The sequence below is a fragment of the Miscanthus floridulus genome, chromosome 17 (assembly GCF_019320115.1).
Source record: "Miscanthus floridulus cultivar M001 chromosome 17, ASM1932011v1, whole genome shotgun sequence".
Taxonomy (NCBI): domain Eukaryota; kingdom Viridiplantae; phylum Streptophyta; class Magnoliopsida; order Poales; family Poaceae; genus Miscanthus; species Miscanthus floridulus.
In genome coordinates, this window is record NC_089596.1 from 99,816,098 (window position 1) to 99,888,186 (window position 72,089).

Consider the following 72,089-nt stretch of genomic DNA (forward strand, 5'->3'; position numbering starts at 1 on the left):
GTGATTGAGGCACATCTGGATGGCCCTTTGATAGGTAGCCCTGGCGTTCTTGAGTCCGAAGGACATAGTTGTGTAGCAGTTCGCACCGAAAGGCATAATGAATGATGTCTTGATCTGGTCTTCTTCCTTAAGGGAGATTTGATGATATCCAGAGTAACAGTCAAGGAAGGAGAGCAGTTCACAGCCGGTGGTAGAGTCTACAACCTTGTTTATCCAAGGTAGGCCGAAGGGGTCTTTAGGGCAGTGTTTGTTAAGATCAGTATAATCAACACACATTCTCCATTCTTTATTCTTTTTTCGAACGAGAATAGGGTTTGCTAACCAATCTGGATGATACACTTCTTTTATGAACCCAGCAACTAAGAGCCATTTTATTTCTACCCTAATAGCCTCCTTCTTGTCTGGCGCAAATCGATGGAGTTTCTGCTTGATCGGTTTGGTGGTCGACGAGACATTCAAGGAGTGCTCGATCTTCTCCCGTGGTACCCCTAGCATGTCTATAGGTTTCCAAGCAAACACATCGGTGTTGGCACGTAGGAAGGAGATGAGCGCGCTTTCCTATTTGGGGTCAAGGTGAGCCCCAATCTTCACGGTGTTGGAGACATCATCGAGGCCGAGGCCGACCTCCTTGATTTCCTTAGACTTGGCGGAGGCATAGGGAAGCTCTAGCTCTGGGATCTCCATGTCATCGGCGGGTGTTGTCTTGGCTTCGATGACCACGCTAGCCATCTGGATGGAGAGGTCGGTGGCTTTGGTGAGAGCGAGACTCTTTGTCTCGCAGGTGTAGGCAACGGAGAGGTTGGCCCATAGAGCCAGGACTCCTGCAGGCGAAGGCATCTTCATCACCAGATATGCATAGTGCGGTACGGCCATGAACTTGGCCAGAGCTGGCCGGCCAAGTATGGCGTGATAGGCGGTGTCGAAGTCAGCGACATAGAAGTTGATATGCTCGATGCGGTAGTTGCTTGCCGTGCCGAACTGTACTGGTAGGGTGATCTCTCCAAGTGGTTTGGATGCCCTTCTAGGTACCACACCCCAGAAGGAGGAGTCCGAGGGTGTGAGACCTATTATCGCGAGGCCCAACTCCCTTAGGGCCCCGGCGAAGAGTAGGTTCAAAGCACTGCCACCGTCAACGAGGACTTTTCTAAAGAGCACCTTCTGGATGGTTGCATCGAGGATAGGGGGGAAACACCCTATATAGGGTATGTCTACCCATTGGTCAGCCCTGCTGAAGGTGATGGGGACCTCAGACCATGGGTGATAGCTGGGGTCGGTGGTGGTTTCCTCTGAAGTGACGGCGAGCACTCGTCGGGCGGTGAGCTTCCATTCTCTTCTACTCTTAGTGGAGGCGAGGCCCCCGAAGATGGTGGCAACCACCTTATCGTGGTCTTGAAAGGCATTGTTGTTGCCCCCAGGTGGTCGGCGACCTCCGGCTCCATCGTTGGCGTCGTCATCGAGCCTCTTATCCTGGAACTCCTTAGCCAGACCAATGCAGTCCTTCATCTTATGTTTGGCATTCTTGTGAAGAGGGCACGGGTCGTCGAGGATCTTTTGGTATTGTTTGTCATAACTGCACTTGGCGCGAGGTTGACTGACGGCGGTGACGATGTGTTCTAGCTGGCGGCGGCGATTTTGGCTAGGCCTGTGTCCTCCTGTCCGATCATGGTCGCTGTCGCGATGGTAGCTGCAGTCGTCGGGGTGGCGGTCGCTGTGGCACCGGTCGTCGGGGCGATCGTCATAGCGGTGAGACGGGCGATGAGTGCCTGCATCCTCATTGAAGCGCACCTCGGCTTCCTCGGCATCGGTGTACTGGTTGGCGGTGGTTTTCATTGTCGCTGATACCGGTGGGCGGCTTGCGGTTGAATTTGGAGCAAAGCTCGCGATGGTGGAGTCCTCAGATAAAGGCGGTGATGACTTCAGCTTTCGTGATGTTGGGAATAGAGTTCCTCATCTCGGAGAAATGTCAGATGTAGCTGCAGAGGAGCTCGGATGGCTTCTGGTTGATGCGGCTGAGATCATGCTTCGTGTCGGGTCGAGTACATGTGGCCATATAGTTGTCGGTGAAGACTTTCTTCAGCTCTTCCCATGATCCGATGGAGTTCGGCACAAGGCTGGTAAACCAGCTCATGGCGGGTGGCGTGAGCATGATGGGGAGATAATTCACCATGACGTTGGTGTCTCCTTCGGCGGCGCAGACAGCAGTGGCGTAAGCCTGCAGCCACTGAGTCAGGTTCATTCTTCCTTCGTAGGGCTCGACCCCGGTGATCTTAAAACCATCGAGCCACCGAAGTGTTCGGAGTGCCCTTGTGAAAGCTGGAGGCCCCTTAGGGTTGTCGACACCATCGTCTATGGCATTGCGGTCTGGGATAGGCTCGAGGGCTGAGTCTGGGTTGCCGTACTCCTTTTCGTACTCCTGGCGGTGACGCACCTCGTCTTCATGGCGACCGAAGCGACATTGCTCGATATGCCGTCATGCATCCTGGAGGTTGCTGAGATGCACTCGAGCGTCCTGTTCGACCTCCTGGTCGTGTTGGCGATGGTGTTCGATGCGATGCCCCTCTCCTGGCTCCCCCTGGGGAGATAGCGACTGGTCAGCGAAATGGCTTTGACTGGGGCAGCGATTGGATCTCGACGCAGCTGATCGGTGAATCATGCTCGTGGAGCACGAAGGTCTCTGATCCTTGCGAATCTCATTGACCAGATAGTGAGCCGCTTTAAGCATGGCAGCGATCTTGGCGAGCTCGGGCGTTTGAGGGAAACGAGTGAGCTCATTGGCGGCTACTGCCAAATTGGCGCTTGGAGTCTTGAAGACATCGTGGCTGTCAACGCGGAGAAATTCTTCGTCGAGGTCGCGGTGGAGCGGGAGCGGTCTTCCTTTAGATTCGAGCCGATTATTCCGAGCAGCCTCGACCCTCACAATGGCTGCCTTGTTTTCTCGCTGCTGCGCGCGGTTAATGTTCTGGTTCTCCCAAGCAATGCGCTCCTCCTCGGTTTCGCCATTCCGAGGAGGGCTGTCGATGCTGACGTTGAAGATCACACCCCCCGGAAGGGTGGAAGGAGAAATTGCTCGGAGAAGGTTTCGGCGAGGGTCTCCATAGAGCCCTAAGACTCAGAGCCTAGAGTTTCTTCCGGGATGGTCTGGAGGGGCAACTCGGGGCTTTGGCCTAGGTGTAGCATGTTGACGGCTGGCGGAAACTAGATGGCAACCTAGTCAGCGAGTAGATGGGCGTAGTCTACCTGGTCGACGAGTTTGCCCCTCAGGGCGTGTTGGTAAGCTGCGGCGGCATTAGTGAACCTGAAGGGTAGGGCCGTAACCCCTATAGTTTCCTGAACAACCTTCGATAGATCTAGATCAGAGGGTGGTCGACACTGAACCAGGGTGTCTAGAGCCGATTCGGTAATGGAGAGACAATCGGCGAGCTTCAGTCTGACCCGATCGATGGATTCGATCAGATCGTCGTTGTTGATCTACCTCCTTTGGTAGCGAGGAAGCGGACGGCGAGTCATTGCTGAAGGAGACCTCATAATCGGCTCTGAGATCGGATCTGCAGTTGCAGGTGCGGGGGTGATCAGCACAGAACTGATCTACCCCGGCTCGAGGAGTTCTCCGACTCCGTCAGCATTGATGACCCACGAGATGGATCCGACCATGAAGATCTGGACGGGCTATGGAAGGGACGAAGAGCCTGTGGAAAAAGCCATCTTGTTCGACAAGGAAACAGCACGCACACCCCTACCTGGCGTGCCAACTATCGATAGAATATCATCAGCAATCCTCCGAGGGGTATCCCACGAAGGTAGATTGATCGGTAGAGGAGCGTGAGATCAAGAACAAGAAGGCAACAGAGACACACGAGTTAGACAGGTTTAGGCTGTCAGTATGATGTAATACCCTACTCCTATGGTCTGTTGGTTTGTATTAGCTATCGTATGATATGCCATGATTTTAGAGGGGGTCCCTGCCTGCCTTATATAGTCCGGGAGGCAGGGTTACAAGTCGGTTAGATATGAGAGATAACCAGAAAGTAATAACTGATTACAGGGATCTTGGGATCATACATATCCTAATAGATCTCGTAATATCTTCAGGATATCTTTCCGGTGTCTTGCGGTAGGCACCGAGCAGAGTCGTGCCCCACAAGGCTTCGTCTTGTGGGCTGGGCCACCCCTAGGGTCGCAGCCCATGTGGCCTACCGTGGGTATCTAGGGTCATACACCCCACAGAACCACCAAGTGTTAGTCGACACAACAGGGATGTAGCGTGTTGGCAAGCACGTGAACCTCGGGAGAAAATTGTTGTCTCTTACCCTTTGGTATTCTCCCGGTGATTGATAAAGTATTCATCTTGTGATTGGTTCACTCCTCTACGCGGCGGTATAATCATCTCACTTACTCATTTACATTCCCACAAACTAGCTATATCAAGCTCTTTAGTGTAGCTAGAATTGAGAGCTTGCTTTGTGGATTAAGTTTATCTAGTGGAGCTCTTTAGTGTAGCAATTGTGAGAGCTCTTAGTGATTGTGACCTAGTGGATTGTGTGCCTAGTGATCATAACAACTAGAATTATTGGATAGGTGGCTTGCAACCCTTGTAGAGCTAGAGCAAGTTTGCATTTCACTATTTGTTATACTAATCAAAATGCTCTAGTTGATTTGTAGATTTTAAATAGGCTATTCACCCCCCCCTCTAGCCATATTAGGACCTTTCAACCACCCTACTTGAACTTGCAGGGCCAAACTGATGTGTCAATGAGTGCCGAGTTGAGACAAGTTGCCGATGGCTATGCCTATAGGGTCAAGTCGTTTACCGGTTACGATGTGAATGGCTATTGCTTTCGCACAACAAGGCACGAGCAGAGTCGGCCCAATCAAAGAACCATAAATACCGGAGTTTTTACGCTAGGCTTTGATGGGGTCGAGTACTACGGAAGAATTGAAGAAATATACGAACTCATGTTTCATGGTTGCAAACCTCTTAATCCAGTCATATTCAAATGCCATTGGTTTGATCCATCAGTAGTGAGATGGACCCCTAATCTTGGGCTAGTCGAAATTCGACAATCATCCGTCTTACCAGGAGACGATGTCTATATTGTGGCTCAATAGGCCATGCAAGTTTATTATCTCTCATACCCGTGCCAAATCGACGACCGTCTTAAGGGTTGGGATGTTGTGTACAAGGTATCACCACATGGTAAACTACCTGTACCAAACAATGAAGATTACAACATAGACCCCAACACATATGATGAAGAGTTCTTCCAAGAAGATGGGCTCGAATGGAGTTTTGAGATAGACTTAACCGAAGCGATCGGAATGGAAGTAGACAATGAAAGGGTTGCTGACGAGGATGCTAGAGATGAGGTTCAGAATGTGAAGGACTTAGAATTACTTCAGCGATTACATTTAGGCAATGACAGTGATGATGACATTCCCGATCATGATGATTATATCAACACGCGTGATAGTGATGATGAGACTTATGATCCATCTAATCCCGATCATGATGATTATTTCTAATACATGTATGAGCCGTACTAATTTATTTATTATTTGTCATATCTTTCTAAGTATGTTTTGTTTATCTGTGCTGATTGGTTTACTCTTTTTAATTGTAGGTGATTGAACAATGGTGGGCGGTACGAGGAAGATCGCGACACTTTACAAAAAGATCAGAGCTTCAGGGTCAGCTTTAGGGGGGGTCGAGGCAAGGGTGGAGGGAAGGGTAAAGGGGCGAGGCCCCCGTCGCCTGTAGCTCCCTCATCGTCGTCTGAGGAGGTACCTTCCACCCATGCCTCTGGTGACGAGGAGGAGGTACCTTCCGCGCACGCCTCTGGTGACGAGGAGGAGGTACAGGAGGAGCAGGAGCAGGTGGAGGAGCAGTGGGTTCCTAGGTCTGGTTGCAAGGTCCCTTGACCCTCCTGAGGTGACCGATACCTCTTGAGAGACACCCGATGATTCGACCCTCTGAAAAAAAGTAAGTAACTTTAGATGTGCTCAATAATTTTTCGTTTGATATGTTGAAAATTACAATGGAAACTAATAATTTATCTTAATCACTTGGGCAGGGGTTGGATTAAGGTCAGTGGGGGTGATCACAACCGCAAGGTCAACGGCATCCTTGGCCTTTTGTGCAGGCTACACTTCCTTGGCTTAGTGTAGTTCCGCAAAGAGCTGTAGCCAGCCTACATGTGGGACCACTACGTCATCGCCCTCAACGCCGTTGATTGTGACGGTAGGGTATTCCCCAACAAGGCGGAGCGGGTGAAGGGCGAGCTGTGGGTAAGTATTCCTCGCACTACATTGCTCAATACATCATATTCACTGGACATTCTTGAAGTAATCACTGTATACATCGCGTCTATATGCAGGACTTCTACAAATGCCAGGAGGGATACGATGGCAAGGCGGCCTCCATCTCTAAAGAAGCCGCCAAGAAGCTCGTGAAGGACATGCACTACGAGGCGTGCGTCCAGGCCATCATCGACTACTATGCTCAACACAGAGGGATGAAGGTTAAAAAAGAAGAGGCAAGAACAATAAACCTGACTCGGGAACAATTCTTGCAGGTAAATATAGAACATTAATACTTACTTTTTATGAGATTAATTATGCTTAATTTCATTTTTTTTCATATGTCATACACTTGATCACATAGGTGCCTCCGTACTGGTGCGCCCAGCATACCCAGTGCTAGGAATACATGGTGGACAAGTGTTGGAGCCCAGGTGGGTGGAGACGCACACCGCTTGCCAGGACCGGCGTTTGCTGATGCCACATGCATCAACCGTCAAGGCAGCCTGAGCCTCGATGAATACAGAGAAAAATGGGTACGCGAATTCATTTCTTTATTCTAACACTTAATTCTACATAATTTCTAATCATTTTGCATTTTTGCCGCAGTCGTCGTCACATGATGGCCAGCCTTGCTCCCAGTTGAAGGCATGGGTTCTGTCCAAAAAGGGCAAGGCGATGGCAAACATCGACTTCAACCCGGAGGACCCGCCCAAGGCGTACAGCGATCCCAGCATCCATAGCCATGTCAGTGAGTACACAGCGATGGCAAGGCAGGTACTTGATGGAGCAAGGCTGGCCATCATGTGATGGAGCAAGGCAGGTTCATGGGCCATAGTTCGATCTGAGCACCCAGGATCTTGATGGAGAAATCGTGATGAGGGTGGGAGGAGGCAAGAAGCATGGCCGGTACTGGATTGGCGACAGTACACTCGACACGGCCTCTACTCCCACTCTCTCCCAGATCCGAGCAAGGAGCACGAGCTCGAGCCCGACGATACGCCCACGGCCAACTGCTACACAGTTCCAGATGGAGGTTCTCCAGTTATTTCTGTTTTATTCATCGTTCATTGATTGTTACGTACTTTAGCTTTGCATTGTAACATTGGGATGAAATGTTATAGGCCCGAGTGGAAGCAGAAACGAAGCAACGGGAGGAGATGGAGGCGAGGATGGAGGAGAGGATTCAGCAGAGGATAGAGGCCGAGCGGCAGAGGATGGAGGAAGAAAATCGGCTGAGGATGAACCAAATGTTCCAATACATGCAGAATTTTGCATCGAGTATGGGTCAACCTTTGCCACCGCCACCGATGCTATTCCCTTCACCTCAGCCACCCACAACTACTCCTGTGAGTCACTTGACACCTTATACTTGCAGCCTGTTGTTTTCATCACATGCAAAAATTTCAGTTCTTGAAACTTCATATCAATACATAATGCTAAAGTAAACTATATTTGGGGATCATATATAAATAAAAGAACCAGAAAATAATGACTTCTTACAAGAAAGATGAACAGAAACCAACCACAACAAACATTTACGTTATATGCATGACTGTAAGTTTCACAAGCATGTATTTCTTCAGTATGCACTTAGCGTCAAATGAAACATTTACTGCCGATATAGCTCATTGCGTCTGCAAGTAGATTTGTTTTTTTTATATATAAATTGCTTTTCATGGACCAGCTAGTATTTTACTGCTTTTCATGGACCAGCTACCTAGCTACTCGCTGGTGGACCAGCTAGCTACTACATTACATCTGCAAGTATTTTACTGCTTTTCTTGATATAAATCTGCAAGCATTTTTCTGTTTTTCATGGACTAGCTAGCTAGCTACTCGCTGGTGGATGTAAGTACATTTGTTTTTTTATATAAATTGCTCGAAATTAACAAGCTGTGCTTAACACCATGTTGCAACTGGCAGCAGCACGTAGATATGTGGATGCTTGCTAATTCCCTTATTTTTAACATGCAAGTAGCCTGCTGTGTGCATAGCACGAATTTAAGTGTTGCATTAGTGTTGAATGTTGTGATTACAATTACGGTATGCTGTAGATGCACACCTTTGGATACTGAAATTCACTTTGCAATATGAAGTCTAACACTATTAAAAAGGAAGTTAACACTGTTTCGAATATTTCTCTTTTGTATAGAATCAATCGGCGGCATCAAATAATCAGTCTCAAGACCCAGATTTGTCGTAGAGGTTCCAAGAGCCCCCGCAGTGATTGTATTTGCATTTGTGGCTTATTGCGACTTAGTTGTGACTTGTGATGATGGTTTATTGTAAATTGCGATGATGGTTTATTGTGAATTATGATGATTGTTTATTATACCTGTGACATATAATTATGCATGTGATGGTGTTTTATTATGAATTGTCATGGTTTTTTGTGAATTGAGAGGGGTCCGTTATATGTGACAGATTAGTAAAAAATGGAGGGTCTTGGTCTCTTTGCCAAGTGTTATACTCGGCAAACAGAGGAGTTGCCGAGTGTCAAGGTAAAACACTCGGCGAAGAGACCATTTTCTGTTATCTAGGAACTTTTTTTGCCGAGTGTATTATAATGGACACTCGGTAAAGTGACCATAAATCTGTTCGTTGCGCGGTTGTTTGCCGAGTGTTTTGAGCGCGACACTCGGCAAAGTTTAGAAACTTTTCCGAGTGTTTTGGTCTTGACACTCGGCAAAGTTAAGAAACTTTGCCGAGTATTTTTGTCTTGACACTCGACAACCTTGAGAAACTTTGCCGAGTATTTTTCCGTCGTGCACTCGGCAAAATCGCCGTCACCGTGCCATCCCGTCACCATTTTTTTGCTGAGAGTTTATTTTTGCCGAGTGTTTATTGACACTTGGCAAACTATTTGTGGAGTGCTCGATAAAAAACACTCGGCAAACTACTGTTTGTCGACAAATTAATACCGTGTCTTCTATGCCGAGTGTTACACTCGGCAAAGCATTTGCTGAGTGTTTTTGGGCCTTTACCGAGTGCCCCTGACACTCGGCAAAACTACTGTATCCCGTAGTGATTGGAAGTTGCATATTTCAGACGACAGTTATTGTATATATTTTATATTAAATTTACAGTTTTAGTTCGTTGCACAATATATAATTTTTGTTTCTTCGAGAATAAAAAACTCGTTACACGAAACCACAGACCCAACAAAATGTGATTCGTATTGCCACAAAGACAATTAACAATTTATAATTGTTTCTAGAGTCATACAAGGACAAAAATGTAATATGTTGTGACACAAAGACAAAATACAAACCACAAAAGTAGTACTCCAAACAGTCTGCACAATACTCCAAAAGCAAAAGTAAATTCATACACCTGAAATATAGAAGTGTATTATTATTGCCATTACTTTTCCTTGTGCAACATGTATATACTCCAATCAGTCTGCACAATACTCCTAATAGTATGGTTCTCTGGGATTTTTATATATGGACTTTTAGCATGATTTAATAATTGCATTAAGGTCATCAGCGTGGACGCAGGCGGGAGACGCGCTCAACACGAACGCGATTAATAATTAGGGCAGCTAGCTAGGCTAGGAGTCGCTCGCTCGGAGCAGCGGTGCACCGGTCATGGGTCATTAATCGTCCTCGTCGTCGTCAACAGGCGGCGGCCGGATGCCTTTGAACCAAAGGAAAGTCAGCTCCATCCATAGCCACAGGCCAAAGCCCACACATCCATGGGTGCATGACGACAGCCGCAGCTAGCAGCGACGATCGGAGGGCTTCATCCATCGCCACAGCCCACAGGTTACCCTGCCTATACAAATGAAGTAGGAGAGGCTTACGTGATTCTCACACACACAAAAAAGACGCTTACGTTATCAGTAAATAAATTTTGTCGTGCGTCGTCACCACCAATTCGTCCAATTGGGATCATTAAAAATCATCAGACAAAGTAAAAAATATCAAAATTGAATCTCAATAAATATACACACAATACGCTAAAAAGGATGTATAGAGATAGATTATTTTCTATCGGCATCTACAGATAAACAGACTCAGAATATATAGAAGTAGACGGCCGTGCAGGTCGACCGCAGAAGGATGGGTAAGTTTTTTATTTTTTTTTGAAACGGAGGTAAGTTTTGTTTGTGCATTGATTGAGCGGGGATGGACTCATTCATGGACGGATTAATCGGGTCAAATGACTGACCTGGGCTGGGCTGGGCACGTGTTAATGCCCGGACACGGACAGGGATCGAAACCGACGAGAGAGCAGCTAGCCGGTCAACCTTGCTCGATCGCGCGCGTAGTACGCATCAAACGCCACCGCCACCAGATTTATGCCGCGGCAAGGACACGCGTCGCTGCTAAGCCCCGGCCGGCCCGTCGATCGCGTTTTAGCTAGAGCGGTTATTAGGCGCCCTCGATCGCTAATCCTTCGCGCCAACGGCGAGGATGGCACATGCATCGTCCGCGGGTGGGGGCGTTTTTTTTGGGGGGTTTCCCATAATACGATCGAGCTGGAGAGCTGAGACGGCCTGACGGGGGGAGGACGACGGAGTCGGAAGCTGGGTTCGCAAGCCACCGGCCGGCGACAGCGACCGGCGGCCGTGACGCGTGGATGGATCGGCGGCCGGCCATGCATGGACGGCCAGTGGCGACCGAGCGCCCGGTCCCGGCGCCTTCGTGGAGACTCAAAGTGCACGCGCGGGAGAGAGATGGAGAGTTATTGCGCGCGGCCGTGCGACGGCTGCGTCGTAACGACGATCGAGGGCAAGAGGCAAGAGCTCGGCCGGCCGGCGAAACCTTTTGTGGGGCTCAGAAAGGGAGGTGTCGAGGGGCGGCGGTTGCTCGACTGGGCAGCTAGCGCTAACAACGGCAACTCCATCCACGGCAGTCGACATGGACGGCTGCATCGTGGACCTCTCGCCGTCTTGGCATCCGGTCGGGGATTGTTTCCACTGGAGCCACTACTGGAAACCATCCTTTGCCGAGGTTTCTGGGTTTACCGAGGGCTAGATCTCGGACACTTGCCAAAGGCTCTATTTGCCGAGGACCAGCCCCAAGAGCCCTCGGCAAAGATAGGCCCTCGACAAAGAAACGGTCCTCGGCAAAATAAATCTTTGTCGAGGGCCTAGCCCTTGGCCCTCGGCAAATATGGTTGGATGGGTCACGACGGCCACTGGCGTCAGTCTTTGCCGAGTGCCCGCCGTCAGGCACTCGGCAAAGATTTTTTATTTTTATTTTTTAAATTTTCTTTGCCGAGGGCCATTGGCCAAGCCCTCGGCAAAGATTTTTTATTTTTTTAATTTTCTTTGCCGAAGGCCATTGGCCAGGCCCTCGGCAAAGATTTTTTTTTGGTTTTTTGAACTCAGTTTTTTGTGGTGCTATAATACATTATTTAAAACTCAATTTTAAAATTTGGGTCAATTTTGACTTTTTTATATATTTCCCTAATTTATTTCTTTTCGTTGATTTTTTTTGAATATTTCAAATTTGAACTGCAGGTGGATGGAATAATGCAATTTACTGATTCGAAAAATGTTATTCATGGTATTTGGTGTATGTTGAGTCCCTATCCACGAACTCGCATCAAATTTCGGGCATCTTTTTCACGTAACATGACGAGGAACTTGTCGAAAAAATATTTTTAAATTATATAAAATCCATACGAAGTCCAAAAATCACGAAACTTGTCGAGGTGTCATGTTATCGCATGTGTAGGCTGTGGTAAAAAATTGAGAATGTTTCGAGCAAGTTGTGACGTCGGATGCCTAAAACCTAGACAACTCCGCATGTTGGATGCCTAAAACCCAGACATCTCCATATGTGGAGATGTCTGGGTTTTAGGCATCCGACGTCACAAGTTGCTCGAAACCTTCTTAATTTTTTACCACAGCCTACACATGCGATAACATGACACCTTGACAAGTTTCGTGATTTTTGGACTTCGTATGGATTTTATATAATTTAAAAACACTTTTCCGACAAGTTCCTCGTCATGTTACGTGAAGAAGATGCCCGAAATTTGATGCGACTTCGTGGATAGGGACTCAACATACACCAAATATCATGAATAACATTTTTTGAATCACTAAATTGCATTATTCCATCCAACTGCAGTTCAAATTTGAAATATTCGAAAAAAATCAACGAAAAAAAATAAATTAGGGAAATATATCAAAAAAGTCAAAATTGACCCAAATTTTAAAATTAAGTTTTCAATAATGTATTATAGCACCACAAAAAAACTAGGTTCAAAAAACCAAAAAAAAACTTTGCCGAGGGCCTAGCCTGGCTCTCGGCAAAGGGGATCTTTGCCTGACCAAGCCCTCGACAAAGAAAATTTAAAAAAAAATAAAAAATCTTTGCCGAGGGCCCTGGATCTGGGCCCTCGGCAAAGGGCCCAACCCTAAATCGGCCAGCAGTCTGGCCCAAAATCCCCGCCCACATTTCATACGCCGCTGCTGCGCGCCGCCGCCGCTGCTCGCCCGGCCGCCCCACCACCGCGCCGCCCGACCTCCGCGCCGCTCCAACGCCACCCCTGCGCCGCCCCGCCGACGCCGCCCCACCACCCCAGAGCCACCCCGGGGGCGCGCCCTGCCTCCCCTCCTCGTCTCGGTCGAGCAAGGGGAGCTCGGCCGCCCCGGCCGGCCCTCCGGTGGCCCCCGCGCTGGCCTCCCCGCCCCGACACCAGCCCCCAGGCCGCCCCTGTCGCGGGCTGCTGTTGGAGGCGAGGAGGCAGAGGGTGAAGTAGGAGGAAGAAGAGAAGGAGAAGAGGAGAAGGAGGAAGGGGAAGAGAAGGAGAAGAAGAGGAGAAGGAGAAAGGGGAAGAGAAGGAGAAGAAGAGGAAAAGGAGAGAAGAAGGAGAAGAAGGGGAAGAAGGAGAGGAGGAGGAGAAAGAGAAGAAGGGAAGAGGAGAAGCGGAGAAGAGAGAAGGGAAGAGGGGGAGAGGAGTACTCCGATGCCGCTCAACCTCGCCGGAGAAGAAAGTGACCCCCGCACCGTGACGCCCGACTCCACCGTAACCCTAGGTAAAACTCGCGTTGTCGGCCTTCGTGCCGTATGTGGTTGTGTGGGCCTTCGTGCCGTAAATTGATATGAGGGCCTTCGTGCTGTTGTGGTTGTCGGCCTTCGTGCCGTTATGAATGTCGGTCATCCTGTTGTTTTTTGTAGGTTTTGGAAACCTCCCCGTGCAGGGGAGGTGCTGCCGAAATTTTGAATAAACAATAACCTATTGCCTTTTTATGCAGGAGAAGAGCACGTCGGAGGGGACTCGGAGGACCCCGATCATCTTCGTAGGTGTCGTGGTTCTGCCTGCACTGCGTCGACTCGCCACTGCCCCGCTAGCCTGACTTCACCGACACCCTAGGTATAAATAACCTCTTTTTCGCATGTCTGTCGTAGCCCGCGCGTAACCCAGTTAGGCGTCTCCCGTCCGAAAGAGATACAGTCGTAGGTATGTAGATCTTTGCATATCTGCGACCGTATCTGTTTTGGATTGTCCATGTTTTTTGGACGGCCTGTGGATGCATAGATGGGTTAGTTTTCATGGTCCGCTTTGGTCTGAGACGGAGTTTCAACATCACCTCCCTGTTGTTCTCCGGATACACACTCTCCCTTGCAGGACGTGTATCGGGAGAACAGCAGGGAGGTGCTGCTGAAATTCTGTCTCGGAGAGGAGCGGAGCCTAGAAACTAACCTCATCTATGCATCCGCGGGTGGGATTAGGACCTATCCTCACCTATTAGACATTAGGAACACCGCGTAGATGTAATTGATGGTCACAATACTCTGTGATGTAAATGTTAAAGGATGAAGGACCATCAGTGGATGTACACGCGCTGGAGAAGCGGGAGTGACTACGACTATGAATGGGTGAAGGGGACAGATCGTTTCTTGAAACATGCATTTGGCCCAGGAGCAGGAGGACATTCTCTAATTTGGTGTTCCTGCAGCAAATGTGACAACAGGAGAAAGGTAGACGAGAAGACCATGGGTAGACATCTTGTGTTCAATGGTTATACGCCTGGCTACCAGCAGTGGATCTACCATGGTGAAGCAGATTGTATAAGAGCGGAGGTGGTGAGAGCACGCCTCGAGGCTTTTAATGATGATGCTAGGGTAGCAGACATGCTAGATGATGCCCACCAAGCTCACTTCACTGAACGACATGAGAAGGAGGAGATGGAGGAATCCACAAAGGACTTCTACAAAATGTTGCACTCGGCACAGAAACCCCTTCACGAGCGTACAATGATTTCTCAGCTAGATGCGGTTGGACGCGTAATGGGGTTGAAGGCTGAGTTAAACCTGAGTCGAGAAGGCTTCGATAAGATGTTGGCTATGTTTGGCACCATGCTACCGGAGAAGCACACTTTGCCGACAAACTTGTACGAGGCAGAGAAACTCCTTCATATGCTTAAGATGTCGTATGACAATATACATATTTGTCCGAAGGGGTGCGTCCTATTTAGGAAATAACACAAGGACGCAAATTACTGTCCGAAGTGTAAATCATCCAGGTACCTGGAGGTAGACTCTGGTGATGGTTAGAAAAAGCAGCTTCCGATCCCCGCGAGAGTGCTACGGCACCTTCCTTTCCTGCCAAGGATCCAACGGCTATTCATGATCGAGGAATCCGCGAAACAGATGACATGGCACAAAGATGGCAAACGGTACAATCCTGGGAAGATGGTACATCCGTCTGATGCTAAAGCATGGACGTACTTCAATGACAAACATCGTGACAAAGCAGCTGAGGCCCGTAATGTACATGTCGCGCTGGCAACAGATGGGTTCAATCCTTATGGAATGATGGCTGCCCCATACACATGCTGGCCTGTTTTTGTTATCCCCCTCAATCTCCCTCCCGGCATCTCCTTTCAATGGCATAACGTATTCTTGTCGTTGATAATTTCTGGACACCCGGGGAGTAATATGGGTGTGTTCATGGAGCCTGTGATTGATGAATTGATCCACGCTTGGGAGAAGGGGGTATGGACATACGACCGAGCTATAAAGACAAGCTTCAAAATGCACGTTTGGTACCACTACTCCCTGCATGACTTCCTAGCGTAAGGGTTATTTGCCGCCTGGTGTGTTCACGGGAAGTTCTCATGCCCAATATGCAAGGAAGCTGTGAGGGTCATTTGGTTGAAGAAGGGTGACAAGTATTCATCGTTCGACCAGCATCGTCAGTTCCTCCCTCTAGACCATGAATTCAGAGAAGACATCAAGAGCTTTACGAAAGGTGTCAAAGTGACAGACCCTAAACCGCACTTGAGAACTGGTGCCGAGGTTCGTGCTCAGATAGATGCTCTCATGCCCAATAAAGAAGGTGGTTTTGTGGGATATGGTGAGGAACATATGTGGACTCATAAGTCCGGCTTGACGAGGCTCCCCTATTTTGATGACCTTCCTCTGCCACATAATATTGATGTAATGCACACTGAAAAGAATATCGCCGAGGCACTTTGGGGAACTCTCATGGACACTGACAAGTCTAAGGACAACGTTAAGGCTAGAGTGGACCTAGCGATGTTGTGCGATAGATTGAATCAAGCGATGCAGCCTCCTAGTGGCCGAAACAAGAACTAGAAAAGGCCTAAGGTCAATTTCGTCTTGCAAATCGATCAAAGGAGGGAAGTACTAAAATGGATCCAGACGTTAATGTTCCCAGATGGATATGCAGCGAATCTTAGCAGGGGAGTGAACTTAGACACTCTACGAGTCAACGGGATGAAGAGTCATGACTACCACATATGGATTGAGCGGCTTCTTTCGGCGATGGTCCAAGGCTATGTCCCTGAGCATGTTTGGCTAGTGCTGGTAGAGTTGAGCTTTTTCTTTCACCAGCTTTGTGCCAAGGAGATATCTCGGACCGTCGCTCAGGACTTGAAAAAGCGGCACCTATGTTGCTCTGTAAGCTAGAGAAGATCTTTCAACCCGGCTTCTTCTTGCCGATGCAGCATCTGATTATGCACCTCCCGTCCGAGGCACGTTTGGGGGGCCCGTGCAGGCCCGTTGGTGCTATCCAATCGAGAGATGTCTAAAGACTCTTCGCAAAAAAAATGTACAAATAAAGCTAGAATTGAGGCTTCTATTGCAGAGGCATGCCTTCGGGAGGAGGTGGCAAACTTCACAACGCAATACTACAAGCCGAACCTTCCTAGCAATCATAATCCACTCCCTCGTTACAATGCTGGCGAAAATGAATCGACCCTCAGCCTTTTCCAAGGCCAACTCGGCAGTGCAAGTGGATCAACCCCGAAGCTATTAGGAAATGAAGAGTGGCGCAGTATCATGCTATATGTGTTGAATAACCTTATCGAGGTGCAGCCGTTCATCAAGTAAGTTCGCAACGAACTTGTTTCAATACGCCGTCACTATTCTGCATCCAACCCCATTGATTCTCGTTCAGACAGGGAATTTGTTCGTGAATTCTAGCATCAATCAAGGGATCCTACCTCGCATGAACAAGACACCCTTGTTTCGTGGGGTGCGGGAGTGGGGAGACCTGATTTCATTTCTTGGTTCAAACAAAAGGTAATGTCCAATTTAGCTCATACGTTCGATCGTCCAAGGTGATCGTATGTTTGATTAATATAACGATCTATCATGCTTCACCTTGCAGGCCCAGACCAGTTTGTCCATGAGTGACGAGTTGAAACAGGTTGCAAATGGCTGTGACGTTAGGGTGAAGTCATTTATCGGCTGTGACGTGAATGGATATCGCTTCCACACAACAAGTTACGAGCAGATTCGGCCCAAACGAAAAACCACAAATAGCGGAGTTTGTACGCCCGGCACTGATGGCCTCGACTATCATGGTAGAGTTGAGGAAATCTATGAACTCTCATTTCATGGAGACAAACCTCTTAAACCTATCATGTTCAAATGCCACTGGTTTAATCCTCGATCAACGAGACGAACCCCTCATCTTGGGCTAGTCGAGATTCAAGAAGATTCCATCTATCCTGGAAAAGATGTCTACATTGTGGCTCAATAGGCCGTGCAGGTGTATTATACTCGATACGCCAACCAAGACAAAGAGGATCTTAAGGGTTGGGCTATTGTGCACCAGGTATCTCCACATGGTAAACTACCTGCCCCAAACGATAATGATTACAACTTCAATGCAAACACATATGATGGACAGTTCTATCAAGAAGATGGGCTACCAGGCGCGTTTGAGATAGTCTTACCCGAAGCAATCGAAATGGAAGTAGACAACGAAATGGTTGATGGCGAGGTCGATGGAGATGTGATGGTAAATGCCAAGGACATAGCAATGCTTGAGCGATTACTTCTAGGCAATGACTACGATGACAACATAGAACCTTCGGATAGTGTTGCCCATTTGGACAATTTTGACAGTGATGATGAGACCTATGATCCCAATCATGAAGATTATTTCTAATACATGTAATACTATGTTTTTTAATTTGTGTTTTGTTTATATATTTTGAATCTATTTCTAATATATGTACTAATTAGTCTTGTTCATTCTTTGTGATTGCAGGTGATTGAACAAAGATGGCGAGTAGACGTCCATGCCATGACACGCCCTTGGTTTACGGGAGAGACCGGCCTCTCCTTCGAGGTGAGGGGTCATCGTCCGGGGTAGCATCCGCAGGAGGTGACGAGAGGAGGACCAGGGGCAGCAGCCGCAGGAGGCAGCGGTCTCCTCCCTCGCCACGTGATGAGGTGCTGGAGGAGGAGCACGTGACGGCCACGGCCATGTCCTCGTTGGAGGACGAGAGGGGTCAGCAGATGGGCGAGGGAGGCGAGGCGCTCGAGGGTGAGGGAGGCGAGGTGCTCGAGGGTAAGGGAGGCAAGGGGCTCGAGGGCTAGGGAGGGGGTACCGCTACCTGGACTCCCTACGAGCGAGGTCTCGCGAGCCTCCCTCCGGTTCTGCTTCCTCACAACCACCCAGTGATTCGGCCTATGGCAAAGAGGTAAGTAACTATAGATGTTATCACAACTACTTCATAAGATATGTTGGAAATCATAAGAGAAACTGATAAATTTTCTTAATCACTTGTGCAGGGCCTGGTTGGTTTTGTCAGGTACCAGCACGCACCCTCGCGAGCATCCTTGGTGTTTTGTGCAGGAAATGGTACCTCGGCATTGTGCAACTGTCCGAAGAGCCGGTGGTGCGGGAGCTGGCCTCCAACTGGGACAGGTATGCGCTGGTCATGGATGACACTTATCGCAACAAGCAGGAGCGGGTATTGGCGGAGTTTTGGGTAAGTTTCTCTCACACAACATTGCTTAATACAACTCATTCATTGGTTAAATGTTTTATTGAAATAATGAATGGATACATCGGTTTTGTATGTAGAAAATTTTCAAGGCTGAAGAAGGACTTGAGGCCCAGACGGATCGGGTGGCTGCCGCAGCTTGTAGGAAGTACGTCACCGAGATGCACCACCATGGGCGCGTCTAAGCCCACATAGACTACTACAGGTCGGTACTTAAGCAGTCCCTCCCCAAGCCTCAAGCAAGACTGATTACGCTGACCCGGGACCAGTACCTTGAGGTAGGCGAATAATATTCATAATGATTCGTTTTGATATTAAGTAGGTTTAATTTCATCTTCTTATATGTCAAATACTTGATGACTTGTAGGTGATTCCCCGGTGGTGCCGATCGTATCCCGAGTGCTGGGCCATGATCGTAAACAAGTGGTTATCATAGGACTTTGTTGACATGCACGAGAGGCAGCGGGAACAGCGTCTGATGAGGCAAGGTCCAACTCACCATCAAGGCAGCCATAGCCTCCCTGGATACAAACAAGCATACGTAAGTGATTTCTTTCATTTATTTTGATGCTCAATTCTGCTTGATTTCTCACCATCTTTCCGTCTTTCTCGTAGGAGGCTGCGCACCCGAGCGAGGAGGTCTCGGAGTTCTCTGTGTGGGCTATGTCCCACATGGGCAGGGCATCATCATCTGTCTCCTTCAACCCGGCTGCCCCGCCCCAGGTGTACTCCGACTCGAACGTGTACACTAAAGTCCAAGAGTACATGTCCTCGGTAAGGGAGATCTATGGGGAAGATTACAATGTGCGCACTGAGCCCATTGATGCAGAGACGATCACGAGGCTCAGAGGAGGCAAGAAGCACAGGCGGCTGTGGATTGCAGACGGCGCCATCGACTCCACCACTGTTCCCTCCCTCGACGCTATCTGAGCACGGAGCACAAGCTCCAGCTAGCCCATACGCACACGGCCTTCTCCAGCACTACAGCAGGTCCATGCACTCCAGGTAATTCCTGTTTTACTTGTCGTACGTTGATATTTACACACCTAAATTAGATTTGCATTACTGATACATTGGAGTGAAATATTGCAGGCCGAGCTGCAAGAAACAAAAAGGCAAAGTCAAGAGCAGAACGTGGAACTGACCGCACAGCTACAGGCCTAGCAAGTCGCGTTCGAGGCCGCGCAGAAGCAGATAACGGAGATGATGGTGATCATGCAAAGTCTTGGGCAAGCATCGGATGTACCTGTGCAATTTTCAGCTCCTCCACCTCATACTACTGCAGCTACTCCTGTAAGTATGAAAGTTCACTTTTCGCTTGTGCTTTACATGTATGTCGGCCTTCGTGCCATTGTGGATGTCGGCGTTCATGCCGTTGTGGATGTCGGCGTTCGTGCCGTTGTGGATGTCGGCGTTCGTGCCATTGTTTCTTGCAGGTTTTGGAAACCTCTCCGTGTAGGGGAGGTGCTGCCAAAATTTTCAATTGAGTCTAATCTTTTTGTATTCCTAGATTACTAGATGCAATCTCTAAGATCTAAAACTGTTTTCTCGGATTACTCACACATGCAATCTCTGCTCCTTTGTGCAGCCTCCGTCCGCGGGTTCCAATCATCCCGGTAGTGCGTCACCGGGTGATCCCGCCTTTCCTTCACCACCGTCTCATAGGCTACCTTGATGAGGACTAGTGCTAGGTGATGTGGTTGAACTTTATTGTAATATTTGTGGTTTATGGTTCTGACTTGTGCTTGGATTTCATGAACTTGTCGTAATAAACATGTGAATGATGATGAACATGTGACTTCTCGTTGTAAATATTGTGATTTGTGGTTCACAATTATGGTTGTGATATATTGTGAGAAAATGGGTTCTATGTGATATATACATGTGATGGTTGATATATATATATGTATATATATGAAATGCTTGTGTCGATGGAATGCAAAAAACAAAAAAAAATCTGCCTCTTTGCCGAGGGCAATTACCAAGGCCCTCGGCAAAGAAGGGTCATTTGCCGAGGGCCGTCCCATTGCCCTCGGCAAAGATTCATTGGAAAAATTCTAGAACATTTCTTTGCCGAGGGCCATGGTTGGAGGCCCTCGGCAAAGACTTTTTAAAAAAAATAAAATTTCTTTGCCGAGGGCCTACGGAGAAGCCCTCGGCAAAGATTTTTTTTAAAAAAAGAATAATTCTTTGTCGAGGGCCGTCCCATTGCCCTCGGCAAAGATTTTTTGGAAAAAATCTGCAGCATTTCTTTGCCGAGGGCCATGGTTGGAGGCCCTCGGCAAAGATTTTTCAAAAAAAAAGAATAATTCTTTGCCGAGGGCCCCCGGAGATGGCCCTCGGCAAAGGCTTTACCGAGTGCCCGATAAAGGGCCCTCGGCAAAAACCCTCTTTGCCAACTCAAAATTCCCTAAGAGCTCTTTGCCGAGGGCCGCCCTCGACAAAGCCTTTGCCGAGGGTTAATGGGCCTTTGCCGAGGGCCTGAGGCCGTCTCCAGTTGTGAGCAATGAATGAATGCCAACCCGGTGTCGTTCAGTTGATTTGATACGATCCGTGCACGTAGGCCAAATCAGAGCCAACCCAAATACTTCTTCCGTTCTAAATTATAAGTTTTATGTAACTAAATATAATATTATGTATAGATACATAGAATAAATAAAAAATTTAAAGTGACTTATAATTTGAAATCGAGCAAGTACCGGATAGCAGTGCACCAACGCCACGTTAGGGGCCCACTAAGCAATGATGGACCAGCCCATTAGGTGAGGCTATGGACTAACACCACTGTCAATAGAGAATTTTGTAGCATTGTCTTTTGGAATGCTGGCCGGTTTTTTCTCACGAAAAACAGGAAGCCTATCCAGACTCTACGGCCCAGCCCAATCACCTGTCGAAAGGCACGTAGCAGCCCGCGGGCCGCGCGCTAAAACTCCTTGCAGATATTTTTTAGGCTCAAATCAAGTCTCCACTAGCCAGCCCCTTGCCCCCTTCCGGTTCGGACCCTTCTATCCGATTCTGTCTCGCGTTCCTCTCGTCGCTCCGGCAGCTCCCCGCGCCGAGAAATGGCGCCTCCCGCCTCTGCATCGGCGCGGCCGCTATCCCTCCCCCTCACCGTACCTCTCTCCCGTTACCGCTCCCACGTGCTCCCCGCAACCTGCTCTCGCGTCTTCCCCCGGCGCCGCATCGCGCTCGCGCCGGCCCGGCCTGGCGCCGCGCTCCTATCCAGCCTCAGTGACGCGCGGGAGGACGAGGAGGAGGAAGAGGAAGGGGATTTCTATGAGGAGGATGAGCAACGGGAATACGACGGTGAGGAGGAGGAACAGGGTTACGACGCGGAGAACGAGGAGCTGGTCGAGGTGGGATACGTGTCCGGCGCGCACGGGGTGCGCGGCGACGTCCTCGTCACGCCACGCACCGACTTTCCGGAGCTCCGCCTCGCCACGGTAACACCGACGTCGATTGGCTGTGGGCTGTGGCCACTCCAATCCCAATGGCAATGCGACTAATTGGCTGACGTTTCTCGTTTGTTTGTGTGTTTGTTCTGACAGCCGGGGACAAGATGGCTGAGGGCTCGGGCTGCTGGGAAGCAGCAGGTCAGGGAATTCAAGCTTGTTCGGGGAAGGGCCCACACGGGGAAGAAGAGTTGGATCGTCAGCTTTGATGGCGTCGATAACCTGGACGAGGTCTGTCTGCTTTGCATTCCCCTGGAGTCATTTGCCCTTTGCGGGAATATTTACGTATTTACGACGTGAGTGGTATAAAAAATACTCTCAGTGACTCAGTGTAAGATATCATCCGTAACAATGGTAAATATGTAAATGCCCCGCCTTTTGCTGGTTAATCTATGTATGGTGTACCTCAACTATTCTAAGGGAGTGTTTGGTTTCTCTTCCTAAATTTTAGTCGCTGTCCCATCAGATATTTGGACACATGCATAGAGTATTAAATATAGACTAATTACGAAACTAATTGCACAGCTTGCGATTAATTTGCGAGACGAATCTTTTAAGCCTAATTAGTCCACGATTTTGACAATGTAGTGCTACAGTAAACATGTGCTAATGACGGATTAATTAGGCTTAATAAATTCGTCTCGTGGAGTGCTAACGGATTCTGTAATTTGTTTTTTTATTAGTATCCGAACACCCTATGCGACACTCTCACGTGATACCTTCAAAATTTTAGTCACCGGATCCAAACACCCCCTAAGTGGTAGTGTAGTAAGCAGCCTTGCTCAGTTTCTAGGATGAGCAGTCCAATCAATTATCCTAGCTGTAATACTTGTTTACAGTTAGTGGACAGCTTGCTGGAAATCCTTGACTTACTGCAAAATCGTGTGCTGCACTGTTTCTGTTCCTCTCAGTCTGCATATGAGATGTACAGTCACAAATCACAACAGCTGGCCGGCTCAAGTTCTGTGACTGGGCTTGGCATGACTTTCAGAGTAGTCCAGTTCAAACTATCGAATGTTGCTCATCATTGAGTTTGAGTTACTGCTCTAGGTTCCGTTTTCTGACATAATTCATTTTCCTCTCTCTTTTCAGGCTAGGCAAATAGTTGGTTCGGCTGTACTTGTGAAAGCTGGAGATAGGCCAGAAATTGAGGACAATGAATTCTATTCACTTGACCTTGTTGGAATGAGAGTTACTGTGAAGGTACATACATCTTTGTTTTATTTTTCAAGATATTGTCCAATGCCGCTTCATTGGCTGATTTCAGTTACAAAATTAAGATACTCCCTCTGTTCTAAATTATAAGTTGCTTTGACTTTTTAGTACATCAAATTTGCTATGTATCTAGACATAATGTATATCTAGATACATGGCAAATTCGATGTACCAAAAAAGTCAAAGCTACTTATAATTTGTAACTGGAGGGAGTACAATGTAGGAAATTTTAAAAAGCATGCCCCATGCACTTTTATACTACTTGATAAGGGAAACTTAGGTCGATGCCACTGTAAATGGTTGGTTAAGACTTAAGAATGATTTGTATTTTAAAATAGCTCCCTCCACTCCCTAAAAGTAGACACAACAATTATGATCTCCATTTGATACTTTTTCAAAACTGCTTTGTCCACCCCCTGCAAATAGAGTAGTAAACACCACAGCCAAAATGCACACACAGGATCCTCTTTTTTTTGCGAGAAACACAATATACTACTTATTGTTCCAGGGAAATCTTGTTATCAAATTTAGTAACTGAAATCATTTCACAGGATACAGGCAAGCTCGTTGGAACAGTTGGTCAGGTTTTCAATTTCGGAGGTGGAGATCTTCTACAGGTGATGATTGGCTCTGCTGAGGGTACTGCTGTCGATCAAGGTTCAGAAAGTCAAGATTCAATTTCATCACGTGAGCATGTGTGGATACCATTTGCTGAAGATATTGTACCTGATGTTGATATGGCAAGCAGAGAAATGTGGATTACACCTCCGAAGGGGTTACTTGAGCTCAATTCTCGTTCTGATAAGAGGTCGAAGAAAGAAAGGCGTGCAATGGTTAGGTCTGCATCATCCTTTTCTTGCATCCATGCTCGCGTCTACAGCCATGATTTGCATCTTAAAAGAAACAAAGAATGTGTCAGGTTCATAGTACTGAAATGTTGATAGCAGCAGATGTCCTGGCTATTGAAGATTGTAGATATTTATGTTGCATATAGTATAACAAATCAAATTATACAATTAACTTCCATGCTTCAGGTCCTAACAAAAAACAATATGATGTTTGGTGTTTGATGGTTTGTACTGTGTTATTTTTCAAATAATTTATGACCCAGATTTGATTGTTACAGGAGTGGAAGGACAGGAAGAGACTTCAACGTCGTGTAATTGCAGGAAAGAAGGTGCTCTCTGAAATGGACCAGGTCCATGTTCTGGAAGGTTTGGTATCAGGGGACAAGATCCAAAAGGCATCACTTGCAGAGCAGATTGGGGGCATTGACTTTCAATTGTTCCGACATGCAGTGCATTGTGCTAGCAAACAGATTGAGAGGTATCGCCCTTTGTTCGACATCCTGCCAAAATTTTCTTCAAAAGAAACAGAACAGTATGTTTATTTACTATATACACATGTGACACTGCCTAGGTGCCAGATATGCAAATCACTCTTTGTTTGCTTTTGGTGGAAGAACAGCCTTTAGTCATTTTTAAAAAAAAAACTCCTAATCATAGTTGCCCTTCAAACTTGTCAATTTCAGCTCTTCAAAGAATTTGCTGGCTAATTCTTCACTGTCAAGAAAAAAAGTGGTCAAAATACCATATAAGACTCTCATCAACCTTGGGGACAAAGCTGAACATGCTGCATTCAGCAGTGAATTCAAAAATGGTCTTGAGATTCTTCTGAAGTCCAAAGCAGCTATTGTACTTGTTCGAAATGGCCCTGACTCTGATGCCGAGTTTCTGAGCTTGCTCAATTCTTTTAGTGAGTTAATGAAGGTATGCATTCTTTTTCATTGTCGTTAATTGTTGTTCTATAGGTGCAGAATATGTTGATGTGAGTGCATGCTCTATTTATTTTCATACATTGTTAACAATGTAGATTTGGTGTCCTTGGGTGTGAGCGTCCTCATTAGCTAAAATATCATGTCATAATGTTTTAAAAAATAATGAGTTAAATGCATCAGCGGCGCCTGAACTTGTCAAAGGGTGCTACTTAAGTCCACAAACTTTGTAAATGCATTTTTGGGTCCCTAAACTTGTTATGTGGTGCACCGCACATCCCTAAACTTATAAAATGGTGCACCGCAGGTCCATTTCTGAGCCATACCGACCATTGTGGTGCACCACTTAACAAGTTTAGGGATCTAGAAATGCGTTTTCAAAGTTCGTGGGCCAAAGTGGCACCCTTTGACAACTTCAGGGGCCTCTCATGCATTTAACTCTTGCAACAATTCAGTTGAAATTCATCCAAGATGTCAAGAAACAAAATAGACAAGCAGTCAACCTGGTACTGTTCATCATGTGCTGACAGTGACACTTGTGTTTTTTGAATCTCAATGTCAAAGATGGATTTTAAACTGAATTGTTGTGGCTACACATAACTTTAGGTGTACTACTACATGATTTTTTTTATGAATTTCTAAAACATTGTAACATGATATTTTAGCTAAAGAGGACGCCCACACCCCAGTATGCCAAAACATTGGTGTATTGTCAATTCCTAGTATGCTTAATTTCCCCAAAGAACATAATAGTAAATATAGGAAAAGTGGAGAACTGCTACTGATCGCTACTGTTGATACTGAAGTTGAACCTGCCCATTGGTCCTGTAGTTTTCAACTGTGTTTGAAGTGGATAGCTCCTTTTTAAATGGGGAATATACTTGACAAATATGTTGTCAAAATGATTAGTCTGTTTAGTCATGAAAAGCTGGAACCATTGTCAGTAGCTTGTTGCTTATTTGCTGCGTGCATGCAGTGCTGTTACAAGTTATGCTTACATGATGGCAAAAGGTTATCGTATTTTTGTCTTGAATAACAATTGATGGATAAGTTTGATCCTTTTTTGCTTGACACAGGTTGTAAAAATCAAGTTTCTCCCCCTTTTATTATCGTTTCCCCAGCTGGTCATGTGGAATCAGTTAGGAACTGCCTGGTAGAGAATGACTATTTTGGTTTGGACACTCAAAAGGTACACGGCATTGTCTCGCTGCGGTCTCCATCCTAGTTCCTTCCTCCGTGCTTCCTATAGGCTATAATGCTTCTGAAACCATTCACAGGTGTGGGTGCTGGAAGAGCTGGAGCTTCCAGTTGTCAGTATATCATCCGAGGGAAACAAAAAAAAGGTTCTGATGAAGTCTCCCTGGGAGATAATAAAAAAACCAGCAGGATCCGGTGGTATCTTCAGCTTACTATCATCAAACAAAATATTGGAAACCCTTAATGAAATGGGTGTGCAGTATACACAGGTACGATCATGTGCCAGTCATCACCTAACTTTCTTCTCATCATACATTCAATTGCATTAACTAATCGTTGCAAGTTACTAAGAACAAATCACTTTGCTGTATGGAACGACAAGAAGAGATATGTTCTAGTTAAGCTTGTAAATTCCTTCGAGCTCGGAAATATGAGCTCAAGGATTCTTATTACCTGAACCGACTTTTACCATCTTGTTGCAGATCTGCAGCTCATCCAACAGGCCATTCATCGGGCACCCTTTGCTCTTTGGGGCTGTTGCTTCCCGCGGGGCTGATGTTGGTATCCAGCTCTCCAAGACCGGTGATGAAACGGAAGACGATTTCGACGTGATCCTTTCCGTCGACCAGCTGAACAAGACGTGCCGAGATGTCACTCAGGTCAGATTCTCCGCTCGCCCGGAACAGAACGCGCACGGCGAGCATGTCGACGGCCAGTGGGTCGCGGTCCAGCCGGAGGTGGCGAATTCCCTTCGCCTGCACGCCGAGGTTACGAGTGTCTTAAACTCTTGCGCTCCTGATAAGCTGTGTGTCATGGAGATTGTTGAGCAATAGAAGTTTCTTCTTGCCAGTGTACTGTACATAATCACAGTTGCTTGATAGATGCGTGACGTTTTTCTTTTGCTATTGTTCTGCACCTGCTTTATGAATTTTTAGGGGAGCATCTAGGCAGTGGAATACCACCCACTGATGAACTGGCCACCCACTGCCGATTCTACTCCCCCAGAATGGATTACAAAACTCGGCAGTTGCCGATACTCAGAGTAATCTATATCTATAATATATATGATAATAACAAAAATTCCAGCCTCGTGTCCCTATTCAGACTTAGGCCCGTTGGATTATCATGAGATTGTTAGTTATTACATTAATCAATGTTATCTTAGAGCCACTGTGAATACAAATCTAGATTTGACGTAATTATTATTGTACACTGCATATGCATACAATTTGACGGAGACATGTATAATGGCCATTTGGAAAATTCTATCTATAAACATTATATGATTTAAATGTTTATAACTGGAACAGAACATTTCAATTGGTTAAATACAAAATTAAGCGTTGCACTGTACACCTATCCACAAATTTCCCTTAGCCTTCTCTTCAGATGGATAATCTTCCCCCTTTCTTCGAAAGGGGCAGGCAGTGACCCGTGAGAATTGTCGACCGCCCTCGTCTTCACTTCTTGCGGCATAAGGAAGATCACTTCACAACGTTGGCCCGAGATCATCCCCATTGCTCATCAAACAAGAGCAATGAAGGCGACACATGCCATTTCCCAGCCTGAAAATCCTTTCCGGACACCTGCATCGTTGGTCAGGTATGCGCGTGCTCTGAATTTCCAGGCATAGGGAAGGGGCAGCTGGAGCTGGCGAGCTGCACTCCGGTTCCCCATCTTATTACCCTCCCCAAGGACATTGCTCTTAGTACAAACTTGTAACTCCATAGTGAAGAACACCGGCCTGACTGTACCCACCAGCGACCGCTGCGATGCCATTGAAGGGAGCAACGCCATGCAGCGTGCTCCTATGGAGGGTGGCCCTGTCTGTTAGATCAGCTTTGGGCATGCCCCTTGAGACATAGTACTGTGACGGGCGTATGTCCCGGGCCATCTCAGGTGCTACCTTGGCATCCATGAGATGCTGCCCTGTCCTATACTGCCTCTGGTCTTTCTCACGCTCTAGCTGATGCTCCTGCCTGTCGGAGCTGTCCGACTTCAGGTGGTAGCAGTAGACTGACGAGGTGTTGGTTACTGGAGGAACAGCTGGATTCCTTGCCACCCGTCGCGCAATGTGTTGATCAGTGACACTAGCACTCTCGAATGGTAATACTGGGCCTACCACTCTTCCTGGTCTAGCTGCAAGATTGGCAGAGATGAAGCATGTCAGAAAAATTGGGAGTCAGGACTCAGGAGTGACTGAAAAACAGACTGTTAGGTAGCCATAAATAAGGAAATGCAAACAGTTACCTGCTGGAATCCTTTGAGCAACCTGGGAGGTTGCTGTTGGACCTTCCTTTGCAGGAATTGGAGTGGAGTGAACGGTTGTTGTCCTGCAAGCAGCAAATCAAGGTCAGCAGTCAAGTTTGAGTGAATTTTCTGTGACACCCCAGGCCAACCGATCATCTGATAGGGTTTAGGGTCTCTTGGGATAAATCTTTCAAGAAACACAATCGTTACACTATCCTATATCTAGTTGACAAATCTTATTGAGTAACTAATACATTACCCTGGTTAATCAATTTCAACAACCAATAAATGGCAGCACAAATCATTGAGAGGAAAAGAAGATTATGTTACCTTGGGAGAGATTCATGCTTCCTGTCAAGCGTGGCATTACTCCCTCCATTTTCTTCTAAGCTAGCAAATTGCCTACGGAACCTGTCAACAGCGCTGCAAAATAAAAAATATTCAAGAACTATCAAGGTTGTATGTCATGAATATTACCACATTGAAACAAAATAACAAGAGGGAAAAGAAACTAAAAAGATATAGTCAAGGTAAGAACCTGGGATATAGAAAGCTCGTTTTTTCAGAGCCGTTCTTGTAATCCTTCAGAAGTTGAGGATGGTACTGCAGTATCTCCTGGAATATAAGTTCCTTGACGTCCTCTTTGGTAAACTTCTGTTCGAACTCAAATTCCATTTTCGAAATTGGCTGACAGGATGGTTCCCTCTCCACTTTTGCAATGCCTTTAAAATAGGAATCAGCCAACGCCTGGTCATGCATACAGCACAATTATTTTGTTAGAATATAATTCTGCAAAGTAACACAAATAACAGCAGTGTAAACATAAAATCTATGTTTCATTACGACAAACCTACCTCTTCAGCAGTTGGTCGATCCTTAGGATCAAATGCTAGAAGCCTTTGTAAGAGTTTGAGCGCTGAAGGATCTGCATTGGGGAACTTCTCTGAAAAGGGTATTGGCTGTTTCCTCCTCATGCTGCTCAGATACCTCCTTGCTTTCTCATTTCGAATCTGTAGACGAAGGAACAAAAACATTTGAGACTTAGCAATAATTTATGCTTGATATTGAACATGTCTCAATATTTCCATAAATAATAAATCATACCTGTGAAATAGTATCTGCTGATGGCATGCCCAGGAGATCAGTCATCAAATCCAACTGGTGAACCACATTTTTACCAGGGAATAAAGGCTTCCCAGTCAAAATCTCCGCAAAAATGCAACCAATGCTCCACATATCAATAGCCGGTGAATACTGCACAAGAGAATCAACTTAATATCATCGGGATAACATAGGCATTTCAAACTAAATATTGAAGGTGGAGGAAACCAAAAAAAGACCGATACGACTTAACAAAACAATAGTATGAGAAAATTGAGTACCTTACTAAAGAAAGATCCACACAGCTCAGGAGCCCTGTACCATCTAGTAGCAACATAGTCCTGCAATCAAGGCAGACAGTGAGGCTCAAGTTCGAAGTAGGACTCTTTGGTACAGAACACTCTAAATCAACAATGTTGCTCATAACTCATAAGAGGCTTTGATAAAAATGCGATACTGTGAATCGACTATAGTAGAACTGTAAAAATAACATACCGTCCAGAAAACTGTGGTAGGAGAGTCATTAAATGCAACCCTTGCTAGCCCAAAATCACATATCTTGAGTTTGCAGTTAGCATTTGCTAATATATTTTTCGGCTTTAAATCACGATGATAAACATTAGCTGCAGAAAAATAGGCCAGTCAGAGCACATCTCAAAGTCACTCTATGATAGATATATATAAAGTAAATGCACATAAATGCATATGACATATTATAAGTGAAATCAGCACACATCGCAGAATTTAAATAAGGAGGTAAATGTTGATGTCAAGAGTATGGACATGTACACTTCCATCTAAGCACAGAGAATGTCAATAAATTTCATTTTCCTTTTTTTCAACACAAAGAAAGCAACACTAAATAATCAGAACCCCAAAGCTTACTTGAGAAAGCAAAGGAATGACTGAGAATACAATACACACATGAAAGTAAGTCCTTATAAATGATTAGCACTAAGCCACTAAAGTTGAATTCGCGTGCAAATGCTAGTCAGAACCATTCATACTCCAAATTGCAAACAGAAAAGCACGTTCATACTACTAATTGAGAACAGAAAAGCAGCACATCGCACTATGAATGCTAGTTAGAAGACCTTTCAAGCTAAAATAAGGAATCTTTAAAGGTGCATACCAGTATGAATATATTTCAATGCACGCAGCATCTGATAGAGAAAGAACTGGTGGTGTTCCTTTGTCAAGTCATCGTTAGCCTTAATAACTTGGTGAAGGTCGGTATCCATCAGTTCAAATACAACGTAAATATCTCTGTAGTCCCTCCTCGACGGAGGTAACATGACATGTTTGATCTCAACAATATCAGGATGCCTTAGCAGCCGTAGAAGCTTGATCTCACGGAGGATCCTAGCAGCGTCGGACAGATGCTCGAAGATATTCTGTATCTTCTTGATTGCTACCTTCTCACCGGTATGTCGGTCAATAGCTGAACAAACAACCCCATAACTTCCTTTGCCAATGATTTCCTGAATCTTGTATCTGTTGGCATCACCATATTCGCTGAAGAATTCCATCTCTGGTGAATTCTGTAAGTTTGAAAGAAGAAAACGTTAAGATTGCCTGCACAGCTAGTGAATAGCCTTTTTTCTGAAACGTATATTCAAGTCACCCATTGCAAAACGTAAGCAATGACATATGACTTGGAAACTGCCAAGAAATTCAGCAGAATTGCATGTTTTTCGAGTGTTAAAAGGCTGAGCCACCAAAATCGAACAATCAGCTCAGCAAAGTAGACAGAGGTGAGATCCCCAACAGGACCATCTAGACCGACTCTTCCACATATAGCAAGAGGCAAGCCACTTCTGGCATGCACCAAGAGAATCATTTCTATTACTAAATTAACCAATGGCATAGTAGAATCTTTTAACCTGGTTTCTACTTACCGACAAACCAACTCAAACGCAAAAGCTCTGCAGCATCTACCCCCTCCGACACCCAGCACAGACTGACCTTTGCCACCGGCAAAAGAACTCCTTATCTCTCAAACCCTTTACCGAGGCTAATGATCACCTCTGAACAGGCAGCACTCTGCTTAAAATATACCTAGTAGACGGTAAATATACATACCTCCCAGTGGGCACGGAATATTTATACAGAGCTAAGCCAGCCATCTTTGTCCACAAAACGAAAGGAAACACTGCGACTTGGATTAGGATAAACATACCAAGTCACCCGAATCCAATACCCGCGTTTACCAAGAGGACTCCTCGACCACCCGTCTTGCGTTGCGTGGTATACTCCTACTACTAAAGAATTACCGCTCCCGCTTATAAGGATGGCGTGAAAAAAGAGCCAGATTTTGGGGGATTTGAAACTGAAAACCTAGCTTTAAAGAGGGAGTGGATTTCTCGCAGATATATATAGTACTGTACCAAGGAGGAGGACTCTGGGGAAGACTAATAACTCGAATGATTCGGATAAGATGGGATCTCCTAAGAAGGCAAGAAATCAGTATGGTAAATCCCATTCCCAGGGAAAGGCATATTCTCTCGCGCAGGGAGCAAGCAACTCAGGATCAAACCCGCAAGAAATCCAAATCCCCCCAAATCCAGCAGCTACTGCCGTGCCAAAGTCCGGAGGGAACAGATAGGCCTGAGGCCGCATGCATCCTTATCCAGTCGTCCCACACGAGCGCCGCTGCTCAGCGCACAGCGCCCCCTATTCCGCCACAGGCAACACTCCTTCACGGGTCGGCGTCGTCCATGGCACCAGCAAAGGCAGATAAGAGAAAAGAAGCAATCTTTTTCGGTCTGGAACCGAGCTCCCCACCTTCTTCCTCTGCTCCCTGCGCCACCGCACCGGCATTTGCCTCCGGCATCGTCAGGCCGCAGCCGTGGAGACCTCGCGGAAGAAGTGAGAGAGCCCCTGCCGGCCTGCCTTCTGCCGCCCCAATCCACAGGCAAGGACGACAACGAGGGGGAGGGGGAGAAGAGGAGTGGACGACGGAGGAGCAAAAGCGGCGTTCCCTTTGGGTTATATGAGCGCGGGGTGGGTGGGTGTGTGTTACAATTGTTAAACAAGTCGAGGGAGGTGTGGGTGGACGGTCCTACCCCTCCTCCGGCGACGGCGACGGCTGAGCTGCGGCGATGGCACGCGTCGTAGTCTCGGGGAAGGCGTAGGGGGTAGTTTCGTCATCCCCGCGTCTGATGCCGCGCTGGTCTTGACGTGGCTCTGGCGTTGACGTGGCTTTTTTTTTTGTCTCGCTGGGTTTTAACTTAAACCCGCTAAGTGGATAATTTTTTTTGCTTTTCCACGTGTATGGGGTGATAGTAATATCTTCACCGCCAGAAAATGGAAACAATGTCCTAAAATCTGTAATTCCGGGTAAACAAAAAACGGCAATAAAGAGAAAGCAAAAGGTTGCTTCCATTTGAGAGAAAGCAAAAGATTTACTCCTACTTAGAATTGTGTGCACATACAGGCTTCATACCAAATCACAGTACTACCACTTGTAGCATGAGTTTTTATTTTTATATTATACTACTACTGTACATTAGCTTTATTTCAGTCTTCGGCAAGCTTCTTTTTTTTACAACAATCTTGGGTAAGCTTTAGGGCACTATCAGTGGGACACTACCGATGTGCTTAGCACTCGTACCGGACCCTACTCGGTTCTTGGATCTGACTCGTCACTCAACCACAAAAATAAATCATGATTCTTACGGAGACAGATTAGCTAAATGATGAATGTGCCCGGCCCCCGGGGACCCGGCCCCAGAGCAAGTACCATCCGGCGCGGTACGATCCGTTAGCGACAGGCCCTCCTCCTGTCGCTTGTCGTAAATAATCGTAAATTTTTAGTCAGAACAGTATTTTTCTCTCATACAAACCAGCCAGCAGTACTTCTTCACAAACCAGCAACAATACGAACCAGCCAACCGAACAGGCTGCTCGTCGTCGTCCCCTCCCCCTGCCGCTGGTGGTGGAGTGGAGTAGGTGGCGCGTTCCGTTGGCGCTGTAGCGTGAGCCCGATGCCCCAACCGATCTTTTTTTTGCACCATTTTTTGTATGGCAATTGGCACACATGCAGCGCTTTGCTCGCTTGTTTAAGCATAACAGCTCGCTAGCTTGTTGCTGCCTTTCTGCGGTAGTTTAAGCACGTACGCATGCATCGGATTCTGCGATGGTTTTTTCTCCCGGTGGTTTTGTCATGGAGAAAATTTGCTCATTGCCATCAAAATCTATATTGCTTTCCTCGTTGCCATAAAAAATAATAGCTTTTCTTATCTGTCATCAATTTGTGTTTTTTTACTCAACTGCCATTATCGTCAGTGGCGAAGCTAGAGCAATCTACAGGATAGTGCGTTTGTCTTGTGGGTGCATAGGCAAGTCTAATAGAGGGTGTATATATGATAAATTTTTAATCAAGTTCGCTGTTTTTGCATTTTTTTGGTGGTGCATTTGCACCCCCTACACATAACTTACCTTCACCCCTGATTACCGTGAACAAGAGCGTCATTCTGTTAGCAATATGTTAGACTGGAGGGAAACGATAGTTTTACCCCTCAAAAAAGTTGTCCAAGAATTCCTTGATGTCATTGATGTCCAGAACCATATATCAGATAAAATGATAGAAACTGCAACATAAATATTATAGGAACATGACAAACAACATTAAGGCAACATATTTTGAACACAATTAACATGACATTAGGCATACACTATATAGATGTTCATTGGTTCACCAAGCAAAGTAGCAGTTCATTGGTTCACAGACCAAGCAAAAGAGCAAGTTCAACCGGTCATCATTGTCCATATAATTCGCAACTAGGCTCATTCTCGCTAAGCAAAATAAGCAGCCATAAGTTTGCATAGCAAGCAAAATAAGGCAGTTGCACTACTTAACATCACATGATATGCATGAACTACAAATTAAGATCCTAAAGTTTCCTCTTGCTTCTAGTGTGTGCAGTAGGGCTTTGGTTTAGAGGAGTCTTGCTTCTAGTCGCCATAGCTGGACTATCGGGTGGCACTGGAACCATCTTTTTCGTCTTCTTCACTTGTGCCTTGGCCTTTCTTTTATCCTTTTTCTGTTCTGTAGGTGTGGATGTGGAAGGTGGTGGTGTTGTTTCACCTAAAGACATGAAAGGGTACTCAATGGCAAGCGGATCAGGTTAGTTTGAGCCACTTCCAGACCTGCATGTGAGAGAGCTTTACAATTTCAGAGGATAATATTGAGAATGTTGTGACCAGAAGATTAACTTTACAATTTGAGCGTATAATATTGAGAATACTATAATCAAGAATAGGAGTTTTGCAATTTCAGCATACCCGAAAGAGTTTCCAGAACCTAAGCTAACTTGAAGCGCCTTGGCTGTAACACAAAAAAGATACATTTTTAAGAAAAACAAATCAGAATACAATATATGATGAGATCTGTAAAAGTGTACAGAGAAGGTCTGCATCTAAGCATATGTAAGGAAAATGCAAACTAGTTATGCATGTAAGCATATGTTGCTGAATTTCATTTGTACGAAAAATAATTAAAATTTTGGCTATAGGTAGAGTGTCAATTGATTTTGATGGAATTATAGTGTGCTTATAAAAAAGGCATTTATAGGTGATTGTTCTAGAAAAAACAATTTAAAAATAACTTTTAAAATTGGTGCTTTATCTGCAATGCTATATTAACAGACTAACATGATGAACCCATGTTGCTCAGTTAAGTGTTCTGAAAGGGCTTGGCTTAATAATATTCTGTGTTACTAAAAGTACAGTGTAATTACTATATGAATGATTTTGTGATCATCTGTACAGAGGCATACCTAGAAGGAAACTGCATTGTTTTAGGTCCTGCTTAAACTAGGACAATACTACTCTCACACGATGGTTCAATTCTCTTCTTCCTCCTCTTCGGTTTCTCCCTGCATTTCATAAATCACATCCAATATTAAAAGGCGTCAATATAAAATTAATAACAAGTGGCAAAAAAATTAAAGATGAGCAATGCCAGCATGCTTACTTCTCAGCTGGCATGGTTGTTATATCATCAGGGTCACCATACTTGCAGTTATCCAAATTTAGACCTTTGTACTTCTTTGTCCAATTATTGAAGCACTCTGTTAAATTATTGGTCACATAGTCAACTTTGCAATGTGTCCAGAACTGACTTCTTGTCCATATCTTAATATGTCATTGCCTTATATAAGCCATTACTTCTGGTTTAGCATCTTCCATTGCTTTTCCAATGCTGCTAAAAAAGTAGGGGCTCAATGAATATGCTATGGGCCAAAGATGGTCCTCAAATATCTTTCTGTTGTACCTTTTCTTGAAGTTTGACACCAAATGCACCATGCACTCTCTATGTTCTGCATTTGAGAACACTTCCTTCACTCCTACCATCACTCCTTGACCAGCATCTGTACAGATAGCTAAGCCTGCAGGAGATCCAATGGCATCTCTAAGCCTTTGCATAAACCAAATTCAATTTTCATTTGTTTTTGAGTATATCACTCCAACAGCAACTGGATACATCCAATTGTGCCCATGGAGCTACTCTCTAATCGAGTTTAGGATGCTTATCCCTCAAGAATTGATGGGGAAATCAATGGTTTTGCTTAGGGGCTTGAGGTCAACAATGGAGTGAGTGAGTGAGAGCTCCTGCTCTGTTTTGGGCGTGCTGAAGTGAGAAAGAAGAGAGCAGGTTACTGTTGTGGAGGAAGGAGAAAGGTATATATACCCCCAGCCCCCAGCTATCACTGCAATCGCAGATAGCCGTTGGAGAGGAAAGGAAAAGGTATATATACCCCCATCCCTTAATGGACATCGCACCCAAGAGGTCAAGCGAGATGAAGCCTACGACCTCAAGGTCAGGCGAGATGGAGCCCATGGCCTAGAGGTCGGGCAAGACGGAGCTCGCACCCAAGGGGTAGGGCGCACGGAGCCCGCAACCAAAGGGTCGAAAGAGCTGGAGCCCACGACTAAGGGGTCGGGAGAGCCTCTCTTCAAGTGCGGCAGTGCCGCACCACGCAAGACAACAAGGGTAATAGTGAAGTGTAGACTGTCTTGGCTATAAATTTGAGGATGCATGTGGTTGTTTGAGCACTTGGTAGCACATATTAGCTTAAGCATTGTGCCCCCCTTTATAGTACGACTTTTCTTATACTCAAATTTAATATATAAAAGAATTTAAACCTCCTTTGAGTTTGAAGCCATCTACATTTATAATTGAGGGCTTCTCCGTTTCGTGTAGCATCCTCGAATATAAATTTCCTACTTATCATCTCAATAAATCTCATTAGTTCTCTAATTGTGTGGTCATTATCACTAAAACCCACAATTAAGGCTTGATTCCACTTTCAATCTCCCCATTTTTGGTGATTGATGACAACCCAATTAGAGCTTATAAAAGATATAAAATAAATACTGAGACTTTCGAGTCATGGGTGTAGAGTCTCCCCCTAAGTATGTGAATAGAGAATTGAATTCTCAAATTGGCATAAGAAGCCAAGATTCACATTTTAGTGAAAGTGATGGGGCTCCCCCTACATACATGCTCCTGTGGGGTGCTGCATACTGTGTCAGGTATGTAAAACATGATGCAAATGATAGTTTATGCACAACATGGTTTGCTGTTGTAGCTAGGTGCGGCACTACCGCACTTGTTGCAACAACACAGATCAGAACAGACACCACACAATATGTGATACAAATAAAGATATATATTCTAGCACAATTATATCACAAGCGACAGCATAGATTAATATATGTTCATATCCCACACAAAAAGTCAAATAGTACCATTATTTCATAATTTAGAGTTTTGAGCGACTCTCAAACTTTCCACCTAGCGAAGACTAACTCATCGAATAGGACATGAAGCGCAGCTGCTGACCATGGCGTCGAAAAGTTGTTGACCCCTCTAATTTTCTCCCCCTTTGGCATAAAGCACCAAAAAGAGAAGAAAAGAAGAAAGATCAACACCTACTCGTCATCTCCCTAGATGTCCGTCCAATCAATATCATTACCTCCTGCAACCCTAGCACCTCCTGTAGCAGTCCCGACACCACCATCACCATCATCGTCGTTGGAGTCAATACGTGCATGGCCCTGATGGTGAGCAGTGGCGGTGTAGCGAGTGGAACAAGTGGAACACCTTGGCTCCTATCTCTAACAGTATCCGTCTAGGGTCTCATCCTAATCTGTTGCTCATCCCTGCTGCTCCTCCTCCTCATCGTCATCATCGAAATCTATGTCGGAGAGACTCGGAATGTCATACTATGGAGGAGGTGGAATAGGAGGAAGTGGTGGAAGGTCCTATCCATGCTGTTGACGCTGCTCAAGCTGTCTCATACGCTCTGTCAGCTACATAGGTGCACTTGCCGAAGATTGCCTTCAACCACTTGCTAAACTTCTTTATCTTGCCTCCTTTGCGAGACCTAGAGTGGGAAGATTCAGGGATGTCTACAAGAGCATGAGAGCTCTCCGCTCCCTGAGTAGCTGTAGCTGGCTGGGTTTTCTCAATTTTGTAGATGGTGTGCATCCCATTCTTCAGAAAATAAAATCCAGTGACCCTCTCAATCATGAACATGAGGTAAGGGGCATAGGGCAGCCCCTCCTCTCATCCTCTAGTGCAAATCTCAACTCAGTCAACATGAATCGAGGGACATTAAACCTATCCCCACCTAGAGCAAATCTAGCCAACACATTTCTCACATAGCCATTAATATCTGAGGCTGCTCCATCCTTTGGGTTGATTGTGTTCCTAATGAGCTTATTGAGGATATAATAGAAGCTGTGTAGACCACTTCTCTTGCCATCTATAATCCTTCTATCTCTCCACATGTAACTGATGTCATGGATCTCAGCTCGAGGCTCATCATGAATGTAAGTGTAACCTTTGTGCTCCTCCCCAAAGCCAAGAATCTGGCTAAAAGTAACAAAGTCAACTCGGTAGTGCCGACCATCAGTCATCTAGTGAATCTCATAGAAGTATGTGGCATGAAGCTATGCAAGGACCTCCTCATTCCAGTTATACTAGAAACCCATGATGTCTGAAAGCTGGAACCTGTCACAAATTTTAATTACCTTATCAAACTCAGGCTCCTCCTTCTCCTGCATCTCATTCCAATCAATATACTGCATCTTGATGATCTTGGTTTTCTTGGATGCAAGAATGACAGTGGCATAAAAGTTAGAATGAAATTCATTCCAGAATCTGTAATCAATGCACAAATCCTTGCGCACTACATAGGGATTGATCCCCCTTGCCTCTTCCACCAGCTTCCAACTCTTAAAATAGTTGACAACTGCATGCTGGCAGGAGTCATCTGGAGGTCTCATGATGATCTCTCCCTCAAAATCTCTCATGTATCTACCATCAAACTTAGAGAGATGTTGTGGGGTGTCAAAAATTGCATTAGTGGTACAACCTGTCATCTCTAGCCTCTTCTCATCTTCAATGTATTGCACGCGCCTCCCCCTATCACCAAGTCCCCTTGGAGCTGCACTACTGCCTGCTGCTGTTGACCTCCCTCGGTCATTATCTCTATGCTCCATATTCTCAAACGAGGATGGGAGAGGAGAGGGAAGAAATTGCTCAGGCCAGGGGTAGTAACAGCCGTCAGCGACGTTGAGGGAGGGCTGGCAGCTACCGTGGCATAGCTAGAGACCGGCAACGTGCGTCCAAGTGACGGCAACGGCGCGTGCATGAGAGGAGAGAGAGGCGCGGGTGTTGGCGTCAGGGGGAAGAGAGAGGGAAAGAAGTTACTGCGGACCTGAGGATAAGAGGAAGAATAAATGGGCCCTGCAGTAAAACCATTTGGGCCGAATCTTAATTGAGATTCAAAGTGCGGCACTGCCACATGCCTAGCCTAGCACTGCCGCAGAGCGGCACTGCCGCACTCCCCAACACAGTGGGAGTTATCTATAATATATATGACTCTCTCTATATAAGATATGGACACACATCACTTATATGCCATGACCAGAAACAAATAATCAATACAAACCATAATCATGATACATAAGTTGCCTTTTATAAATTATTTTCATGCACAATATAAAAAATTTCAACTCTTTTGCCTAGATACTAGTTTATCAAACAGAGGCATGCTCAAATTCAAACCACGTTACAAGAATCAAGTATATTTAACTCACTACGCAAAGCATAAAACCTTGACTCGTCGAGGGGTTTGTGAAGATATTGGCTAGTTGTTTTTCGGTGCTCACATGGCGAATTTTGATATCTCTTTTGGTTTTGTGGTCTCTCAAGAAATGATGACGGATGTCTATGTGCTTGGTTCTAGAGTGGCTTACAGGATTGTTTGCAAGCTTAATGGCACTCTCATTGTCACATAATAATGGGATTTTGGTAAAATAACATCCGAAATCACAAAGAGTTTGCCTCATCCAAAGTAGTTGGGCACAACATGCACCGACCGCAACGTACTCGGCCTTGGTAGTGGAAAGGGTTATACAATTTTGCTTTTTAGAACTCCAAGATATTAGGGATCGTCTAAGGAATTAACATGTCCCTGAAGTGCTTTTTTGATCTACTTTGCAACCGGCGTAATCGGAATCCGAATACCAAGTAGATCAAACTTAGAGCCCTTAGGACACCACGAACCAAGGTTAAGAGTGTGTACTAAATATCTTAAGATTTTCTTAACGGTCACTAAGTGACACTCTTTCGGGTTAGCTTAAAATCTAGCACACATGCACACACTAAGCATAATATCAGGCCTAGATACGCACAAATAAAGTAGAGAGCCGATCATAGAACGATATACCTTGGTATCCACGGCTTTCCCTTCAATATTGAGATCAAAATGTCCATTGGTTGGCATGAGAGTTTTGATAGGCTTGGCATTCACCATATCAAACTTCTTGAGCATATCATGGGTGTACTTCGTTTGACTAATTAAAGTTCCATCCTTCACCTGCTTGTTTTGAAATCCGAGGAAGAACTTCAACTCACCCATCATGGACATCTCAAATCTCTTTGTCATGATCCTACTAAATTCCTCACAAAATGTATAATTAGTACTACCAAATATTATGTCATCGACATATATTTGGCACATAAATATATCTTTACTAACTTTATGAGTAAAAAGGATAGGGTTGGCTTTGCCTATCTCAAAGTCTTGTTTAAGCAAGAATTCCTTAAGATGTTCATACCATGCTCTTGGTGCTTGTTTAAGCCCATAGATCGCCTTTTGAAGTTTGTAGAAGTGGTTGGGGAACTTATGATCTTCAAAGCCCGGTGGTTGCTCAACATAGACAAGTTCTTGAATAGGGCCATTGAGAAATGCACTTTTCATATCCATTTGATATAGCTTGAAGTTATGATGAGCAGCATAGGCTAGAAGCATTCGAATTGCTTCAAGTCTTACCACTGGTGCATATGTTTCTTCAAAGTCCAAGCTCTTTACTTGAGTGAAACCTTGAGCAACCAACCTTTCCTTATTCCTTATCACCACTCCATTCTTATCTTGCTTGCTGTGGAAGACTCACTTGGTACCAATGACATTGGTATTGGGTCGTTCCACCAAAGTCCACACTTGATTTCTTTCAAAATTATTGAGCTCTTCTTGCATGGCCATCACCCAATCCGGGTCTCCAAGTGCTTATTCTACCTTAAGAGGCTCCAAAGAGGAAATAAACAAGTAATATTGGCAAAAGTTTGCTAAATGTGAACGAGTTGTTACCCCTTTCAAAGACTTCCAAGGATGTTGTCAACAGGATGATCCCATTGTATTATTTGCCTTAGCCTTGGATGATCAATGGCCTCTTGTCCATCTTCTAGATCTTCATTATCTTCTTGCTCGAATATGGGTTGTAGGTTCTATTCTTGAATCAGAGTTGGACCTACTGCTGCTGTTAGAGGGAGTACGGTACTACCGCTCTTATGTGTGGCACTGTTGCTCTACTAATTTGCAGCAGGGGTCGGCTCCCCCTCGGCATCAGGTATGTTAGCGGAACTTTGTTCATTAGCAGCTTGAGGAACCTCCACTTCAGTGACTTCGTCTTCTTGTAGTCTTATATCATCAATAGCCAATTGCTTGATTGCTTCACATGGTGGATCCTCCTTTCCTACAACACTTGAATCAACTTGCTCCACTTGAGAGCCATTAGATTCATCAAATGTCACGTCTACCGCTATTTCTACTCTCCCGGAGGTTTTGTTGAAAACACGATAGGCATGCTCATTTGATCCATAACCAAGAAGAAAACCTTCATCAACTTTAGGTGTAAACTTAGAGGTTTTGGATTTCTTATTAAGTATGAAACACTTGCACCCAAACACTTTAAAGTAGGACACCTTTGGTTTGTTATCGGTTCGAAGCTCATATGAAGTTTTCTTCAACTTCTTGTGTAGGTAGAGACGGTTGATGGCATGGTAAGCAGTGTTGACGGCTTTGCACCAAAAGACGTCCGACGTCTTGTACTCATCTAGCATTGTCCTTGCCATGTCAATTAGTGTACGATTCTTCCTCTCTACTACACCATTTTGTTGAGGGGTGTATGGAGTTGAGAACTCATACTTGATGCCTTCTTCATCAAGAAACTCCTCAACTTGGATGTTCTTGAATTCGGTCCCCATTGTCACTTCTCATTTTCTTGATGGGGAGACCAAACTCCTTTTGAGCTCTTCTAATAAAAGTCTTCACTTTATCTCTAACTTGACACTTATTAAACAAGAAAAATACCCAAGTGAAAGGGGAATAATCATCAACAATAACAAGACCATATTTGTTACCCCCGATACTTAGGTAGGCGACCGGTCTAAAGAGATCCATGTGTATGAGCTCTAATGGTTGTGTTGTGGCCATGATGCTCTTTGGTGGGTGAGGTATGCCAACTTGCTTTCTGGCTTGACAAACGCTATATATCCTATCTTTCTCAAAATGAACATTTGTTAGCCCAAGGATGTGTTCGTCCTTTTGAAGTTTGGCCAAGTTCCTCATCCCAACATGGGCTAGTCGGCGATGCCAAAGCCACCCCATGCTAGATTTTGCCACTAAACAAGTCTCAAGATTAGCTTTACTTTTGTTGAAATCAACTAAGTAAAGCTTGTTCTTTAAATGACCCGTGAAGACAATAGGGGAATTATCTCTTCTAAAGACTTCCACACCCTTATCCATAAAGAGACAATTAAAGCCCATCTCGTATAATTGAGAGACGGACAACAAATTGTAAACTAACGAATCAACATGTAAAACATTTGTAATTAAATGCTTAAGGGTAATAGCAACTTTACTGAGACCAAACACATCCCCTTAGAGTTGTCTCCAAAGAGAATATTTTCATTTGAGTCCATCTTTGGGGTATATCATGAAAACATACTCCTTTCTCCGGTCATATGATTTATACATCCACTATCAAGCACCCAACTTGACCGACAGGAGGAGTATGCCTGCAAAATAGATTTAGTTGCTTAATTTAGGTCCCCAATTAGACTTGGGGCCTTGCATATTAGTCACAATAAATTTAGGAACCCAAATAGGAGTATTCCTATATGTGTTGGCTTCCTTTCCAACATATTTGGCAACCACTTTTCCACTGTTGTTGTTCCTTAAAACAAAACACAAAGTCAAGCTTTGTCGAGGTGGTTAAAACTTTGGTTGGTAGGCATACTTGTTCATAGTGCCCCACACTGATTCCTTTGACTTCTGCTAAACATGTTTCTGCTGGAACACCTTCTTCTTGGGCTTAGTTTGATCAGGAGCAAAATTGGTAGCCTTCCCATTTTTGCGAGGAGCGGCACAGCCGGCCTTCACTGCGGCACTGTCGTAGTGCGGCACTATCGCTGTCTATGTAGGCTGATCTGTACCAACTCTTTCCTTCCTCTCAAACTTGACACACTCATAGCCATTTATGATCTTTCTTCCATTTGCCTTGGCTTCTACAGTATGCCCAAGCCCATGCTTAATTGAGGGGTGTCTCCCTTGCTTGAATTGAGGCACTTTTGAATCATTTGCCTTCTTGTCACTTACTTGAGCCTTACCACTCAAGCAATCCTTGCCAATGATCTCATTAAGTCAAGCAATTTCTTTTCTCGTTGTCTCCATGTTTGCAAGGTTAGTGGAATAAGCATTCAAATCAATATTATAACATTTTCTACAACATTGACTAGTGGAGGTAGTAGAGGCATCCTTTGCCTTAGAGGGATGTGAGTTGCTATCCCAAAGAATGTTATATTGCAGCTCAAGTTCTTTGTGCTTTTTATCTAAGTCACAATACTTTTTCTTGAGAGCAATATTTTCTTTCTTTGTGATAGCATGGTCCCCTTGTTCTTTAGCCATGGCCTTGCGTAAGGATTCCACCTCACTTCTCTCTAATGCAAGAGCTTCCTTGCTAGCAATATAGAGATCCTCTTATTGGATAAGAGTTTCATCTCTAGATTCTAGCTCGGCTTGAACACTCTCTAAGTCCTCCATTAGTTTAGTGATGAATAGTTTGGTCTTTCCATCTAAGTTCTTAGTTAATTTATCAATTTCTTCATCACTAGATTCATCATCACTAGAGCTATCACTAATATCACTACTAGAGATATCATTAGGAGGTGGAGGTGGAGGAGCTTTGGCCTTGGATTTAGATTTTACCTTCTCACCCTTTGCCATAAGACAAATGTGAGGGGAGTAGTAGTCATCATCGGATATGTTGGTGAAGAGTCTTGGTGAAGAAGATGGTTCATGGATAGCAATAGTTGCAACTTTCTCATCTTCTTCACTTGAGTTTTCAATAGATGAATCTCATTCATATCCAATGTGAGCTTCTCCCATGTTTTTCTTGCTCTTTCTCCGATCGGCCTTGTCCTCCTTCTTCTCTTTCTTATACTTGTTCTCCTTGATCTCATGTGGGCACTTGGCAATGAAGTGATCGGTGCTTCCACAATTGTAGCATGTCCTGTTTTTCTTGTTTGGAAACTTCCTCTTTACTACCTTGTACCCTTGCTTCTTCAACCCTTTGTGAAACCTCCTCATAAAGAGAGCAACATCATCCACTTTCTTATATTAGTCATCATCATGTTCACTCTCACTAGAGGATGGGGTGGTCTCTACTCTTTCTTGAACTTGTTTGATTGCTTTGGACTTACTAATTGAAGCTTGCTTGTTGGTCTTGGACTTGCTAGTAGAGCCTTGCTTGCTTGATTTGTTACCCTTGAGAGCTACATCCTTGTTGATCTTGATGCCTTCTAGCTTTGCTTGCAATTCTCCAAGCTTTTTCCTTTCATTTGCTTCTTCTCTTTGCATGTCAAAGGTCAAGATCCTCTCAAGTACATCATTTGGTGTGAAGTACTCAAACTTCTTCTTGTCTCTAATTAGAGTTACTACGGTCTCATTTCTTGGTGAATAAGCTTCCAACATAATCTTGACAACTTTGTGATCATCTAGCTCATCACAACCATAGCCTCTAATCTTGCCCACCATGGTCATCAACCTATCAAACATCTCTTGTGGCCCTTCTCCATCCAAGATAACAAATCGGTTGAGCTTGGACATCAACAAATCAATTCTTGCCTTTCTCACTTTGTCAACCCCTTCATGTGCAAGATGCAAAGTATCCCAAATTTGCTTGGCAACATCCACACCAATCACTCTATTATACTCATCACCATCCAAGGCACTAAGTAGCACACTAGTAGCTTGACCGTTGAGGTGGATGATTCTCATTTCTTCCATGGTTGGATTCTTGGGATCAACTGGTGGCTCAAATCCATTGCAAACAATCTCCCAAATGTCAGGGTGAAGACCTATAAGATAAGCTCTCATCAAGTGCTTCCACTTGGCAAAGTTAGTCCTATCGAAATGAGGTAACTTGCTTGCGGGCACATTGATGAAAGACTTACGATCATGGTTAGTCATAGACATAGAAGAACAGTTAAAGGATATGGTGGCATATTTATTATCGACATTCTTCTTGTCCTTTCCTTTCTTGTCTTTCTTACTATGCACTTGGTAGGACACATCATCATCATCATCTTCGAAGTTGCTAGATAGCTCACTTGAAGATGCATTGGAGGCTTTTGCTTCTTGTTCCTTCTTTCTTGCTTCTCTTCTTTTTCTTTTAGCTTCTCTCTTGAGTCTTCTTTTTTCTTTTCTTGCTTTCATCTCTTCTAACCGTTGTTGCTCCTTCTTCTCTCTTTCTTCTCTTTTCTCTTTTCTCTTTGCCCTTCTTCTTCTTCTTCTTTCTTCTTCATTTTGAGCTTTTTTGGCATCGGTTGCCTCTAGCCACGGGAGTGTGGAGTTGCTCATTGTAGAGGCGCTAAGCTCACTACTGTCGGTGTCATGCAGCCCAACGTCCTCTGAATCAAAGTTGATGGGCTTCACAACACCAGATCCTCCTTCGGGCTCCATACCTCATGCGGTGAAGTGCACATGAGGTAACCTGCTCTAATACCACTTGTAGGATCTCTGGAACGCCTAGAGGGGGGTGAATAGGCCTATAAAAATTTAACTCAAACCAAAGTCAAATTTACCCACGACATTGCCGCTCTGTGAGCGCTGCACTACCGCACCTACAAGAGAGATTAGTTCATAGTTCAAAATCTTCCCAATGAAATTTAGATCAGGTATATTTCTTAGTTTCCTGTAGGGTAGTAGATCATAGATTGACAGCTGAAAGTGGTGGAAACACCACACACAAGTAGATCGGCCTCAAACTCTAGAAATCACATCAACAACAATAGGAACACAAGTTGTCGGTGCAGAAAGTGACCAGCACGTAAATATTTGTAGTTTTGTCATACGTTGTGATCGGAGGTGGCCTAGCACTCAATGACACAGAGTTTATACTGGTTCAGGTGACATGCCCTACGTCTAGTTTGAGTCGGTCAGTGACTTCATTCCTGAGCCTAGGTGCTCGAAGTTTGCAGTGGGGTTACAAATGAGAAGGAGAAAGATGGGGGGAACAAGAGGTTCGGTCGGACTCCGGTCGTAAAGGCCAAGAGTGACGGGAGACCCGCTATGAGCTAAATGTTTGAGCGTGTACTCGTGGTTTGACCCTGGTGGTTCTATTGTTGCATACTAGTAAACTTGATCGATCTGAATCAACTTATCTGTTGGAAAGGAGCGCATCCCCTTTTATAGATGAAGGGGATGGCCTTACAAGTGAGAGGGAGAGAGTATGTTCGCTGCTAAGTCTTGCTGCCCATGCCGGCGGGTACAAGATGATGGTAGGCACCCATAATACTATTGAATGTAAGATGCACGTGGGAGGTTGTGTCGTTTTCTATAGGTATGGCAGATGTCGTTACCTGCTATACTGTTGATGCCGAGAGGCATGCAGGGGGTTTTACAATGTTCGCCTGGCATGGTTAATGCCAGCACCCACAACACTATCGATGCCTCAGAGGCACGTGGGGAGAGTCTTACCATATTTGTCTGGTATGGGAGTTGATGGCTCCCACAACACTTTAGGGAAAATATCGACGCCTACAACACTGCTTGCGTTCTGTCATGCCAGAGAGGTCACAGGGTACTATTCTGCAGGTGTACAGGGTATGGTCCTTGGTATTGCGGTTGACTTGAGTGTGCTACCTTACTTTCTCCGTATGTTTCCTGGTCCTTACCGAGCGGGCGTCCCCGGTCGGTTGGTCCCAGTCGGCTCTGATTGCACCAGTCGGAGAGGAGTCGTAGGTAGGGGTCTGGTGCATTTCCGGTCAAAGAAGCGGGTTGGAGTCAAAAGTGGCGTTTTGGCTACGCCCTCTGGTCGGAGAGATCGTTCGGAGGTGGGTTGGAGATCGAAGAGAGTGCTCCGGTCAGAGAGGTGGGCCAGAGTCGGAAGCGGGTGCCGTTCCTCCTCGGCCAGGCCTTCCGGTCGAAGATTGGATCATCCTTCTAGCCTATTGTCTAGGTATTTGGGCCAACCCATGAGTAGCGCGTTGCTTGCAATATTATCTGTTGGGCCGAACCTTTGTTGGGAAGCCGGTCCATGAGGGACCCTGGGTTTATGAACCCGACACAAGTGTAGCAACACAAGCATAAGATGACATAAGGATTTATCCCATGGTTCAGTTCGCCACCAAGGTTTGCCTAAGTCCACGTTGTTGAGGTATACCACTAAGGCTTAGGGGTTTGCAACCCTACCTCGTTCTCAAGTCAAGAGAGTGAACTCTTGAGATGAGGGGTGATTTTACTCGCTGCAAGAGGTGGTTACAAACCTTCCGGGGCTGCCACACAAGTTGGCAAGCTCCACGGGCGACGCTCTAGCCGGCTAGGAGCAAAGCTCCAAGAGTTACAAACACAACCGCCGACTAAGACGTGAACCAAGTGCTCTTTAGAGTTTGGGAATCAATGGAGCTGCTCACTAATCGAGTTTAGGAACCTTATCCCTCAAGGATTGATGGGGAATCAATGGATTTGCTTGGGGGCTTAAGGTCAACAATGGAGTGAGAGAGAGAGAGCTCCTACTCTGTTTTGGGCGTGCTGAAGTGAGAAAGAAGAGAGCAGATCACCATTGGGAAGGAAGGGGAAAGGTATATATACCAAAACCCCTAACGGTCACTGTAATCGTAGATAGCCGTTGGGGGAGAAAAGGAAAAGGTATATATACTTCCGGCCCTCAACGGACACTGCACCCAAGAGATCGGGCGAGATGAAGCCCGCGGCCTTGAGGTCGGGCGAGACAGAGCCCATGGCCTAGAGGTTGGGCGAGACGGAGCTCGCACCCAAGGGGTTGGGCGAGACGAAGCTCGCACCCTTGGGGTCGGGCGAGACAGAGCACACGACCAAAGAGGCGGGAGAGCCGGAGCCCGCGACCAAGGGGGTCGGGCGAGCCTCTCTTCAAATGTGGTAGTGCCGCACCATGCAAGACAACAAGGGTAATAGTGAGGTGTAGACTATCTTGGCTATGAATCTAAGAATGTATATGGTTGTTTGAGCACTTGGTAGCACATATTAGCTTAAGCATTGTGCCCCCCTTTATAGTATAGCTTTTCCTATACTCAAATTCAATATATAAAAGAATTTAAATCTTCTTTGAGTTTGAAGCCATCTACATTTATAATTAGGGGCTCCTCCATTTCGTGTAGCATGCTCGAATATAAATTCTCTGCTTATCATCTCGATAAATCTCATTAGTTCTCTAATTGCGTGGTCATTATCACCAAAACCCATAATTAAGGCTTGATTGCACTTTCACTACCAAATAGTTGTTTATCAACTAGCTTCATACCATCATACACTCTTTGGTAAGGTACATCTACCTTGTGCTTATCCTTTATCTGCCTCACCAATTCTGTAGCTCCCATGCTTGCATCTTCTGCCCAATCCTTGACTTGTTCACACACCGCTCACTACCTTACTCATCCTTGAACTGGAACATGAATGTTTATGTGGGTTCCTCGTCACCTGCATATACATTTCAATAAATTGAACAAATGTTCTTAGTGGGCAGCTAAATAAAGCACTCATCCTTTAACAATATACCTAGAATTTTACAAAATAAAGCACAGAATAAAAAGAATTCATTTGGACAAACGTTACCTTCATTGTAATGTTGTCCTTCATTGTACGAGCATGTAATCTCCATCTACATCCTTCATCTTTCTTCCTTGAACAATATACCCTCACTCTCCCTGGGTCACTCTTTTCAAAGTTAAACTCAAATTCATGTTTAATAGCATTCTGAGAAAGTGATAACCTAAACTCACGCATGTTGGGATATATGCTGCCTACACACATTGGAGGATCATTTTTGTCATAAGCTAAAACTGGTGTAGGTGGCAGAGGGTCTTTCCCAACTAGACCATCCTTTTCCTCATACTCTTCATCAGACTCAGAGTCACTACTCTCAATTTGAGCAAGTCCAGATTTACCATGGGTCAGGTATTCAGCTTCATCATCAATACCCACATGTTCATTATGTGGCTTAGGATTTGCAAGAATACCATCATCAGCAAGAATATCATCATCAGTAGGCTCATTTGTGCTAGGTTGGTTTGAAGGCATAGTGGACTGGCTTGCTTGAGGTATAACTGGACAAGCCACAGATGGTGTACTTGGGATATCAAGGACCTCTGAATTTTCAGAAGCATAAAGCTCAGGGATAGGAACAACATCTCCAGGTTCAGTGTATGTAATGGTCATGCGAACTACCTTGCTATGAACATGTTTGCTGAACATTGCAAGAAGTTCTTGATCTGTTGTGACTTGAGGGAAGATCTTTTGGAGCTCATCATAGTAAAAAACAGTTACTATTTCATTGTAGCCATGTGGATATGCATTGACAATTTCTTCGACAAGATCCTTAAAATTGCATCGATCAGCATCAACCACCTTAGTGATATGAAAGCATGCAAACTCGTTCCTATGCATTTTAGGATTCCCAGAAAGTCTGATTTTCAGCCGGTAGCTGGACTCAGGGTCCATCCTATGAATCGATATGCTATCAAAACTATGCACAACCAACAAAGTCTACTCGTTCGTGCTCCATCTTCTAATCGGCAAGAGATAAGAAGAGAAAAGGAAGAGCAAAAGCAATTACCCTGAAGGAAGCCATGATGTGTCGGAGCTATGTGCCGGCAACGCCGTGCCTCCTCAGACCATGTGCAGTGAGGAGGGGCAGTCGGTTGGGCCGGAGGAGAGGCGTCCCGTCGGTGAAGACGTCCCGACGTCGGTCGATGTCCAGCTGGGTGGTGTCCCGGCGGGTCGGTGTGCCGGCTGGGTGGCGTCTGGTTGGGTCAGCGGGTCGGTCGGTGGCGGCGGTGGAGCCAGGCCCCGTGGGCTGTGGCGGCGGTGGCACCCGACCCTGCGGGTGGCGACGGCTCGGGCGCGAGGCTCGGGGACACGAGATCGCCGGCTCGCGCGCTGGATCGGGTGGAGCTAGGGTTCGTTGGTCTTTTTTTTTGTGTGTCTACTGGTAGCCTATCGTCTTGGCTGGAATGTCGGGTTCGTGGGGGTATCCCACCGCTTTGATCTGGGCAGGGGCAAAATCAGAAAGTGAACATGGGTACACAGGTCACGCCGTATGCTAAATGGCAATTAAGAAAATAAACTATATAACCTGATAGCAGTTAAGGAAACAAACCACATGTACTTAACGGTGATGGCAGTTAAGTAAACAAAAAACACAAATTGATCGCAGATAAGAAAAGCTATTATTTTTTATGACAATGAGGAAAGCAGTATAGATTTTGATGGCAATGAGCAAATTTTCTCTTTGTCTTGTGGGGGTTGCTGGAGTGAGGAGTCGGTGGTGAGTCGTCCGACCGAGCTTTTGGCGGGCCGTGTGGTCTGTGGAGAGGATAACGTAGTTTATTGCGTCCTTCCCTTGTCGGTTTTGAGAAACAGTTTGCAAATTGCAATCTTGCATTGCGTGCTGGGTTCCTGTAAGGTAGCTAGGGCGTGGTTGTTGCTGGATACGTATTTTTATTACCTTGATCGGCATCTTGACATGACGTTCGGTGAAAGATGACAATCGAAGAGACGAAGAGGGATCTCTGCTGCTTTGATCCGCCGATGCAGTAGCATATCTGTCCATGTCAACTTGTACACAAGAAAAATCAGGGTAAGAGGTTAGAGGTACAAATGCACAATGACCATGTTTATGAATATAATTTTATCATAAATCATTGTTAAAGTTAAGATGTGCCACAGACGTACTAATCGGTATTGAATTTAAATAGGATATAATAAAGAATGAAGAAAGAAAAAGATACACCAGAGATACCATAGTTTACATTTGATGCGACTCGGGAAAGGTTAAATGGACTTAGGCCTTAAATCTTAAGTTTTGAGGTGTCACATCGGATATTATATGGGGTGTTGTATGGGGTGTTTGATACTAATAAAAAAACAAATCAAAGAATCCATCAGTAAACCGCGAGACGAATTTATTAAGCCTAATTAATCCGTCATTAGACCAATTTTAATTTTGTGGGGTGGCTCGCTTTGGAACATCCCAAAGAGAGGCGCTGTGCTGCCACTGGCACCGATGTACTAATAATATGTGTGTGACGGCGGAACACACTTTTCTTAATAATTAATTCCTACTACCTCCTTCCCAAAAAGAATGTGATTCTAATTATTTTTTCTGAGGACTACTCCGGTACTCCTTCTAAAAAATGGCACAAATCTCAAAGCATCCATCAAACTAATTAATTATTTTCTTAGAGTTTTATTGCGTTGTTTTCGATATTGCCATATCATATAGAATGAAACAAAACATGGATGAAACCCTCGCTCTCAATAAAAAGTTTCATTCTATTATTTTGCAGACATTAAATTCATAACTTATAGAGAATTGGTAATCGTGCCAAGAGAGTCTCGTCCCCACGAAACTAACTCATATTTCTTCTCAAAATATTGCCACATCATCAAAAGCACATATGTGGCAGCTCATTAAATGCAAATAAAAACTTGATGAAGCTCCCACTGAGACTGGCCTTATTGATTTGTTGTCTAGGTCACGGTTGGGCTCAACCCGTCTAACCCAACCCTGAGTCCAGTCCATTGGCTCTCACATCCTTTATTCAACGCCGCTCTGTTATGCGTCGAAGAAGACGACGTCCAAGCAGCCGGCGACTGGCAGACTAACCTGTTCGGGAGGCCGTAAACGATCGTGGATTATTTACTGCTAGCCGATTTAGTGTGAGAGAAAAACACTGTTCCCAGCTGAAAATTTACGATCGTTTACGAGCAAGCGAACAGGCAGCCAAGGGCGGCCTCCTTCCCCCTCCTCCCCCAATCCCATCATTGTGCTGGCAGCCAACAAGGAGGTTCAACGGTGCCGTTTGATTTGGCGCACCCTCATGAGGAGGTCCGTGCCTTCATCCACATCCTCGACGGGGCTAGGTTCGACGGCGGCGGCGACAAACTATGGGGTCACCACCGAGTGGGTCAAGGGTTGCGGCGCGGTGAGCCCTTCCCTTCATTCCGATTTGTTCTGATTGCTTCGGCGGATGACTGTGCATCGACTACGACGCTAGCTATGAAAAATAGCTCATGTGAAATGAAATCATTCCATGGATCGATCCAAACAAACCGGCAGACTCAGTATTACGATTGGATAGCTCTAGAACCATCCCATGATGCGCAATCTAAACACACGGCACGTAAAAAAAAAATCCAGGTGCTAGAAATGCCACCGTGACGATCAAATAGCGCAATCACGCAACAGCATTAGCGATACGTGTGAACAAAATAAACCTTTCTTTTGAAAGCATCCAGCCGAAAAAGGCAAAAATAAATAGCTACAGAAATGAGCATGTGCCAAGCATGCATGCTTCACCAAAACAGTTTCCTAATAATAACGTCGATGTGTCGGTTCGCGTCGCGTGTCTTGACACGCCAACAAGCGCTAGAGGAGGGTCAACGAGCACATACATACAACCGGGCCCCAGCGTGTTCGTCCAAGTCACCCGGGCGACGTGGCACCACTAGGAGTCACTCCTGCAGCCTCAGCTACTGCTGCTAGTGCCTTTCCTGAATTCCTCCATCAGCACGCTGTGACCTGTGACCGCGACCTCGCGACGTTGAGGCGCCCGCGAACGAAAGCAAACGATCGAGATCTGGACGCGGGTCCGGTGCCGGGCCACGATCGGGATCCGCTGCCTCGGTGATTGCGGCGGCACAGCGATTAGAATATACCGCGGCATGGGACACGCACATGCACATTGCTGTTGCCGGCTGCCCCGTGAGTCCGTGTTCCGTGACGAGCGAACTCGGTTCTGGTCCCCCGCGAGCCGAAGCACGCGCGTGAAGTGAAGAAACGGAGTGGGTGATCGACCGATCGGCACGCACATGGCGACATCCATCGGGATCTCGCTAGCCATGTGCGGCCGCGGCCGTACCAGCTCGTATCCGTCGTGCGTACGTTACGTGTCAACCCGGCCCGGAAGCTCCGGGCGACGCCACAAGGGCCGCGCGCCGTACTCTCTCCATCTCCGTCTCGTGTGTCTCTCTCTGACACACACAGGCGATATGGTGGACCATGGATGGGCGGGCAGAAGGCACTGATTGAGCCGGCAAATATCTCGGACGCCCCTGCGCCGGGTTGGTACGTGGCGGCAGGCTGCGCACGCGGTCTCGTGTGTCTCGCTCGCTCGGCGTGTGCCTGTCCCCCACGCATCGTGATCCCGCGCACCGCGTGCTGCTGCGGTGCACTGCCTGCTGTAGTCTGTAGACGCGTCGCGCCGCGCGCGCGTCCCACCACTGTAGGTTTGGGCGCGCCGATCGGCGGCATGTGGAGACCGTAGAATGAAGAAGCAAGAGCAAGAAACACGAGGGGGGCTGTAATAACCCAGCGTGAAACACGCGTGTTTTTGCAGGTTGCGCCCCAGGAGCAAGGAAACCGGAGGAGCATCGGACGATGGCGCCGGCCGTCCCGGTGGGGATTTTACGGTGGTTGGTCCAATGGTTGGAGACACGTGCTTTCCGTTTTGTCTGTTCAAACAAAGGAATGGCAGGCCGTCTTTTCCTCATGCGGCACTGATTGCAAGCCTACGCGGTACGTCGTCGTTCCTTACGAATTTACTAGTACAATTGATGACGATGATATTGATACCCCTAGCGTATGCTCCTACTACACCCCAATCATCATTCATTCCATCGGACAGCAGCGACAGCACATAGCATCCGTATCCGAGGTGCCGATGTACGGAGTGCCCATGTATTTCTTCGTTTTATTAGGGCAAAAAATCTGCGTAGAGTACTAGTATCACCTACCTATACCAGAGAAGAAAAAAAAAGAGTCTAGATGCCATACCATACGTACTACTCCTACGTGGAAGACCAAAATATCTGAGGATCATTGCGGCCGCCGGACCGGACGGACCGCTCTGCTTCTGTGCGTCACTGCGTTCAGTGCAACAGCTCCCGGCCTCCCGCCAGCACCAAGCGGAGTCTACTCTACGTAGCTACTGTACCTGCACAGCTGCACTGCACACGCACCGAGTGACGGACGCAACGCCAAGCGCCCGCCGGACAGATTTGGTGCACGTGCTTGTGGGTCGCGGGGCCACCGACGGCGACGTGCGCACGGCCCGTCCGATCGAGTCGGGACAAGCGAGGCCCATGCCCCAAACCCCCCGTCCCGCGCCGCGCTAGCTGTTTAACATCCGGCGCGAGAGCGAGACCCACGAGCGCGACGGCCGGGCGTGGCAGCATCCGCCCGACGGCTCGAGCTGCTGAAAAGCACGGCCACGGCCGTGGACTGCCGCTGCAGCCGCCGGCTGCCGCGCTTGCCGATCGATGCGGTGGTGACACACAGAGGATCCGCCCGCGTGGGAGCGAGCGCGACGCCTTTCGTTTCGGCATCACCCGCGGCGGTCGCTGTCGGGCGCTGGTGTGGGATCGGGGCCTGCTGGATTATTGCTCATTTTTTTAAATGTTTCGACGCGGACGTGTGTGGTGCGCGTGGGGCAGGAACGGGGAGCGCGTTTGGCTTAATTGGCGCGTGTGCCGGCTGGGGTCACCGCACCGGGCCAAGGAGGAGGAAGCAACGGACGAAGCAGCTGCAGCAGTGTCAGCAGCGTGTGAATAGTCGGGACCCCCAGCATAGCATCCCACAGCGCCCCCCGGCACGGCTCACCTGCGTCGCTGCTGCTGCTTTCCAACCTCCGAGTCCGAGGGGCGAGAGGGAGGGGAGGGAACAACAGGAGCCGCTACTTTGCTGCTCTTGCCTTTTTCCTCCGATGGCACCCCGTACGTCCGGCCGCAAGGTTTTCACTGGACGACGATGTCGAGTATAGTTTTGCTTGCCTTGGCTTGGCTCCATTAGAGCTCCGGCTGTCGACGCCCGTCCGTCCGTCCGGCGTGCTGCTCCTGATGGTTTATTTACTAGGCTGGATCGTATCGTGGATTATGGGCGCGTTCGCTGGTCTGGTAAAACCAGACCAGCCGGCTGATCCTCCTCAGCGAACATTGTTCATCAACCAGCCGCTACAGTGCTTCTCTTTCACAAAATCAGCCAGTTTCAGTCAAATTTCAGACCAGCGAACGGAGCCTATTTACTGCTGGCTGGTTTGGTGTGAGAGAAAAACACTGTCCCTGTTAGCTGCCAAGGCCCAGGGATTAACGAACGGTAGGTGTAGTCTGTACAACACGAACGGCGGCGGCCTGTATCAGTCAGAGCAGTCAAAGCTCGCTCGATCAAAAAACATACTGGCCGTGCCGTGCATGTCATGTCAGCGAGCTTGTGTATCGGGTGAGCCAGCCACGTACCGTGGCCGGAGAGCATACACATGGGTGGGTGGTGATGCCTCGTCCGGGCCGCACCAACAGTGGGAGCTACGGCGACGGCAGTGAATTCCATTATTATTACTGATGCTGGTCAGCTGATATGAGCCGCGACGACGAGACGGCTCACCGTGCGTGCGTGCGTTTGCCGACGGCGACGGCACACGGTGGTTGTTTTCGTTTTCTGTTTCTTGATGACTTCTTTTTTAATTTGGTGCGACTGGTATGTATGTGATGGTGAGTTAAACGGGCCGGGGCTTGCCAGAACATTCTGACGAGAGAGAGTGAGTGAGAGGGAAGGAAATGGGCGGACTCGGACTGATGCGTGATGATTGTGTTGCGTCGCTGGAAATGGGCGGACTCGGCCGACTGATGCGTGATGATTGTGTTGCGTCGCTCGCTCGCAGTTTCTGTCGTAAAAAAACATATGGACTCCATCAAGCAGGAAAGAGAATGAGAAATTCTAATCATAGTTTGTTTATACATGGACTCTTATCAAATTCTTAAATTTTGATAGGGCTATATATACGTAGGAGCTAGAGAAATAAAGGTTATATTCGCTTCTCTTATAATCCGTATTTTTCAGCTTGTTTTTTCAGTCGGAACAATATTTTTCTCTCACAATAAATCAGCCGGAACAGTATTTCGGCTTGTTTTTCAGCGAAGCGAACGGGGCCAAAGAATAATCTCCCTAACTCTTGTGTCTATGTGTTCTACTTTCATCTACTATGTTGATCATGAGAGACGGAGAGGATAAGGTCCTGACCGCTGGCAACATGTTTTATAATACGTTATCAGCACGACAACCTCTACGTCGACATCGCCGTTGAAGCTGCCGTCGATCTTCAACGCCGACGCTTGTACCGACATCCCGCCGCGACTACTTCGATGACGTCGGCATCCCCGACGTCTTTAGCGGAACGGATCTACTACCTCTACCTGCAACTAATCTATGTTACATCGACATGCACTGTTGCCGTCGAGCAGCCAGTTCTACGACAATGCCGAACGTCCTACGCGGTATGTATCTACCGATCACTGTCCTACGCGGCATCTGACGTAGATCAAATTAGCATCCTCTAGACGGTATGAAAGAACCGCATCTCGCAGATTGCGTTTGCCTTGGCTATTAAGCCTGTTTACTATTTTCTTGATTGAATAACTGAACTGTACATGAAGTACGTACATACACACTCGAGTACACCAATAGTATATGCACGGATACATGCTAGTGACACGAAGATCACTGCATTAGAGAGAAACCGATCTTGCACGATCCTTGTGGTCCGACTCTAAGCCTGCATGTTTAGCATCGATCGGCCATCAAGCTGAATTATTATTTTGCTTTTAATCCGTGTGCAAGCAATAGCAAGTACACTTATATGCTTGCACGCATATTTATTTGCTTATCATATGATTTTTGCATATACAGTAATTCATCTACGAGAGGTTAATCTAGGGTTATAATAAAAAAAAAAGAGCATGGTAGGCTCTACCTGGTCACATAACTGAGCGCGTGTTTAGTTCACGAAAAGTGCGAAATTTAGCTACCGTAGCACTTTCGTTTTTATTTGGCAATTAGTGTTCAATCATGGACTAATTAGACTCAAAACGTTCGTCTCTTAATTTTCAACCAAACTGTACAATTAGTTTTTATTTTCGTCTACATTTAATGCTCCATGCACGTACCGCAAGATTCGATGTGACAGGTACTGTAGCACTTTTTTGAAAAAACTTTTTGCGAACTAAACAAGGGCTGAACGCCACGAAGTCTATCATGTTGAGCTCTTGCATGAGCACACGGGCACACGGTCGTGCATCCATGAACTAAAAGCTGTCCTCGGCGTGTCGCTTGTTGCATCTATCTCGGCCTGCAGCTGAGCAGCTAGCTAGCCGTAATCGGCTCGTACGCCGTTGGTTGTCTGAACGTTCCTGATCGCGTCCATGCGCACCGGTGGTCTGTACGCCACAGGCGCACCCTGACACTTCGCGTTACTTTCGATCCAGCCTCCAGCAGTGGCTGCCAAATGCAATCATGCCTAGGTTCGTGCTTCCCGTTCTCCTCGAGTTGAGTCCCATCTACGACGCCGCGGCTCGCACGCTGGAGGCGGCTAGTCTATCCTGGCCTGCAGTCGTATCGTACAATAGGCCTGTACGCCTTCGTATCTACTCTGGATCGGCTAAAAACAAACCCAAGCAGATCTTAACGCAACTACAGGAGAACACGGTCCAGAATCAGTCTAAGCATTGAATTGGAATTGTACTCTTGTAGAGTCGATCATGTACTTCACGACAATTAGGGTGCTTTGGAAAATAGCCCCTTGAGAAATTCAGTTTTTACAGCAATTTTCTGAAAAATTAACCCTAAACCCACTGTTTATGCATATTTACTGTATGTCTTATACCTGTATGTATGAGTGTGTAAATATACACACATTAAATCTGAAGTTTAATGGGTGTTGTTTCTACCTTTATTTTTCTATATCAAATAGTAGATTAATTCTAAAAAATTTCTATGCTTTGAATTTAATTCTAAAAAATTCTAGTGCAGCTCCATTATGAATATGTCACGTAATTGTAAGAATAAATTGTTACACTAGAAACAATGATATAAGGTATATGGGATCTCTAAATTCTGCAGACCTTAGACTTATCATATTTGAGATGCTCATATTTGTTTTCCCTACCATAATGATTTTTTGGGATGAATAAATAGTTGGTATTAATTCTGAAAATTTGCATATATCATTCACTATCTTTTTGCACCTTGCTACTTGTTTACACGTAGTAAATCTGTATGCACATGATTTAGTTATAATGATATATGCATACCTTCATGAAGAAGGAGTATCCTAAAGTTGCCCTGAATGGCAAAAATTATATAGCATGGTCTTGTTAAATCCTAGTAGAATATTCTATTACTACTATAGTGGAGTAGATCTTAAGCATAGTAATTTCTTGTATTACTCTCAAAGAATGAGTATGTGACCAAGCTAAATTCTAAAGGTCTTATGGGACTCACTGCATAAGGGCCTCACTGCATGAGAAATTGTAGAAGATATACTATATATATTATGATGATTGCATAATGTTAGAAATATTGGAAATTGAATTTTCAAGCTTATATGACCATATAGGATATAAATGCTACTCTATAAATAAATACAATTAGCTTGAAGCTTTGTGTTAAAAGTCATAGAAGACGAGATGATAAAGACGAATTTATCTAATTCTAGAAGAAATATTTCTTGAAATAGAAGATCAAGAGCATTGAAGTACTAGAAGTATCCAATATCATCCAAAATTACTCAATATCAAGTAGAAATTGAGTCAGAATTTTTAGATAGCTCTATAAATCAGGATATGTGACTTGCATATATTATACTCCTAGAAGGATTGAGCAAGCATGAAGCTGCTAAATGTCAAGCATTGAAGCTAAGACATGTAAGAATGGATAGAAATTAGAACATTGTTTCTCTTCAAGAAGAACTTAAATCATGTGCTTATAGATTTGTTTCTTTTGAAATTCATATCCTGAAGTATTGATAGTAGTGGTGGTGGTGCTTTAAGTATTAATTCCCATTGAATTAAGTAGATTATGTAAACTTGTAGAAGAGTTAATGGTTACTTTATTAGCTTGAAGACTAATATGAAGTTCTTAGTTGCAATTTTTACTTGCAGTGATATATGTTAATCTTGCATGGAATAAATTAGATTTATATGTTTTACATATATAAGCTGTTTACACCAAAATTTGGAAAGAAGAATGCGGGAACTCGAAGCTTCTAGGATTGTGTCATCTAGAAATCGATTAGATGTGAATCGGTATCAGTTGATTTAGATGCGATGTCAGAATCAACTATTTTATAGATGATGTCAGCAGACGGCGTCAATGGGCTATGCTTAAATGGCGACAGGAAGATGTGTCGGACTCTACAAATAAAGAAAATTATGATCCAAGTTATTATTAAGTTAGGAAGTTTTCTTTTATTTCAAGAATTATAATAAGTCGTATTTGAGTATGATTCATTTTTAGGTTCCGAGTATAAATATTATACTCTGGTTGTTGTACAAGAAAATGAACATTCAATCAATATAATTTTTTCAGCTTTTGCCATCGCATTAGGAGTAGGAGTACTGTAGATCTTGATGAGTTCTTCAGCAAACGGAGCTGCATCGACTGATCGACGTCCAGCTTGCTTGTGAGTATCATCATAACTTGTATTGTGCTTGTAAAGCTGCATCAACTGATTGATCTTTTATGAGCCATAATATAAGTTAGTTATTGATCTGTATTATAGTTTGTAAGGCTGCATCAGCTGATTGATCTCTTACGAATCATAATGTAGATCAAAATTATCGATCTTGTGTTAAATAACTTGTTGTTTAATACAATATCATCAGTTATCGAATCTGCTAAGATTAGTAAAATTTTCCTTATTGTTTTTGGTTGATTCACCGGTTATCGATATTGTTATAATTAATGTTTTATTAATTATAACAAAATCAACCGATTGAGATAGAGATAGATCAGTTTTATATCATCTTAATTGGTCGTCCATTGATCTGGTCATTGTTGATGATAATAGATTAGATTCAAACTGTCTGTAGATTCATTTGTATTAGACAGTCGATTTGTTCGCATGTTATACTCTTTTCATCAAACTTATCGGCTCGACACTTTATATCAATCATGTTCCATTTAGCGGATGATGCTTTCTTGTATTGCTTCTTTGCTGTTTATCATTTCTCTAATCGATCGATAACATCAATCGACCATTCGGTTATATATGTTGGAATTTTAAGAAAAGATCTTCTGATTTTGTATTTGGGTGTATTGAACTTGTTTTTGTCTAGATTAATCAGTCATCATAAATCTGCTATAATTCATGAACATCAGTTATTTTGATTCATATTATTATTATTATTTAATATTAGCCGATAATCCTTGACTTAAAGAACTTCATTTCATGGATATGCCAGATATTGACTATTTAGTCGATAGTCTTATTGAATTGGCTATCTAGCCATACATTTGGAACTATCTGGTCCAACACCGACATATTCCACCTTAAATTACTGATAAGGTTTTCTCTCCTTGTCAATTGCATGTCAAATTGATTGGCACGTCATTAGGTTTTCAGAATCGGTTGGTTCTGTGTTGAAGCCAAGCAGATCTCTGGTCTTGTTCCACTCACAGCCTTTGGCTTATTGTGTGTTGATCACCGCCACATTTTTATGTCAACATACTTTTTGGCACGCCTAGTGGGACCACAATTGTTATGGCGGTTCACAACAAAAAGGATATTTTTATGGTACCTTATTAAGACTTACCTGATGAGGATAAAGATGTCATTGATAAGGCTATAGAGGAGTTTCAGAACAAGTACTTGTTGTTATTTAATACATGAAAATGTATGCAAAGAGGGAGGAATTTTAGGTAAAGGCGTAAGAAAATATGGGTAATATATATTTGATATAGGCATAGCCTTCCTAAATCTATTTTTAAGTGCATGTATTATGACTTGAAGTCCTAGCCACGTCCCTTTCGGCTGAGTTAACTTTCTCTACATTGCACTAATTGCAAGTAAGCTTGTAACTTTCTATTTTGTTGTTATCTATTATGTTGGATTGAATACCGACATTCCACATTACACATGAATGTGTATCACTATGTTGTACACTCTCGTCACACTATCTCCACTCTTGCATGAATATTAGCATAGCAGCTATAGTTGTAGTTAGTAGCTACCTTTGCACTTCCCTCATAATTACATTGGCTAGCTAGTATGCTATGTTTATATAGTTCTTCTTGAACTAAGGAACATTTTGCTTTCATTGCATCGCATGCATAAGCAATAGATTGGTCTAGGGCCAAGTAGCCTAAGATTAGGGGAGAGTTGGTTAATCTAAAAGGGCCAATCTAAAATTAGCTAAATAGAGAAGTGACCCACTTGAATGGACTGAATTATGGTGGAAATTGAGTTAATAGATAAAACATTTAATGATGATTTGGGATTTATATGAAGAAAAGGCATTTTATTAGAAAATTATAGAAGAAATTCCATGTAATTTTGAATGTTGCGTATTTATATATTTAAAGTATATAATCTATTTTTTAATTATGTATGAGTAAATGGATCAATTTTTTTGGCTAAACAATGGAGAAGCTAGACAATCAAATAGTTTTTTAAATTATGATATGTGCAAATCAGGGGGAGAACATCCCTTAGTTTGTAGGAATGCTAAACATTCTTAAGTGTACTTTATGTATTCTAGCTCGTTGTATTTAATGAATACTAACCCCCGTGTTTAAATATGTGCGTGAATATTTGTCATAAAATTTTATCATAGCATATATGAATGGGCCTCCACTTGTAGTTGAAGATGTATGAATTTGATTATTTTAAGATCATGATAGGGGATATCTTTTAAAGTATGCTATTAAAGATCTAATATTAGCATTAGGGGGAGAGAAAGTCTATTTTAAATGCCAAATATTATTTCCACAGAAGGAAAATGATCTAAAGAAAATATTACTCGAAGCAGTAGGAACAATATCACGCATAAAATCAAACAATAGTTTGACTAATGCTCTTGTGAAGCATGAAGCGGAGCATATGCCCGATATTTTTGAAAATGAGAGGAGTAACTTGAAGTTATAAACTAGAAGTTGTGTTTACTAGTAATAAACTAAATGTTGTATGTTATCAAGCTAAAATCCAAGGGGACGCCTGTTGGTTCTAGTTTAGTGTGTACTTGTTGAATAGAAATAAAACGAAACTTCTCCATTCTCATGAAGAGAACACCTCATGAAGAAGGTTAAGCACCTTATGAAGAGGATTATCATGAAGATAAAATCTAACACACTAGGCGCGCGCATAATGAGTGTTGGGTATGCAGAACAACAAACCATCTCTTGTTTGGGAAATGACAAAGAGATAGAATAATCTCACATTGTGAGAATATTGAAAGAAAATAATAGTTATCGACAACGCTACCTCTATAATTGCAAATGTTTCTCTTATGAGAACTCGGAGCCAAAAAACAAAGTCCATGGCAAAGTCGGCTGTAGCGATTATATCGGGTCAATGAAGAAGGCAAATGAGGTTGTATCTCTTACCAAGAAGAAATAAATATTCTGCTATATCTCTGGCAAATGAAATGAATGAATATAAAATATGCAGTTAATAAGTGGATTATGAAAATTCATATAATTCCTGAAGAATATAAATCGCAACATATGAAAATTAAATCTCGTACAAGCATTAAGAAGTCTAAAGTAGAATATATATTCCTATATGAATATTGAGGTCTCAAGAAAAGCATGTACTAGAAGGAAAAGAGTCATCGAATGACTTTGTAGTAAATATCACTATCTCAATGTGTATATCACATAATAATATCTAATGTGGTAGAGAATATATCTCATAGAAGAGAAATATTATTCACTGAGAATGAGAACATCCTTAGGATTTAATCCATGAAGTATTTACTAGTCGATTTTTAAAAAAAACACCATTAATCCTTGAAGTGAATGTAGACCCGAGAGAAAGAAAATGGGAAATCCTAAATAGCATGAAGGTGTCATACAAACACTTAGAAAGTGTATATTGTAAAGCTAGCAATGAAGTTTGGTATCCTCTAAGTACCATAGAAGGTATAAGAATAATGATGACTTTGACAATTGAATTATCCCATAAATGCCAAATGCAAGACTGGATTTATTATTTAGTGGTACAATCAAAATCTCGAAGATTTGTAGAACATATAATTTAAAAACCCACTAAGGAACAATTATCAGTATTCAAACTCTAGTATAAGTTTGATACACCAGAAGATATTGAATATTAATTTATTTACCCCCATAATCCTCTGAAAGGATTTACCCCATAATCCTCTGAAAGGATTTATTACTCTGAAAGATAAAATTTATTTGTTTTGCACAACTAATAAGTGGTTATTATGCATGAAGCATATTGCTCTTGTTTATACCCATATAATTCATAGAAGAATTATGAGCCAACTTTTTGAAAGATATAGTATTGGGTGTTGCATACCATTAATTAAGCACATATTTATGAAAAGTGTGGTTTGAACAATAAAGTTTAAATTTTGGTTTTATGAGGGGGCATATTTTATTGAATCTACCTTAAAGATAAACCACTAGAATTACAAAGATCAAGTAGATCATATTTGCTAAAACACTAACAATTATGCATAGATCATGAAGATCAATATCTATTCATGAAGAATAGAATATCCTGAAGAATATATGATCAAGAAGGTTAAATGTTGTACTCTTTTTTTCTATGTGAGTTTTTACTTTAGGGTTTCTCATACAAGATTTTTAATGAGACAACATGTGCAATGCAGTTAACGAATGCGATGTACTCTTTTCTCTAAGAACCGTTTTTCCACTGAATTTTCAGATGGAGTTTTTAATGAGGCATGTGCATATCGTGGTAATCGTCCAAGGGGGAGTGTTGTAAAACATATGGACTCTATCTTAGAAGGAAATAAGAAGGAGGATTCGTAATCCTAGTTTGGTTGTATGTGGACTTTTATTAAACTCTTAGACCTTGGCAGAGCTATATATATGTGGGAGCTTTATGTTGTAATCACCAATATTTAGAGAAATAAATAATAGTCTTCCTATCTCTTGTATATATATATTCTACTTTTATCTACTTACGTTAATTATGAGAGACGGCATAACCGCTCAAAGTGTTTTATAACAGTTTTTACCGGACTCCCTACTGCGAATCACCGTCATCATCAGTGTCATCGTCACGACGTAAAAATAAGAGAACGATAAGAGGCGAGCAGAGAGCAGATGCATCGCATAAAGGATGTCCAAATGCATCTAGACACGTGTGAGGCTGCTTTTCTTCTTCTTCTTCATCATCTTCTTCTTCTTCTTGGGAAAGCAATGCGTAGCTGCTGGATGGCTAGACTCCACCGGCCCAGTGCGAACAGCCCACGAATGGGCCGTGAGTTTGCGGGCTGCGGAGCCCACGGATGGTTTGCTCTCCGGGAGAAAAAAAAAAAGGAAATGTTGCTGCGTTTTTTTATTCTGGTTCTGGCCGCCTTCCTGCATTCTATCGGCACGTGGGCGTGTTTGCTTCGCTAGCTGCCTCCGAGGAAGGAACAAAACTAGTAAAAGGCGCGCGCCATCACGAGCAGAGGCGGGCATTTGGAAAAATTTTGAATACGGAGAAAATGTGCTGGATATATAGTCTGTAATAAGGTACATAGATATATATATCCAGGATATGCATATTACATGTCGTTCAAGGCTGCAAAGAGCTTGGAATGGTGCATAGGCATATTTTACATGCACTGGCAGGTGTTTTATATATTTGATCAGGATCTTGTTCTTCTCCAGTGGGCTGTATTTTTCACCTGCGAACCGAAGAGCTTTCAGCTGGTGTCGTGCTTATCATCTTGCTCCGGCCTCCCAGACGGGCTATCCATTTTTTCCAAACATGTGGCTCTTTTCTGAATTTCTACCGATGAACCGGCGACCATTCTCAGCAGTAGATCAAAGGTTGGGACATCCCTATAATCATGAACTAGCACATCACAAAAATAATCACCGGGGTTTAGAAAGTATGACTTGAGTCAATGGACAAAGTACAAAACTTTTTTTTGAAAAAAAGGCAGGAGCCCTACCATTGAATTAAGAAAGTAAAAGACCGTTCAAAACCTATATTAAATGTTGATTCTTAAGACCAGATGATACAGTCAGTAACAAACCCCCCAAGAAAACCATCTGGGGACCAAAACCATCCAGTGCAAAGTTGTGTTGTTGGATAATCCCTAGTCTGATCAGTATTTTAGGTTGTGCTGGGGATGGCTATGAATTCATATACTATATTGGTGAACCAATAGCCATGTTTGCTTCTCTTATAATCCGTATTTTTTAGCTTGTTTTTTTAGCCAGAACAGTGTTTCGACTTGTTTTTTCAGCGAAGTGAACGGGAGGAAAAAGATTAATCAGTAACAGTGAAGCCAGGTTGTTAAATTTTCTAGTTCCCAGTGCATTATCAGGTTCGTCGAGAGCACTAACGGCAACAGCATCAATCCGTGTGTTTATATTATATAAGCTGCAGGGCCCTCTTGCCAGGTGCCTAAATTCTTGCCACCTGGTAGTAATCATTTAGGTCATATCTCTAAATGTAGGTTCAATGCAGCCTGCAATTATGTAGCACAAGGTAACAACTCACAGGAATGGCACAAAAGTAGAGAGTTTGATTATTAATCCATGCCACATGCGAAATATTCACATGTTACATGTAGAATATTTGCTAAAATTAACAGAAGTTGTAGAATTTCATGTAAGGAGGGGCAGATCATGTAAGAACAGCATAAAATTTGAAAATAATATTTTGAAAGCATGCAACACACATGCCGTAGCTATACCATTATTATAGCATGGCAACAATGAACACATTGGCATCAGTGTCCCACCTGGAGACCACAACAGAAAAAAAAACGAATTCAATCAAATCAGACTTTGTACCACAAAAATCACTGACCATGCAAAAAACAAAGAATTAGATGAATCCCACATCAAAACAGTCCCATGGATACCAAACCAGAACTATCAAGTAAACCAATCCGGAATATAAGGATCCACACACTGAGGTGAAGTGCATCACATATATATCCAATTTAAATTTTGAGAGAAAATATACGGACACAAAAAAAATCAGCAGACATCAGCACATGTAGCACCAACCCTCAAGATGGATATTCACTGACTTAATTCTGTAAGGAAATATACAATCACTGCAAACCAGCAAACCACATGAGCCTATAGCAACGATCCTCACCACAGATCTATGGTGGGCCAAACATATATGTTTTGTTGCATCTAATGCTTCGCAGCCAGATTAGGACTACAAAGAAGCACACATTGTTAACCTCATCTAGCATATGCAGATCTAATCTAGGATTCTCTGCAGGAAGCAACAAACCAAATATACAGGGATCTCTGGTGTGAAGGAAACACAAAAAATGGAGCCTGTAGACATAACAGCCCTATCCATAGGCAGAAGTAGAAAACTACCATCCTTTGCAAGAATCCAAGTTACCAGCAGGCGGCAAAACATATACATTATCTTTTCTCTCGTAGCATAGAGAATCCATCTTCATCACAAGCTATGGAGCAAAAAATATTTCCATCACTGGAACTGACCATCAGGGGAAAAATAGTAGTTTGAATAGGCAGGAAGTACTCAAATCTGCAAGGGTTCTAAAGTATAAAGCAGTGTGTGGGAATGAAATTTGTAAAATAAATGCATGCATCACACTGTATGCAGTTGTGTCCCAAATTAGCACGAGAAACAATTCAGTAAGACTGGAGTGATTTAAATCTTTGAATACACAGGAACTGTGCTTCACTGCATTAACAGGAAGGAAGTCCTGGAGATACAACAGACAACAAACTCTCAAATGTACAGACATGGTACTGAAAGAGAACAAAATGATAAACTGAACCTGCAATCCACTACGATGAATCCACCACAATAAGAAAACAGAGAGAATGTAGTGAATAAGAGTAGCCTCAGGGACGAACGAAATGGCATCATTTGATCAGTTGTAGGTAGGCACAACGGCATGCACCGAGAAATAGCATCCTTTGCTAGTGGAGTAATTAACCATGTAAGGTTCAGTTGGATTACTAAAAGATGATCATCATTTTAGGACATCTTAACTCAAACCCCGCAAGTCTAGGTCCACCTCATGTTCCTAAAAATCAAGTGTCCACCATTCTGCTTTCCATAAGTTTTTTACGGGGAAGAGGTGAATCGCATGGAACCATAGAGAGCACAGCACCACCTTATGAATCCATGTTTGGATAGAGGATGAGGGAGAGAATGTACCGATGTAGCACAGTAGGATCAACAGTGGGCGCACTGGCGCGGGCAGCAGGCGCAGGGGAGGAGGTGACATCGAAGCTGACAATAGCACATACAAGAATAGAAAAATAGGTATCAGTTGTGGAGGCCGTCAGGGTCACAACTTGAATAGGCATTTAATCTAACACTTAAACTACAGGCAGCAGAAAGCTAGCATACAGAGCAACAAACCATAGCACAGGTTTCTTACCCAAAGGTGAGGAAGGCAGATGGACTTGTCCCCCCAAATCAACAAGAATCCCCAGCAAAGCAATCTTGCTTATCCTCTGTGTCCCCTTTCTGAAACCAACACAATTTGACATTCCAATTCCGTACGTCTGCTGGAGAGGGGATGGGCTGCAATGCCTAATGAGGAGCAAGAGAAGAGGAGGATGTGGGAACTCAAGTGGGCTTCAGAGCCAAGGAGCATCAGCACCGGCATGTCCATTTACGAAACCACGGGCAACGACACAAGTAAGGCACAAGCCGGATGAAGAAAGGAGAAGGAAGGAAAACAGAGGGCGCAGGGCAACGGACGCGAATCCAGGTTGGGCGTACTGTCGACGATGGCCCTACCGCGTGGGTGGCGCACGCCTACCTAGGTGTGGCGCAGGGGGCGACCGTGCTGGGGGCCGTCACTCCAGGGGCCACCCACGTCGGTGCGCCGCCCGCGCACGGGCCCGAGTGGCCGGCTCGCCCGACGCCGCTCCGGGGCTGCCAGCGTCGGGGGAGGAGAAGAGGACTCCCGTCGCCGCTCCGAGGGCGGCCCGCGTCGGGGTAGGAGAAGAATAGGGTGAGGTACCGCTAGATCCAGACGCCGAGTTTCGTCGCCGCCGCCGCCGACGGCGAGGAAGAGGCAGCTAGGGTTTCGTCGAGCACACGCGGACCGGCGGGATGAGGCAGCGCCGGGGGAGAGCAGGGGCTCGGACACGGCCGCGGCCACCGACGTTGGACGGCGCACCATGGCGCCGTGCCGGGGGACGCCGCTGCGCCGCGCACAGGGTGCGTGGAGCCTCGGCGGTCGCGACGAGGAGCGAGGGAGAGAGCGAGAGCGCAGAGAGGAGAGAGAGGAGGGGAGGAGCGGAGGCAGGAGAGATAAGAATCTAAAGCCGCCGTATATATTCGATGGATTGGCTCCGGAGCAGAAGCTGGATAAGCCGAGGATAAACCGAAGAAGCTAACGAGAAGCATCAGAAGCTGCTTTCGGCGAAATCCACTTACCAATCTGCACCGTTCATTGGAAGATCTGACGGACACGAGAATTTGGAGCGACGTGGACCCTGCTTCTCCTACTGGAAGCAGCCGGCATATTCTCCCTAAACTGAAGAAGCTAGCGAGAAGCATCAGAAGCTACTTTCGGCGAAATCCGCTTCGACCAATCTGCACCATTCATTGGAAGATCCGACGGCCACGAGAATTTGGAGCGACGTGGACCCTGCTTCTCCTATTGGAAGCAGACGGCTTATTTAGGGGAGAATGCACCTTATTTATTTGCCGCTGAAACTTCTTTTTTTCCGAAAGATCCATTACCGGCTTTCATTGACGAGGGAAGAGCACAATATTTACAAGGTTTGGCACAATGATCGCCTATTTTGCATGGCTTTTACATCCTAGTGAGTGCCATGCCACCCCCACGTTTTAGAATTCTATCTTACGTATGATTTACAGCATCTACAAGAGGCTGCTTCAGTGGAGGCAGCACTGCTTCTAGCCCTCTATTTCCGGCCCGTATCCACGTCCTTGCTTCCTCCTGTATTGCTCTGAAGACGTGCTCCGGCGTGCTCTGAAGACCTGAAACTTCAATATCCATATCGGATTCTTGAGGTGGTGTTGCTTGGATTAGTTTGTGTGTTCATTTGTAGACTGCGTACTAGCTCATGTCAACTAAGCAATGACCAGGAAAGAAAATGGGAACCTTGGTGTCTATGAAAGCAAATAAATAAAAAATTGCTGCAATAGGGTGTACATTTGAGTAAGCCACTTTATTCTGCAAAACAGAAAATATTAAACATTGGGAGGAAACTCATGTCTGCTATTTGTATACTCCCTCTGTCCTAGCATTCTAGAAATTTTAAGGCAAATTAAGAGAGAACATAAAAATACGCATATATCCTTATTTTATTTTCTAATCAGACGCTATCATCAACATGATTAATGGTGATTGGTTGATAAATGGAAAGTATTTAATATAAAATTAGTTTTTATTCTTTAGAATGCATTATATTTTAAGATAAATTTTGAATGCTAGAATGCACTATATTACAGGACGGAGGAAGTAAGACTGAACAGTGAACAGGAAAAAAAATGAGAACCATATGATGTCTATGTAAGCCAAAAACAATAACAACTACTACAAAATATATATGCTGCAATAGGGTATACATTTGAGTAAGCCGCTTTATTCTGCTAAACAGAAAATGCAATAACTCGTTCCCCCCTTTGTGCCTTGAACCGGTCCATCACAATCGAGTTGAGTGATTCTCAATTTCAGAGTACCAGACCTTCAATGAAGTTATGTATGCATCGCATTTTCGTCTCATGCAATTGTTTAGAACAAAATAAAATTTGTATATACTTTGCGAGAATCAACAGTTTTTTTTAGATTTTCCAACTGAATATGCAAAAGAAAAAGAAACAGGCAAAAAGAGACAAAAAATCACCGAACTCGTGCCGAAACTGAAACCAGCATAGGATTGAAGCCCAATTCGGCAGAGAAGAGCAGCAGCATATGATTGCAGCGCAATTCGGTGACTTTGATCACAAGATTTCAGATCGTTAAGTGCAATACTCCGCTAGCAGTTCAATAATGTCTCAATCAATACATTAGCCGAGTATACGAGCCTGTTCGGGAGACCATAAACGATCGTGGATTATTTACTGCTGGCTGGTTTGGTGTGAGAGAAAAACACTGTTCCTGGCTGGAAATTTACGATCGTTTACGAGTAAGCAAACAGGCTGACGATGTTCACAACAACTTTGCAGTATTGAAGAGAATCGTTGTAGCAAGCGCTAAACGCCTAAACCTGTATTGTGATATGTTTCTATCAAAGTCACAATTCACAACTCAAGTTCCGTTGCCAACCACATTTGTATCTGATATCTTTCAGACAAATTCCTTTCCCAAAGAAAAAGAACAGTAACATTTGCATGTTACTATGAAAAAACAAATGGAGATAGCCAACTACCTAGGGGGAAGCTCAACAAGATTATCAGAACTGATATTTCCTCACTAATGAGGTTGCAAAGAGCAACTCTTATATCTAGTTCAAAACCCAACAATGCAACACCAAAAGTTTCAGCATGCAAAATGCAGCATGAACTAAGGAATATTCAGTCTGAAAATGATCTTGCATCCAGGCCACAGCATGAGGAAATTTACAACGGAGGTTTGGAATGCATATATACAGTGTCTGGCCTTAAAACAGGATTTCACATGTACATCTAGGGTAGTAGGGTTTGTCAAACAGTTGCAAAATCAGGTGTGGCTTTTTAAAGTTGTAGAAAATGCAACCCCAAACCTAGAGCACAGGGACAGGACTCACAGATCTCTTCACATCTATAACATCTCATCTCAACTATATAATCCACCAGTAGCAACACAAACATGCATGACACACAGCTCTCCTGCGTTGTTCGAGAAAAAAAAAGCAACACAAACATGCCCAATGCCAGAACTACTCAATTGCAAACATTACTAAGCACAATTAAAAGGTTCAATGATGCATCTGTCGACAAGGCTTAACAATAAAGACACTGAAACGGATTCAATAGTTCATACACAGAAACATTGTAGCAAAAACGATTAAATAAACTACCAGTATATAGTACCAAATTCCAAATGAGGGGTGCTAAAAAAACTATAGCATGTCTAAGCATGAAAGAAAAAACGAATGTGACAGTTTTCTCATTAACCAAAACAAGACCTGTATCAATACTGGGAGTTCAGGTCTTCAACGAAACAGATAATTAGCCAAAAAAGGAACTTTCTTGCAAAGGGCAAAAGAACCCTCTATTCCCTTCAAGCAACAGTGGCATCTGCACTCTTCTCACCCTCACCACCATTAGCAGAAGATGCATTGTTGGCCTCTGCCTCAGCAACAGCATCCATTTCCTCTGCAGTGGCATCAACTTCTCCAAGCGGGCGAACCTGTTCCTCCTCTGGAAGTGGCTCTTCAACATAATCATTCTCAAACGCATCAGATGGCACCTCATAGATCCTCACCTGTGGCTTTGCTGGATCTTTTACAAACACATACTTGCCCTCTTCAAACTTCATGCAAATGTCCACAATTGACTTGACGATTCCCCACATGTTTGCAGTGTTCAGGTTGATCTGTGCGGCAAAATCCCTTGGCTTGTACCCCATCACAGTGAGCACAGAATGGTTGTAGTGGTCACGGGGGTTCACACGTGACACATAGCCCAACTTCATCATGTCAGCACCAGCAAGCAAAGCCTGGGCAGTCCAGCGAGCAAGCTTGTTCGCATTGTTCTTGAGCTCTGTAGCAAGGACAGCTCCACGCTGGG

At 44.6% G+C, this 72,089-nt stretch overlaps 2 protein-coding genes, 1 long non-coding RNA gene and 1 pseudogene across 4 annotated transcripts in view; 1 reads left to right on the forward strand and 3 right to left on the reverse strand.

Moving 5' to 3' along the window:
• The first annotated feature begins 21,103 nt into the window (after positions 1-21,103).
• On the forward strand, positions 21,104-27,165 carry LOC136517453 (uncharacterized). The gene is made up of 9 exons (XM_066511014.1): positions 21,104-21,969; positions 22,075-22,209; positions 23,071-23,181; positions 23,745-24,026; positions 24,320-24,519; positions 24,725-24,981; positions 26,044-26,156; positions 26,245-26,433; positions 26,647-27,165. The coding sequence occupies exons 1-9, from the start codon at positions 21,589-21,591 to the stop codon at positions 26,995-26,997; spliced, it is 2,019 nt and encodes a 672-aa protein (XP_066367111.1). The 5' UTR covers positions 21,104-21,588; the 3' UTR covers positions 26,998-27,165.
• On the reverse strand, positions 23,447-26,746 carry LOC136517454 (uncharacterized). 2 transcript variants are annotated; one of them, XR_010774291.1, is made up of 3 exons: positions 26,618-26,746; positions 23,920-24,086; positions 23,447-23,835 (listed from the first exon to the last, which is right to left on the reverse strand). It is a non-coding gene; the product is annotated as an uncharacterized lncRNA (long non-coding RNA). The 2 variants fall into 2 exon arrangements; XR_010774290.1 differs by having other exon boundaries at positions 23,716-23,838.
• A 313-nt stretch (positions 27,166-27,478) lies between the features above and the next one.
• LOC136517452 (mitogen-activated protein kinase 7-like) lies at positions 27,479-32,492 on the reverse strand (annotated as a pseudogene).
• Positions 32,493-71,274: 38,782 nt separating this feature from the next.
• Positions 71,275-72,089, reverse strand: part of LOC136516078 (eukaryotic translation initiation factor 3 subunit D-like) — an 8,928-nt gene continuing 8,113 nt past the window's right edge. Inside the window, exon 7 of the mRNA XM_066509481.1 lies at positions 71,275-72,089. This exon is cut by the window's right edge and continues 1,307 nt beyond it. Coding sequence (XP_066365578.1) covers positions 71,581-72,089 — 509 coding nt within the window. The 3' untranslated portion in view covers positions 71,275-71,580.

Excerpts from the sequence above, each read along its gene's own strand:
- LOC136517453 (XM_066511014.1), top strand. The coding sequence starts at position 21,589 with ATGGCGCCTCCCGCCTCTGCATCGGCGCGGCCGCTATCCCTCCCCCTC. Across the intron at positions 22,210-23,070 it reads GCGTCGATAACCTGGACGAG|GCTAGGCAAATAGTTGGTTC; the intron begins GTCTGTCTGCTT and ends CTCTCTTTTCAG. Across the intron at positions 26,157-26,244 it reads TTGGTTTGGACACTCAAAAG|GTGTGGGTGCTGGAAGAGCT; the intron begins GTACACGGCATT and ends AACCATTCACAG.